This window comes from Pinus tabuliformis, chromosome 5_2 (assembly GCF_031772625.1).
Source record: "Pinus tabuliformis cultivar Carrire ecotype Pingquan chromosome 5_2, CPIR1, whole genome shotgun sequence".
In the NCBI taxonomy this organism is placed as follows: Eukaryota; Viridiplantae; Streptophyta; class Pinopsida; order Pinales; family Pinaceae; genus Pinus; species Pinus tabuliformis.
In genome coordinates, this window is record NC_142306.1 from 448,853,700 (window position 1) to 448,925,788 (window position 72,089).

The 72,089-nt window shown below is 36.8% G+C and overlaps 2 protein-coding genes across 5 annotated transcripts; one reads left to right on the plus strand and one right to left on the minus strand.

Annotated features, from left to right (window-relative positions):
* Positions 1–8,478: 8,478 nt before the first annotated feature.
* On the minus strand, positions 8,479–39,555 carry LOC149159606 (serine/threonine-protein kinase STY13-like). 4 transcript variants are annotated; one of them, XR_016261753.1, is made up of 7 exons: positions 38,979–39,555; positions 35,428–35,560; positions 35,079–35,274; positions 10,150–10,274; positions 9,869–10,027; positions 9,366–9,492; positions 8,479–9,107 (listed from the first exon to the last, which is right to left on the minus strand). XR_016261753.1 is itself a non-coding variant. In XM_089436526.1 (7 exons), the coding sequence occupies exons 1-7, from the start codon at positions 39,218–39,220 to the stop codon at positions 9,104–9,106; spliced, it is 1,128 nt and encodes a 375-aa protein (XP_089292652.1). In that variant the 5' UTR covers positions 39,221–39,554; the 3' UTR covers positions 8,479–9,103. The 4 variants fall into 4 exon arrangements, 3 of the variants coding, with proteins under 3 accessions (XP_089292652.1, XP_089292651.1, XP_089292653.1); XM_089436526.1 differs by having other exon boundaries at positions 9,366–9,634; positions 38,979–39,554; XM_089436525.1 differs by having other exon boundaries at positions 8,479–9,634; positions 38,979–39,552.
* A 21,593-nt stretch (positions 39,556–61,148) lies between these two features.
* LOC149159607 (uncharacterized) lies at positions 61,149–61,859 on the plus strand. The gene has a single exon (XM_089434355.1). The coding sequence runs from the start codon at positions 61,149–61,151 to the stop codon at positions 61,857–61,859; it is 711 nt and encodes a 236-aa protein (XP_089290481.1).
* The last annotated feature ends 10,230 nt before the right edge of the window (positions 61,860–72,089 follow it).

The following is a 72,089-nucleotide window of genomic DNA, read 5'->3' on the forward strand; positions in this document are numbered from 1 at the left end:
AAACATTGTACATATTTTGTGATATTAATAGATATTTATAAAATGATTTAACATAAAAATGCATTGTGCAGTGCAATACATCTGAAAGATAATTTCCTAACAATTTACATTTGCTATAATTAGGTGTGCATTGTTATATCCTTGGTTAGATTTTGATTTTGACTTATTTTAACTAGCATTTTGGCAAAAGTGGGATCAATATGAGGCAACACCTTCTATTAAAAACATGAATACTAATATTTGATTGCATTCTAATACATATTGTCCCTTTCATGAGATTGTACATATAATTTCATTTAAAGAAATTTTGAACTAACACATTCAAACAACCCATACACTATTTACATTTTAACTAACATCTTGGAAAAAGTGAAATCAGCATGAGACAATGTCTTTCATTAAAACTATAAGTACTAATATTTGATTGCATTCTAATACATATTGCCCTTTTATGGGATTGGTACATATGATTTTGCTTAAAAAATCATTGGATTTTTATTTAATACGTCCAAACCACCAATATAACAATTTAGATTTTAACTAACATTTTAGCATGAGGCAACACCTTTCATTAAAACCACGAGTACTCACATTTGATTGCATCCTAATAAAAATTGCCCCTTTCATGTGATTGGTACATATGATTTTGCTTAAAGAATCATTGCAAGTTACTTGGTTAATTTTGTCCATTTTCCATACCCATTATTATATTTTGGTTAATTTTTGTATATTTTCCATGCCATTGATTTTGATTAGTAATATAGTAATGGCACACGTGAAATTTATTTAGACAACATGATTATACATGTAATAGTTATGGTTTTACATCTTTATTTTATGATCATTAGCCATAATATGAAATACTATCGAATGATATTGCTAGCATGAAACATGTGGAAAAGGATTGATCATAGTGAGGCTCTACATACTCATTGTGTACCATTTGTCATTGTGATTGAATAACCATTATAAAAAAAGGGTCAAAAAAAAGTCTTATTAACGTTAATTTTAGAGGAATTAATATAATATAAAATGATGGTGTCAATCATAAGGGTAATGGTCTTGAAAAAAAAATATTTCATATATTTCATATTTATCTTATTGTGAGTATGCAAAGTAGATACTAGTTTAACATAGAATTTAATTCTACATCCAATGAGTGTTACACATGAAATTTGAATAGACCTATAAGTTGTAAATACAATTTAAAAAAAAATTGTTTTTTTCTTTTCCTTTGAAAATGCATCACTCTTATTTTATTAGTTTAAATATTATTTAATTATTTTCCTTAGGAGGTTGTTTTAGGCGTCAATTTTTCTCTAATGTTTATTGCATATTATTTTGATTATTGTAAATTTATTAGCCTCAATATACCATGTGAAGGACAATGAAAATTCCAACAAAGTTGCAAGAGAAGGCATGCTACCAAGCACAATCATACTTGTTATTATCTTGGTCAGTAATGGACTTCAAGATGATAAGATTATGTCTTATGGAAGTCATTATATGATCACAATGGATTCATGTAAGAGCTACTTATCTACTTGATCTTGGTGATTATAACTTTATGTTAACCTTTAAAGGACAATCCACATTAGGAAATTTGACCAAGCAACATAATTTTCCTTACAAATACAAGGACGACCTACAACACACGCAATGAATCATTTAATTTTCATAGTTATTTTTGACAAGTAATCACAATATAACTAGAGGAAAACCTTAGCCTCGAGGGTTAGCTCAATTGGTCGAGTCTCTGTCGTTAAAACAAATTTTCTATTGAGAGATCATGGGTTCAATTCTCTTGACACCCTCGAAGTCAAGCTCCATGGTTAAGCTAGAAAAAAGTGATTCCTTTAGGTGGATTTTCCTAGTACATATATTTTGTGGACATAGTGGTCACCGATCTCCGGGGTCCCTGAACCACATTTAAAAAAAAAAAAAACAAACAAACAAACTAAAAGAAAACCTTAACAAAGATTAAAAAAATATATATATCTTAGATAATAAACATGCCTCAAGGGGTTACATCATAAATAATAAACTTCCTTAACTTTGGTGCCAATCGAAATTATGAAACTTGTTCCTAGCATTGTCCCTTTAAAACTTGCACTAAATAGATAGGTCACGCCAAATGAAAAGTATGCCTCCTTCATTTGCTAAAACTTAATCAATCTCTCTTTAAAGTAACCAAGAGATATATCTTAAAGTAATTATCAATAAAACCTCACCAATATAATGGTAAATTCTAAGGAACCCAAACAAATTTCTCTAAAACCAAGACTTAAAAAAAGAGACAACTCGCAAGATGGATGGAAAAATATTAACTATTAATGTTTTATCTATTGAAAATTATTTAATATAAATACAAATGAGCTCAGGTAGTAGTGATGTGCAATTAACGATATCCTTGTCAAAAGCGAGAACACAAGCATAATAAGCGCCCACCTCCCCCCCCCCAACACATGCGTGCACGTGCACACACACACACACACACACACACATGTATATATATTGCCCTGAGGAGGATGAAGTGTTCAAGTACTCATGGGTCTTGTTCATATGGAAAATAATCAAGTAGGGATATATGTTCTCTACCAAATACTTTTGTTAGTTAAAGAACATTAGGTGGACACACTTACTGTTATGGGAGATTCTCTCACAATCCTGCATCACCTTGTCAAAGGCTCTCCCACAAAGGAAAAATCTATGGAAAACATTATGAAAAGAATTAAGAAAATTGTGGAAGATATCCCATCCAAAGCATATCTCCATGTCCTAAGAGACTTCAACAAGGAAGTAGACAAATATGCTAATGAGGGGTGTAAATTGAAGATGAGTGAATTAAATATTAATGGTCAAATCAGGCCTACTATAATTCCTTAATTATGGGTGAAGTCTGTTAAAAAAATAGATAAATTGGTTGATACAAGAAAATATAAAAATGGAAAATTAGGGAGCCAAAGTGACTTTGTAGCAACCCTAAGGAACAACATGCATGCAGACAAGTCATTATGAAAGATTTCATAATCAATTAATAGCAGTATATGTTGTAAATTTTGTGTTTTGTTGGGGTAGTTTGTAAGGTATTCATGTACAAACACCTTTTTTGTTGATCAAATATATTCTCCTTAGGAAAATCATGTATTCCTATTCGAAAGGAGAAAACAATTAGAAAATTTTGATGAATTAGCTCTATAATGCTTGATGTCTTTGTTGCAAACCAAACACAAAATTATACAATACAAATACTCTTTTCAGTTAAAAGAATAGTAATAATCAAAATATGTAGGATCTATCTAAATATTAATTGAAGACTAATAAATAAATTTATATCTAGTCATTTCTTTAAAAACAACAATTTATAGTTAGCATTCCACCTACCCCAACCCCTTAAACCTAAATGTTGGTTTCAATTTGTTGATAAAATATTCGTTGTTTCACCCCATGGTCAATATTTTCTAAACTCAATCATGCGACCTTGATAATTAATTCCCCTCACATCCGACTTACTATGGAAATCCTAAAAGATAGTTATCTTCCCTTCTTAAATGTCTTAGTTACAGGACAACTCAATGGTTCCCTTTCCCACCAAGTTTTTCAAAATTAAAGACGCATATAGACAAATAACTTCATAGTCAATCCCACCATCACCCTACTCAAATTGATCATTCTTAAAATAATCTCTAAAGATGTTTGAATTTCCAACATCAAAATGTCATTAATGTCCTCCAAGATAATGGTTGGTTTATTTCCCAAATCAACAAAGCCTCTTATTATGTTCTCTCAAAAACCAAAACCAACATTAAAACCAATATCTCCCTTACTACTCCGACCAAAGCTCAAATTTATGTCTTAAATTCATGATATATGTTGAAGTATGTAGCTATGATCGGTCTTCATAATAACAAATTATGATGTATTTTGAATAAAGTAAATTATTGTTATTATTATTATTATATTGTCAAATGTGTTCTTCATGCTTTGTATTGGTCAAAAGAAAATTTTAAAGGGCATGTTCTTCATGACCCTAAAAGAAATAAAATTGAACTTTTTCAAAGTGTCATTTGTCTCACCAAGATGCCAAGTTGGCCCTCCTCCTCAAGTTGGCTCAACTACATGTGGCACCATTGCTTGTGTAGAAGACTATATATAGCCCATTCACATCTCTCAATTGAATATCATTACACACACTCATATATGATATAGAATGAAGAAGAAGGATTCTTAGAGGACGAAGACAAAATATAATAATCATCTCTACCAACCTTCGCTCTAGTGATCAAGGAGGCCAAAAATCTGAGATAGATTTTGAGGCAATTCGTTTATGAGACAAAGGAGGTTCGATACTATTTGTGGCATTATACTTTTGTTGAAATGTGAGTTCCTGAAGTCACATTCTCTATGGTTAAAACTTAAGCGAGCTACCTGAAGCACTATTTTTCTATGGAATAACAAAGTTCCTAAAGCATATTCTTCTGAGATTAAGTTCTTGAGGTACTTTATTTTAGTGGTATTTGGCATCCTAAGGACATATTTGTGGACAGTTTTGTGAGCAGTATTATGGATGAATGGAGGGTTGACTTGGCACTTGGATTACTAGTTAGTTTGACTTGGATTTTCTTATTGATTAAGATTCTATAAGGAAAGGATTGATGGGTTTTTCCCTCGCCTCTGGCCGATTTCTGGTGTCTCTTTGTGCATTATATATGTATAATTTCTTAATGACCTAGTGAATGAAGTAAATGCTACACAAAAAACTAGTAATTATCGTGTTCAGAAACTCTATTATGTATTCGAATTTCAATAATATCAAGGGCCACATTTCCAAATATTAGCCACAAAGAGTATCAAAATCTTATTTAAGCTTCACAATGCAAAAACATCAAAAGCATAAAAGATAAGGTGAAACCCACTCCCTTGTCAAAATGTTTACCAAATTCCTTGTTCCTATGGAAAATCAAACCAAACCAAGTGCTTTGTCCAAACCCACCTAAGGAATGTATAGTTGATACTCTTTCATGATCACTATAAGAAAACTAAGGTTACAAAACATAATAACTATAAGCATCTCATATATTTTGACCATGCCAAAGTCCTAGTGTCAACTCCTTATCATTCAACCCATATAATTAGAGAAGACTTTGAAATTGAAATACATCCTAATAACTTTAAAATAAATATAAACTTGGTCATTGATAACTTATTATCCAATGTCTTTATCCTAAATATTTTCCCATTAACTTTTGCTTACATTTTTACTTGTGTAGTATCCCTTTTTAGTCCTTTGATTCATTACTAGCATGTAATATAATTTTTCTCTTTCTTTAAACACTATATAAAAATCTTCTTTATAATTTTATTTTCCATATATATAATATAATTAAATTTTCATTGTACTTTATCAACATTATGTAAAACCCCTTCTATACTTTATTCTCAATTAATGAATTAATAATATTTTATACTTTTTTATCCATTAATGAATTAATAAAAAAAATTTCCAAGAATAAATTCATTAACCATTTAACCTTATACTTAATTTTTTAATTTATTCAATTTTCCCTTTAATTTATTTTATATATCTAATATTGTGAATATTAACTTTATTGTGAAAACTTCATAATAATAAAATAAATCTCTCTCGTCATTCTCAATATAAAATTCTTTATTAATGAATCCATATTTGTTTTTGTTAATTTAATAGATACATTTTCTCATTCCACATGTGTGTATATATATATATGAGATAAAGTGATCATCATTCTCAATATAAAATTCTTTATTAATGAATTCATATTTGTTTTTGTTAATTTAATGGATACATTTTCTCATTCCACACACACACACACAAATATATATGAGATAAAGTAATCCTTATTCTAATCAATGTTTTAAAATTCCGACTCCGGTTTGGAAATGACCGAGGGTCGGCTTCGACTCTGACTCCGACTCTGAGTCAACTCAGCCGGTTTGATTCATTGACTTAGTCTTTGTAAAAAATACATTAAATATTTTTTTTAATAAAAAAACATAATTTTAAAGATTTTCATTCATGTTTCCAAACACAAAGCTTTAAAATATAGAGAGAAGACAACATATGATCAAAGTAAGCTTATGAATATATCCATTATATCAAAATGGCACCTAGTGCACTGTCCAATACAAAGTTCATACTTAGCCACCAATGCCATGATTCTTTTCTGCCTCAGCCTAAGGACAATCACTAGACTACAACAACAATAATACCAATTCTCTGCCCCTAATGAAGTCTCATAACCCTTGATTTAATTCTAGTCAAGCTCCAGAACAACCAAAGGTAAATATGTATCTATTAGTCCATTGCCAGAACGCTCGCCTTTTTAAAAACATTGCATGGCTCAATGCATTGTTTCAGTTTTCTAATTCATGCCACTAGAATAACCATATTTCGGCCTTGTAATTTTCAAAACTTTCTCACAGTGATAGATTACTTTAGGGCTATAAATATGCAATAAACAACAACCCAACCATTGATATGTAGGTGGCGGAACAACTTTTGACAAATGTGCTTCAGGATTTTTGTCAAAGAATAGAGTCGAGCCGAGTTGGCCGAGTTACCAAGCCGACCAAGTCATTACCGAGTCAACCGAGTTGTTACCGAGTCAATAACTGGCTCAGTAACAACCTGGCCAACCATTCTGTTTCGGCCACCGAGCCGACCCGACCAGGAATTGGCTCGATGTGACTCGATCGTTTTTTAAAACAATGATTCGAATTATAAAAATTATTTCCATTTAACACTTCTAGGTTATTTTTTTATCATTTTGAATTTATAATTAATCTCATAATAATGTTATTTTGAGAATATTTCAAAACTAAATATAATTTACATTCACAAAACTTTCCATAATTATAAGTAACTATGAAAAAACATGTTTTAAAAAGGATATGTTCCTAACTAATCTAGATCTATCTTAATTCTGGATCTATCAAATGCTGAGAGGGATCAAATCTCTCAAGGTTCAAGCCTCTTTTTTGAGTGAAAACTTGAGGAAAGGTTTGCAAAATAGACTTGCACTTGAAAGATTTGATCCCTCTTTGTGCTTGATAAATCCGGAGTTAAGATGGATCTAAGCTGGTTTATATTTTATTTATGTGTTCATGTTATGCCTTTAAATATACTACATTAAAGAAAAATACAATGGAAAAAAACATGAGCTATGAAAACCGTTAATAATTTGACCAAGTCAAAATACATAGCACTCCAACCTCCCTTCCATATTGACTTGGAACACCTATCAGCACAATGATATTACTTTATATAATTAAATAATCTTATTAATGATATTATCTTATTATATTTTATGCTATTTTAAAATTTTCCCATAATATTCTTTTTGAATGATATGAGAATTAATATACATATTCTCTCATGCTTCTCAACATTTTAACGTTATCATATTGAAATCAATTACTTTAGATGATATTAATAGTCTCTTGGAAAATGGATGGATTGTGGTAGAGTCAACCTCAAATCAGGGATGAAAATCTTACGAGGCTCAATAATTTTTACTGATTATGTATTATGCAATGCATCATTTAACAAACATGACTGCTTCCCAGATTATTTTTTCTGATTATGTATTACGCAATGCATCATTTAACAAACATGACTGCTTCCCAGATTATTTTTTCATGTACAAAGAAAAAAAATTTCGCCGTAGTCTAACCAGCCATAGGAATTGCCTGGAAAGTTACGGAAATTCTGGTCATATTTAGAGAAAATCCGGCAAGGATTTTTGTAAATCCATGTTATAGTTGTTAAACTTCAAAATTTTAGGTGTCCTAGACGTTTTTGATGGCGCTGAATCCATTTCTACCATCAAAAACATGATTCAAACACTGTCTCTACAAGATGTTTTGAAAAAAATTTGCCCGGATTCTGACCACTTTTGGCCGTCTGGGCAATTCCTCTGCCTCGTTAGAGGCAGAATGTTTCATGTCAATCGTTGAGAGTATTCAATATATACAAATACAAATGTTCTTAGGGTTCTCTGTTTATTATGAGTTTTTCTAAGAAATTAGCGTAGGGTAGTCTTTGTATAGAGAATTGAGCTCATCCATAGCATCAGTTCCCAAAAATCATATGTTTTCTTTGCTTGCAAGAATTTTTGTGATTTGTATCAGTTCAATGATAATATGTCAGTATGGACCTTCCAAAATTATGGTGAGAATATGAATGCGTAATAAGCATACTTATGTTTGAGCCCTAAACTTCACCAACTCAGCATCAATATCAGTTTTTAGCACAGATCTCCGAGGTTAATGGATTTTGAGGGAAGCTTGATGAAACAGGAAAGAAACAATCGTGTATAGATTCTACAAACTACAGCTTCCAATGCAAAATCCAGTACTTTCCAATAAAGTCGTCACAATACTTTGAGTCACTGACAATTTCATAAAACTATTGGCAACCTAAGTGTCTGAGATCCAGGATTGAACCAGTACCAAATTTGTATAAATTAGCAAACTTTATGTAGTCCTCTGCGTGATCCGAGTCTTACAAACACATGACTCATAGCTTCTCGCATCAAGATGTCTTACAACAAAAATTCTGACAACCAGCAAAGGATATTTTAGAAGTTGTACACATGTAGGACCTAATTACAGCTGTTATTATGACCAAATTATTTTAGTTCACACTGAAGTTGCCATTACTGCAGCTGTTCTCGTCCTATTAAGTGCAGGGGTAACAGCTTTGTCTCTGCTGTTCGGTGATCATTGAATATCATATCCTTGGAGATAAAGGATGAGAGCATCCAGACGCTTGCCCAAAGTACATCTATGAGGTCAAAGCTGAACATCTTTAAGAGTTGTGATATGTATCAGAGCCTATGTAGCACCAATACCAGCTTATGAAGATATGTACAACCCAGCTCTTTCAAGTTTCAAGTGTATAGATTTGATTATTCCCAAACCACAGCTGAAGCAAGTTTGTTTATTTAATACTTAGTAAGATCAAAGGTAAGCATTCTGCAGTGCAAATGCTCTGAAGAACCTACAGATGATTGCTCTTGAGAAACTTTAACAGAATATTCTCACTGTCTTTGTCTGACAGCTCTCATCTGCATCCCAATAGTAAGAACTTCACATATTAATGAAATAATCAACAGACAATAATTAGCATGCCTAAAACTTTTTTCAGGCATATGTGAAACTTGGTCTTCAGCTAATGAGCTATGTCAATGATTGTGATGACTACCAAAGTAAATATTGATGCACTTTGGCTCATCATACTCTTAGTGAAGGTGAGAACTTGGGAAGTTCATGTCAAGTTTTTAGTTCTTCGTGATGCAAAATATCTGCGGAAGAAGGAAAATAACCTCTTTGTCCCTGCCACTGTAGCTACACTGCCATCTTCCAATCCATTAGATCTTAATAATCTGGCATCGCCAGATTCTTTGCTAGAATTGCTGCTCTTCAAGGTTAGAACTGATGACTGAGGACAACCTGGAAGAGTGAAAAGGAATGTATTCAGCATCCGAACAATCTGCGTAAAGTTAGGTCGACTGTTCGGGTCCTCAGCCCAGCAAGATTGCAAAATAAACACCAAATCGTTTGGCAGATCATCAGGAATACTGGGTCTCACTTGCTGTTACATGTTCATTAACAGATTGCATGTATCAGACTTTAGTATTATACAGTAAGTCTCGCATTCTTGACAACCTAATTATTTTGAGAGACGTATTCCTATATACAGCTACCAAACTAAACTGTTTTAACTGTCATTTTGACACTGAAAGCCTCTGGGAGATGGAGCTAGAATCAAACAGATCATCCAACTGGGTTATAACAATTTGGAGAGGACATGTAACACTTCTCATACCTTAAATGCAGCTGCATACGCTGCCTGTAAGTTGGACATGCCCTCAAATGGCATGCGGTTAGTCAATAATTCCCAAAGAACAATGGAAAAACTATATACATCAACCTTGTTGTTGTAGTGCTTTTTGTCTCCCTGCCGTAAGGTGACTGTACTGTAAAGCTGCACATAGACCACTTATGATTCAGTTCACTTTAAGCATCTCACCAGATAAACAAGACATATTTACAATGCAAATGCATGATAATAACATTATTGATAAAAGAATCCAAGGGTATATAAACCTCCGGAGCCATCCAACGATATGTGCCTGTCTCTGCAGTCATCATCTCTGTCAGAGATTCTTCTCGGGCAAGGCTAAAGTCAACCAGCTTTACTGATTTCTGATTTGCAGTCAGCAGTAAATTGTCTGGAAAATTGGCATTCCCTCAGTGAGTTGTGTGGATATAAAGAAGGTATGCAATAACAAGAAGCACCAAAATAATTTTAACTTTTATCTATAGAGATAAAGAATTGGCCAGCAGTGCATGTATAACAACATAGGCAAACATTAATTCCGTAAGTATGGGCAACCATAAATCTCTTGTTAGCTATAACTCTCACCACTACAACATAACAAAGTTACACTGCATAAAATTATCCATATGCCACCAAAATTAAGATGACAAAATCAACAATATGCCTAGAAAAAAGTAAGTTGAAGGGCTTCCTCTTATGAGTACCGGCCCTGATGTCAAAATATGTGTCAGGTGAGTCACAGTCTATGAAAAAGTCTGGAAAATATCAGGAAAAGTATTGTGGAGGAGCCATATTAAATAGAAATGATGCCCGGAGCATCTGCCTCTTCGTCAAACAAGGACATATGGTTCAATAAATAAAAGAGGTATCAACTAACCCAACAGCAGAGTTTCTCTAGAGATCAGAAACTTGGAAAACTGTAAATTCTAGTTACAACATTGGTTAGCAGAAGTAACAATTAAAGTTTCTTCAACACATTGGGAATACACAGCATCTGGGATTTCAGAAAACTCTCAGGAAAAGCCACCAGATAATCGGAGAATTACAAAATAAAACTGAAAACAAAATATGAAGAGAGTCCTTGACACAAGTCAAAATACACAAGAAAAATTCTTAAATAACACCCTTAATTTCAAAATACATAAAATAATTTCTTAAATAACGCCCTTATATTCAAATGATAGAAATCTTGTACATAGAGGATTTGGTTAGAGTAAAAACTCCCAACAAATCCACTAACAACTAGAAATACACCTACAATTTACCAACTAAACAAATAACCTTAGACAACACCCTAGAATTCAGCAAGATAAAGGAATAACAAAGGACAACTACCTGGTAACTAGCTAACAGAATCACACCTTGTAATGGGCATTAAATCTAACACCCTCTCTTAATGACCATTTCATTGGCCTTAACACCAACCATTTCCCTAAATTTCATAAACTTTTCTTTCCCCGATGATTTAGTGAATAAATGTACTTATTGATCTTCAGTATTAAAGTAGAGAAGCTCAACTTCTCCTTCTTGCATCTTCTCTTGAATGCTATGATAATGCATCCATTGTGCTTAGTTCTGTCAAGATAAACTGGATGTCTTGCTATCTCGGTGGCATTCTGGTTGTCACACATTATAGATATTAGATTTTGCTAATGAAGACCAATGTTCCCAAAATTCTCTTTGACCAAACACCCTCACAGGTGGCACTTACAGTGGCTTTCTATTCTGCTTCAGTGGAAGACAAGGCAACTCTGGTTGCTTCTTGCTAGTCCATAAGATGATAGCTTACCCTGTAGTAGACTTCTTTTCACTAATACAACCTGCCCAATCTGGATATGACTAGCCTTGGAGCTTGAAATCTGCAACTCTCAAACTGAAGACCATAATTAAGAGTCACTCTGGCATATTGAAGGATCCTCTTGGCTGCTTTCCACCAACTTTGACTTGGCTTATCCATAAATCTGGAAACTAATCCAACTAAGAAACTCAAATCATGCCTTCTGGTGGTCAGGTATATGAGGCTGCCAACAAGCTGCTCGTATAAAGTTTCATCAACTAAATTATTAGTATTCATGACTGATAACTTTGCACCAGCCTCCATGGGAGTCAAGGCTGGCTTACATTAAGTCATGAATTTTTCTAAGATTTCTCATGCATATTTTGCTTTGGACATAAAAATCACGTTAGGTTGCTGCCAACTTTTTATCTGTAACTTGTAAGCAGTAGTGCAGGAGACCAAGTTCAGACATATCGACTGTCTGGTTCAGACCAGCTTGCAACCCTCCTATCACATCTTCATTATTTCCAGTTCTGATCAGATCATCTACATATAAAATAATGATAGTGATATCACCTACACTATTGCTTTTAACATGCAAATTTGAACCCATTGGATTTCTATTAAATCCAATGGGCTTGACATGAAAATCAATCTTGTTGTACCAGGCTCTTGGGGATTGCTTAAGGCCATGAAGATCCTTCTTAAGTCTGCATGTAATATCCCAAATTGAAATTTACAGCAAATAACAGATACATGAACTAAGCTACAGCAAATAAAATTTACCACACATGCACCAGTCAATAAAACACAAGAAATAGGGCGAATAACTGATCCACTGAGTACACCAGATGATAAGAAAGGTAGAAGCTGGGCTTGCTACTGCAGGCTACACAAAACCCAGGTGAGAGTACAATGCTCAAATGCCAGAGAGGTTTTCCACCAAAACTGTGCCATGTGCAGAAAATGTTGCTGCTGACTGTTGAATGGAACTGGAATATCTGCTTTGAAGAGTGCCCGGAATGAGTTGAAACTCTGCGGGTTGCCTCCTCACTAGAAACTCAGAAAACCCAGAAAAATCTCACGGACTCAAGCGCTAGAAATGACTCCCACAAAATATGTGCACTGCCTAGAGAATTACTGTCTCTACTGCTGGAATAGAACTGAGGTTTCTGCCCTCTAAACTGCTCAAAAATTTCTGTAAAATTAACTCCAGACTCCTCTCGATAAATCCACAAAACCCCAGAAAGGGTTTACGTTGAATCCAGCGACCCCCGGTGACCCTCCACAAGTGCAAATTGCCCAATCTGGCCAAAAAACGCCCATACTACTGAATTATGCCCAAATCCACCGCAGAAAATCTCCCAGATCCGGTTGAAATCTCCACAAATAAATACCTCCTATCTCTAGTCCTTGTCTCCTTTGACTCCACTTCTCTAAACCCTTGCGCAGCACATGGTCAATAGCTTTTGCACCCTTGCCAAAAGATAGAAAAATCAATCCAGGTAATAGCCTCCAATCCAGCCAGGCGAATAGCTGTCTAAACTCCAATCTAACAATAAGAGAATTCCTTGCAAAAGCTCAGAGCCTCTAACCCACGCTCCCACAATGTGCTCCACAAAAATACCTCTACACCCAAGAAAAACACACTGCTAAGCAAACTCCTGTAATGATGTCCAATGGAAGCTCTGAATTGAGCTCCCCAATTTGCCTCGCTAGGGAGACACTCGAAGTTCTCAAAAATGAGGGTGGAATTCTGCTTGGAATTCCTATTGCTAAACAGCACCCTGGCCCTTGTGCTAAACAATTCCAAGAGAATGAGAAATATGAAGTGTAATAACCAAAAGGTAATCCACAAAATGAGTCCAACCTCCTTTTCTAATTTCTCCTTATGCTTCTAGACACTTTTTTTAATATTATTTTATTGGTGGGGACCATTTTCCACTAAGTTACTTTTGTTGCCATTTTAATAAAATAATTATTTGTCGCTATTCTCCAATAAAATAAAACTAGCCACCTTTCTCCAATAATATTTGCCCCTTTTTAATTAATATTACTAAATTTGGGCAAAATTCCTTAGTAAATCCCATGCTCATCAAAATTGGGGACATTACAGTCCTCCCCGCCAAAAATTGTTTGTCCTCAAGCAATGCTCGAACAAGCGCTCCCTCTCTCTATTGGCCCAAATTGTCCCTGCAAACAATATCGAGGTCCCAAATGTGCCACTGAGTCACCCTGAATCCGTGCACCATCTTGTCACAAATGAATCCCTCGATACTAGGGTCCCACGCTAATCTCAAAAAGATGCCACCATGTCGATGTTGTGCCACTCTAATCATAATTGACTTCCCATCATGCGCATATCGTATCCTCCTCTCCTGGAACTTGATGGTGAAATACCGGTAAAGGCCAAATACATCCTGCCCAGGCATCTCCATGATGCCAAAGCCTACCCATCCAAAGCTAACCCTGAACCTGTGTAGCAACAAGAAATGCCTGCCTCACCATACAATGAAAGGCTCCACAAAATCCCATGTGTCAACCCAAGAGTGAACTAGATCACTCTCTGCCATGACTCCGCTCATCACGAGATAGAGTAATCTATCAACCAACTGAATCCCTAGATCCCATAGCCAAACTTGCTATGGCATAGCTCTGACAACTATTGGAATCCATTTGTGCCTCGTCTCTAGTCCCTGCATACAACCAATATATAGGCTCCATATATCATGAACTATTCTAATGCATGCTAAACTGTTGTGTCCTTGCCACTGTGTAGTACCGATGACCGTTGGAAACCATATCTACCAAATAGCTACCCCCTGAATGCAACCAATCGATGGGCATTCGATACTTGCAATCAACTCAATGTATGCGGATCCGCCTTGCTCCTGCCAACCATCACCACTAAGTCTACCATTTGCCCTCTCGATAATGTGCCAATACAATGTTTGGAGCCCAAACACCCACTAGAAATTACCTCAGTCGTACACAGTATCCCCTGCTCATGCAAGATCCCGACATGCCCTGTAAAAATATTTCCACATGTCTCCCCCATGACCAACTCCCCAGGTGTAGGCTCAGCAATGAACAGTATGCCACCCCTGCAGAAGATCGCCTCATCCCCCAAGTTGTGGCTATCAACTCGCGCACTGACCCTGCTCCTCCACTAGAGAATATCTATCATGCCCCTCAGGCACTAAACCTCATAGTGTCGTCTCAGGCAAATTCCCCAAGCCCTGTTATCCATATTGTGGGTCTAGATTGGACACAACAACGCTCCTCTCAACTGCACGTGGTGCCAACGAGTGGAAGATGTGTGGGTTTCGATGGGTATGATCAAGAACTCATGTGGGCACTCACAGCCAGCCCTATGAACATCCCACTCACCAAACATTGGTATGCCCACCTCACTGGCATGTCTGACCTTCACGTCAAGGAATCTCCCTGTTAGTAGCACTCCCCTAGTCTGCAGTGCAACCCCGCAAACCACTGTATATAACCACGTATCCTTATGTTCCCTGGCATACAATTGCACCCAATTGCACATCTCTATGCACCGCTAGACCCTACTACATGTTGTCGCATCATCCCAGATCAATTGACATCCCTCCTGTATTGATGTGTTTGTCACACTACGAAGAAATGCACTGCGATGTGAGTCGCTCCTCCTATACCACAGTGTTGCCCTACACACCATTGTGCACCGTCGTGCTCCTCTATATATTGTTGTGCAATGTTGCATACCCTGATACACCCCTGGATGCCATGGTCTAAAACTGAGTCAGTGGGCATCAACCTGCATCATCATCTCCCCTAACTCACTACCACTACCCCTAATGTGTGGACCTCCTCTCCTAATCCTCCCTGAGAGATCTGATAGGCAAACCTCCCTAAGTGCCAGTGGCAGTGACCCCACTACATTGTTTCTCGGTGTCCCCTGCATTCATGGAAAATTCTCGACTCCATACAAGACACTGTCTGGTGGCCTGCCAATGCCACCTCCTCCGACCAACTCCTGCCAGAGTACACTAATCGTCCTACTACCCCATGCACAGCCAACCTGCCATGACAACTCATGAAATTTGCCCACCCCCTTGTCAATCTATCCTATCACTAGTGTTGTCCGAAATTCTGAAGGGGATATAAAAAGGTGTGTGCTCCCAACCATCGAGTCCATCACGTCACTACTACCATCACCTACCGACTCCATGATGTGATGGAGAACCCCACCTAGATCCCAACAACAATCTGGCCCTATAGCCCCTCTGGTAATCCACGACCTCTGCTAAACCGTGGTCATGAATGTATCTAAGCACCCAGCCAGCTCCATCGGATACCAACTCAATATCTCTCGCCATCCAACCCCAAGAGAGGGATTGAATGCACAAACACCCGTACACAGAACAAGTCCTCCATCACGCGAATGTTGCACCCTGCACAGCTCGTGTCACCTCGCCTCGCTAGTCTGGCCAACCAATGTAATCTGCCTAGGTAACACGACCTCTCTCTCACCAACGAGTGGAGGCAACCCAACAATGTTGCAAGCCCCATCGATGTATGCCTGAAGAGGGTTGCCATCTGAAAGTACAACAACTCTACTAGTTGTCGATGCACCTGTCTACTCCCCATCGATGACTGACTCCAAGGATGGAGGATGGCTACTCGTCCTCCTCCACCATGGGCTCAACATGAGCCACTAACCACCCCTCCATAGATAACTCATTATGCATAACATCCTCAATAATCAACTGTAGGTAGCTACCATCTGCCAACTTTATCACGGCTCTGTATAACTCTATGCCTACTGGCACTTCGTCAATGGATATCTCTCGACACCTCACCAATTTGATGTGGGTTGCGATCACCTGACAACTCAGACACAGCCCTGGGTACCTCATCAACTGACAACACGTCATCCATGGGTGGCACCTCATCAACAGATGGCCCTTTGAGTGTATGATCTAATCTCTCGACTAAGGTGTCAACTGGAGCTAGCAAAGGGATCTCCAACAAGGGTGACTCCTGCGTCATGCTGGGTATGTCTACATGCTCCTCACACTCCTGCGTGCCATCAACCTCATGCTCAATCTCCTCCTCAGACTCCTGATATCTAAAGCTAGGTCTCCACCAGTAGAAGCGCCTCCTAATCTCACCCTCTAATTGCCCTCCTCTATATGATGATCCAGTGCCTAATCTATGCTCCTCAAACAAGAGAGACCTTCTGATCTTGGAGTCCAACACCTCATACTCATCAATCCTATCCATGAAGGACCTCATCAAATTTGCAAAGGAGTCTGGTTTCCTCTCCTTCTCTGGTTCATCCAGAAAATGAGGCATGGTAGGTTGGCTAGACTGGCCATTGGTATTTTTCTACTGAACTGTGCATGCATGTGCGTGGCTTCTCTACTAGTTATGTATCAACATTCCCATCATATGTTGCATCCCCTCTAGGACCTATTGGTTTTGCCTCACCAACTTGTCCATAATCCCTTGTGTACTCTTTCCCTTTTGCATCATTGGAGTGTCCATAAATTCACCAATCACTATACATGCATGTCTAAAACTTCCATGATCTTGCTAGCTTCCCCATAGTTGGCCAAGATCATGCTTTGATACCACTGTAACATCCCAAATTGAAATTTACAACAAATAACAAATACATGAACTAAGCTACAACAAATAAAATTTACCACACATGCACCAGTCAATAAAACACAAGAAATAGGGCGAATAATTGATCCATTTTATTGATGTGGAGCACTGAGTACAACATATGAAAAGAAAGGTAGAACCTAGGCTTGTTACTACAAGCTACGCAAAACCTAGGTGAGAGTACAATGCTCAAATGTCGGAGAGGTTCTCCACAAAAATTGCACCCTGCCCAAAAAATGTTGTTGTTGACTACTTAATGGAACTGGAATATCTTCCCTGAAGAGTGTCTGGAATGAGCTAAAACTCTGTGGGTGGCCTCCTCACTAGAAACCTAGACTAACACAGAAAAATCTCACGGACCCCGGTGCTAGAAATGACTACCACAAAATATGTGCACTACCTAGAGAATCTTTGTTGCTACTATTGCAATAGAATTGATGTTTCCGCCCTCTAAACTGCTCAGAAATTTCTGTAAAATTAACCCCGGACCCCTCCCAATAAACCCAAAAAAACCTAGAAAGGGTTTGCGTTGAATCCAATGTCCCTCGGGTGACCCTCGACAAGTGCGAATTGCCCAATCTGGCTAGAAAACACCCCATAGAATTGATACTACTGAATTATGCCCAAATCCACCGCAGAAAATTTCTCCCAACTACGGTTAAATTTTCCACTAAGAAATACCTCCTATTTCCAACCCTTATCTCCTCTGACTCCACTTCTTTAAACCCCTACGCAGCACATGGTCAATAGCTTCTACGCCCTTGCCAAAAGATAGAAAAATTGATCCAGGTAATAGCCTCCAATCTAGCCCGGCGAATAACTGTCTAAACTCTAGTCTAAAAATAAGAGAATTCCTTGCAAAATCTAGGAGCCTCTAACCCACGCTTGCTCCCACAATGTGCTCCACAAAAATACCTCTGCACCCAAAAAAAACGAATTATTGAGCAAACTCCTACAATGATGTCCAATGGAAGCTCTGAAGTGAGCTCCCCAAATTGCCTCACTAGGGAGACACTCGAATTTCTCTTAAATGAGGGTGGGGTTCCACTTGGAATTCCTGGTGCTAAACAACACTCTGGCCCTTGTGCTAAACAACTCCAAGACAAGATGAAATATGAAGTGTAATAGCCAAAAGATAATCCACAAAATGAGTCCATCCTCCTTTTATAATTTTTTCTTATGCTTCTAGACTCTTTTTTTTAATATTATTTTATTGGTGGGGTCATTTTCCACTAAAAGTTACTTTTGCCACCATTTTAATAAGATAATAATTTGTTGCTATTCTCCAATAAAATAATACTAGCCTCCTTTCTCCAATAATATTTTCCCCTTTTTAATTAATATTACTAAAATTGGGCAAAACTCAGTGAATCCCATGCTCATCAAAATTGGGGACATTTCACTGCATGTAGAAAATCCACGAAATTCTAATCTGCTAATATGAGCAATCTGAAATATAATTTCTTCTCATATGAACACAAAATTTCTCTACTAAACTTTGCAGCGGAATAGGAACATAAATAACAACAATCACACAATAAAAACCCAACTGGGAAAACCCTCTACTTGATTATTAATAGAAAATAAGCATTAGATATCTTACAAATACAGCTTATTTCAATCTGAAAACAAACTTGTTTTCCTCCCTTAAACCAGGGTTGAAACCCTTGCAAGATCGTTGATCCCTATCTGCGCTCTATCAAACTCACACAAGCACCAACTTGTGCTCTCTATTGCCTTGTCTCACCAACTCGTGCTCACAAGACAATGATCAAATTATGCCTTTGTGCATTTGCTCCTCCTTTTAAGCACTTCAATTAGGCTATTACCAGCAAGTTCTATTTGAGGAAAGTCGAACTGTTGATTGACTAGTTAACAAAAGCTCACTAGTTGTGTTAACTCGTCTTTTACCCAAAATAGCTCGCACTAGAAGACAATAAACTCGGCCTTCCACTAATTAGCACTAGTCAACTACTTCTTGCACTCCTAACTTTTAGGAATTCACCCTAAAATTTAGGAATTCGTCCTACTTTTTAAAAATTAACTCCTAATTCATTGGAACTTGTGCATGCTCAAGGAGAAACTCATTGTGGTTACTTTGGTTAAGGCACAAATCAAAGAACCCTTTTTCGCTATTATTTTTCAACACTGCAAACTAAGTGTTTCCACCCATTTAAAAATATGGGGGTTGAACCACATATACTCCCTCTTCTAAGTCACTATTGAGGAAGGCAGACTTGACATCCATCTAATAAACACAATGTTACCAGACTCAGAATCAACAATAAATTGGTGAAGAGTTTTAATCGGATCAAGGAAAAATCGGGAAAAAATCGGCGAATTCAATAAATAAAGATATACACATATATTGAATTAAAAAAACATTTTTCATTGATATTCAATAAAGCCATGTCCAAACAATGCATAATATCAATAGATGTCCAAAATATCTGAATGAATAAGTATCTCAAATATGTTATGAGTCCAAACATGATCCAAAGTACTGAGTCCTAAATCCTAACCAGTGACTACATAGAACCAAAACCATATGCTTCTAAAAGTTTATAAAATAATACATACTAATCAGTGAAAATGCAGTAACTGAAATCTCTTGATTGCTACTGAAAAGATGGTTTGCTACTAAAATCTCTGACAAAGCACACGCTGAAGTTACACTGGAGCACACTGCACACTACGCCTCTATTACACTGCGACTCTATTACGTGGAGTAAACTGAAACAGAAACCATGCCTCTATTACCTTCTCGGCATGTGAGTTGAGGGTCTGAGCAATGAGAAGTCAATTACAAACCGACATTTAATTTTTAACCCAACTAAACCACGCAATGAAAAAATACGAGAACCTTAAAAATTAAAACATATGCTTGCCGAGTTGAGGACTGAAAATCGCCTCAGTGGCCAAAATCACAATTAATTGATGAGTCGCAAGTCAAACTCGCATTGAACACAATTCAAACTCAGTCAACGTGAGTTTGACTAGCCCAGAGTTGAATCGGATCATTTGAGAAAAGAGCAGAGTTTGACTCACGATTAATCGCGTGTGATCGGAGATTCGTGTTTCATTGAATAAACATTCCAACTGAATTGGGCAGCCAATGACAACACTAAACATATTGACATTTTCTTTGCAACAGGTGCAAACTTTTCTTCATAATCAATGCCCTCCTTTTGAGCAAAACATCTCGCCAAAAGTCTAGCTTTGAGCCTATCAATGGAACCACCAGCTTTGAACTTCAGTTTTTACACCCATTTACAATGTAATATCCCCAATTTTGTGAGCATGAGAATTTTTCCTAGTTTTGGTGATATTAAGTAAAGGGGCAAATATTATTTTGGAGAAAAGTGGCAAGTATTATTTTATTGGAGATTTTATTAGGATGGAGGCAAAAGTCACTTAGTGGAAAATGGCCTCCACCAATAAAATAATAATTAAAAAAAGAGTCTAGAAGCATGGGGAGAAATTATAAAAGGAGGGACTTATTTGCTAATCATCTTTTGACTATTACATTTCACCTTTCATCTTTTCTTAGGGTTTTTTAGCACAAGAAGAAAATTGTTGTTTAGCCTAGGAATTCCAAGTAGAATTCCATACTCATTTCGGAGAACTTCGAGTGTCTCCCTAGTGAGGTAATTTGGGGGTCCAATTCATGGCTTTCCTTGAGCTTCATTGCAGGAGTTTTCCCAGTCATGGCCTTTTCCAAGGCACGAAAGGAGTTCATGGCACATCATTTGGAGCAGTTGTAGTTGGTTGGAGACTCCATGATTTTGCTAAGACATTCTTCATAGTTAAGGCCTGAGATTTGTAGTATTTTGCAGGGCAACGAGTGAGGTCAGAATTTGGGATGAATTTACCCTCATTTTGATAGTGCGCAGAGCTCACTGGCTCAAGTCTGCGGGGGAGCAGGAGGTGGCTTCTTTCCGAGGAAATTTGGGTTGGAAAAATCAAGCATTTTCCGAAGGGGATCTTTGCAGGGCTTTGGGAGGCTTTCAGTGTCATATTTTGAGCATCCTACAGCAGTTTCATTCTGTGGGGCGTTTTCTGGCCAAATTGGGTAATCCACACTTGTTGGGGGTCACCAGAGATCGATGGATTCAACCCAAAACCTTTCTGGGTTTTTGTGGGTTTGATGAGAGGAGGCTAGAATTAATTTTACGGAATTTTCTGAGCACTTTTTAGGGCATAATTCCTAGTTCCATTCAGCAGTCAGCAGCAAAAATTGTTATAGGGCTCAATTTATCCCAGGACCATTTCCACCACTTAGGTCCATGAGATGTTTTTGGGTTTTGTTGGAGCTGGTGTGGAGAGCCTAATTTAATTTTGCAGAATTTTTGGAGTATATTTGAGGGCCTAAATCTCAATTCACCTACAGCAACAGTGGTAGTAATTTACTGGATCAGCGCAAAGGTTTTTGGAGGAGTCATTCCAGTACTTGGGCATCACAATTCCAACCTGGATTTCACCTAACTTGTAGCAAGCCCGAGTTCCTATTTCCATACTCATTGTACTCCATTCTGCTCAAAATAAATAAAATGGCTCAGAGTTTTGGTGCATTGCCTCTTGTGTTTTGATTTCCTGTGTATGTGTTGAATTTCCTAGTTGTTAAAGTGCATGTTTTTGTTATTCACTTAATATTTCCGTTGGGAGTATTACAATGGTATCAAAGCCATGATCGTGGCCAAGTATGGGGTAGCCATCTAGATCATGGAAGATTTAGGCATGTATGCATAGTGATAAGTTAAACCATAGACAACCCATGGCTCAAGGAAGATTTAGTATGCAAGAATTTTGGGGTGGAATTGGTTATAACGATGAGAGATTGGCCCAGTTGAGGAAGGTGTCGGACCAGATCCATCCTCATCCTTACAGCAAAGACACTAGTGGTGCGCAGGCCGTGGGGGTCATAGTTATCAGAACTGGACCGGTCGTCGAACTGGTAGACCCTTCAGACCAAGAACCGGTTAGAACCAAACCGAAATCGGTAAAAAAACCGGACCAAAAAAATGGTTGAGCAAAAATACATAAAATATTCAAATTTTAAAGGAAAACATATATATTCATGTGCATCCATATAAATTCAAACCATTATACACAAATATGAAAAAATTCTCATTTATATCGTAAGAGTGCATAATATGATAATACCAAAATAATACTTAGTGCAATACATGTCTGAAACAAAATTCATCAAGATACAGAGTCTATATGGCCTTTGATACATAAAACTACAATACTATTAGTATTGAATTACTAATCAGAATCAACATCCTCAGTCTACCCCTCATCTTCCTCCTCAGAATTAGCAGCAGCAGACTGAGGATCTATAGTGGGATTTGGACTTGATTCCCCTGGCCATGAAGGTGGAGTTGGAAGTGGGTCCAAGTCCATCCAAGAAATATCTTCATTGTCAAATGTTGGTTCCTGGGTCTCCACAACCCACTATGATGATGGATCAAAATCATCTAAAGTTATGTTGCTTGATTCAAGTGTCTTGTTTAGCAACTGGTTTTGCCTCAACCTAAGGTTATACTAAACATAAACCATGTTATTTAACCGTTTTTCCTCCAAACGGTTCCTACCCTTGGTGTGTATTTGCTCAAAAACTATTATGAAACCAACTCACAAAAAGATAGATCAACGCCTTAGAAATAATCCTCTTCGAGGGGGCAACCTCCTTTACATTACACAAATGAACAATTCTTGGATGATACAAATAACAAAACCTCCTTTCTATATATAGGAGTCTAAGGGGTCACAATATAACCAAAGCTGACTTAACAATAATAATATAAGGGCACAAAAATAACAATAATGGGATTCTATGGGGCACAATAATAACAATATGGAGACAATAGGGGCACAATAATAACAATATGGAGACAATAGAGGCACAACAATAACAATAAGGGATACAACGACACTAGTAATGGGGGAATCACTAGTATTATAGGGACCTAACATGCCCCTCTCATTCAAAAAAGTGTTGTTTTCAACGCTTGAGTAGTTCTCGATGTTTCTGTATAAACTTCTCATCCTCCCATGTGGAATCTTCAACAAGTAAGTTCTTCCACTTGATGAGATACTCTGAAATTGATCGATTTCGTAGCTGTCGAGTGCTTGTTTCCTTGATTGCTTCAAGTTCCAATATGATTTTTCCTTCCTCATCAAGTTCTGGCAATATTGTTTGAACGAGAAGCTTGTCACCTATAACTTTCTTTAAGCATGAAACATGGAAAACTGGGTGCACTCGGAAAGCTGCAGGAAGCTCCAATTTGTATGCCATAGTACCTATCTTTTGCAACACCTTGTACGGACCAGAATACTTTGTGATAATTTATTATCCTTATTAGCTTGCTTGAGGGACATTTGTTTATATGGTTGCAACCGTAGGAATACCCAATTACCTACATCAAAACTTCTTTCGTTGCGACGTTGATCTGTCTGCTGTTTCATTCTATTATGAGCCAAGATGAGGTTATCCTTTAAGAGTTGGAGAACATGTTGTTGATGCTCAATGTGATCTTCCATTGCTTGAACCTTAGAATTTTCTCTTAAATTAGATGTGATGGATGATGGATGATGGATGATATCCATAAAGTGCCATAAATGGGGTCATTTTTGTTGCAGTATGGAAGGAAGTGTTATACCACCATTTAGTCAGAGGCAACCATTTGACCCATTGTATATGTTTATCACATACAAAGCAACGAAGATATCCTTCCAAACATTTGTTTACTATCTCAGTTTGCCCATCAGATTGAGGATGATAAGATGAGCTATGAGTTAACTGAGTACCAAGACAAGAAAATAATTTTGTCCAAAATTTCCAGTGAAAATGGGATCTTTGTCACTTACAATAATCTTTGGGTTTCCATGTAGCTTTTGAATTGTTTCCATAAACGCAGTAGAAACTGTACTCGCTTTAAATGGATGAGATAATGCACAAAAGTGTGCATACTTTGTAAGTTTGTCAACTACCACCATGATAACACTCTTTCCTTCGGACTTGGGTAAACCTGTGATAAAATCCATTGAAACCTCCTCCCAACATTGGCTTGGAATGGATAAAAGTTGTAATAGACCTGGGGTCTTAATTGTTTCAACTTTATTTTGTTGGCAAACCAAACATTCCGCCACAAATGTTTGAATATCCGATTTAAGGCCATCCCAAAAAAATCCTTCTTAACCCTGTGGTAGGTTTTTAGAAATCCTGAGTGCCCTCCTAAGGGAGAGGTGTGCAGTTCCCTAAGAATCTTTTGTTTGAGCTGGGAATTCTTACATAGGTATAATCGATCCTTGTACCATAACAAATCATTTTTCCAGCTAAATGTATCAGATGTACTGGGATCTTGTTGTATCTTTTGAATGAGTGCCCACACTTCCTCTTCATTCTTCCATTCATCCCTTGCTTCGTTTATCCAATCTGGTTGGATAATAGAAATGGCGCAAAGAAATGCTTCTACATCCCCATCCTTTCTTGAGAGTGCATCTGCCACAACATTTTGCTTCCCTTTTTTGTAGATGATTTCAAAGTCATAACCCAACATTTTTGTGACCCATTTTTGCTGCTCTTCTAAAGATAACCTTTGTTCTAAAAAGTGTTTAAGACTATCATGAACTTTTTTTACCTTGAAGTGTCTTCCCATTAGGTAGGGTTGACATTTCTTAAGAGAATGTAGTATTGCCAACATTTCCTTCTCATAAATAGCTTTGTGTAAATATTTTTCTTTGATTGCACGACTTTTGAAAGCAATGGGTCTTTCTTCTTGCATTAAAACAACGCCAATTCCATTTCTTGAGGCATCACATTCCACAATAAAGGTTTTTGTGAAGTCCAGTGTAGCTAAGACTGCTACTTGGCACATTGCCTCCTTAAGATGTTCAAAGGCCTTCGTTGCTTCTGGAGTCCATGAAAATGCATCTTTCTTCAATAATGTTGTTAGAGGTGCTGCTATTCTCCCATAATTCTTAACAAACTTACGATAATACCCGTTCAACCCGAGAAATCCTCGTAGATGCTTTATGGATGCGGGGATTTTCCATTCCTTAATGATTTTTTTTTTTTGTTAGGGTCTACCTTAACACCTTCATGAGATACAATATGGCCCACATATTCAACCTCTTGTACTCCAAAGAAACATTTGGAGATTTTTGCATATAATTGTTTTCTTCCAATAGTTTGAGCACCATGTCAACATGTTGGACATGATCCTTCCAAGAATTGTTGTAGATTAGTATATCATCAAAAAAACTAACACAAATTTTCTAAGGAAGGGTTTGAAAAGGCATGACCAAAAAGGCATGACCAAAAATTCATAATGACCCTCATGAGTTCTAAATGTTGTTTTTGGAATGTCTTCAGTTTTCATTCTGATTTGATGATATCCTGAACAAAGATCCAACTTGGTGAAGTAAATTGATCCATGCAATTCATCCAATAATTCATAAATGACAAAAATGGGAAATTTATCTTTAATAGTGAGCTTGTTGAGCTCCCTATAATCTGGACACATGCGCCATGATCCATCCTTCTTGTGAACCAATACTACTGGGGCAAAGAAAGAACTTTAACTAGGTTGAATTATACCAGCCTCTAGCATTTCTGCAACCATACGTTCAATTTCACTCTTTTGGACATAGGGATATCTGTAAGGCTTGATGTTTAGAGGAACACTTCCTGGAATCAAGTGAATAGCATGATTATGATCACAAATAGGTGGGTGACCTTCGAGAGTCTCAAATACCTTGGAATGATTGTCCAAGACTTTTTGGAGATCTGGAGAAATGGATGGTTTCGATGTGGAAACCACTAGTGAACATAATTGTGAAATTATGCCTCGTTGTTCTTTCTTTAGAAGCTTTGTCATTCCGTTAGATCCGATTATCTTTCATGGTTTCCCTGCGATACCCCTTAATTCAACTTCTTTTCCTTTTGAAGAGAATTTCATGAAAAGTTCTTGAAATTAAAAGCTATTGTACCCAAGGATTGTACCCATTGGACTCTTAGTACAACATCAGCACCACCCATTGGAATGGAAAGCATTGGGCTATTCAATACATATTCTCCCATAGATAGCTTGATATTATGGCACTTTCCTGAGCAATTCATCACTTGACACTCTAGTGTTGAATATAGGAAGCAATTCAATTCCTTGGCTATCTTACAATGAATAAAATTATGGGTACTTCTCGAATCAATCAACACTATTACCTTTTTTTTCTTGATATGCCCTTCTATCTTGAAAGTTTGAGGAGAGATAATTCCTACCAATGCATTACAAGATATGGTCGGATTCATTTCTTCTTTTTTTAGGGTTTGTTCCTGGTGTATATCCTCTTCTTTTGACGTTTCTTGTTCCTTTTCTTCCTCCTCTTCACAATCTATGTAAAATAATTTCTTCTCGACACACTTATGACATTTAGTGTATTTGCTATCACAACTAAAACAAAGCCCTTTTGCTTTTTTTCTTCCATTTGTTGTGGTGTCAACCTCGTAGGTTGTGGATGGCTAGGGGCAGCAACACTTCCATCTTTATGACTGTGAGTGGTAGGCTTCCTTATTGCCATAATTTTGCTTTCCATTTTTCTTGCCAACCTGAATGCCTTCTCCAATGAATCTGGTTCCCAAAGGCGAACCTCATGTTGGATGTTATCCTTTAAAGTCTCTATGAACACATCAATCCTATGCTCCTCTGGAATATCTTTTACCCTTATATTCAATTTTTGGAAGTCCTCAATGTGCTCCATCATTGAACCCTTTTGTTTGAGATTTATCAATTGGCTAAAAAAAGTGTTTCTTTTTGTATCCTCATAATGTGCTATCATTTCATCCATAAAAATAGTTCAAGTGACAATTTGTTTACGAGAGCGAAGCCATTGATACCATACAAACTGATTTGGTTCCAAATATAAAGTTGCAATGCGTACCTTTTGTGTGTTTTGCACATTATGGAGATCAAAAAATTGCTCCATTTGTAGTATCCATGTTCTGAGATCCTTGCCATCAAACTTTCTCATATCAATCTTTGGAACATGGTGGTTCTTCAATCCAACGTTAGAGTTTAAAAAATCATGATTAACATTTATTTTGTTCTCATCATGAGTTTCATTTACTACCCTTTTGCCATTAGTAAGCATTTCTTGTAGAAACTTTGTCAAATCTGTCTTCAAATTTTCCATGCTTTTCTTTAAATCATCTATCTTAGCTTCCACGCCATCCATCTTAGCTTCCACGTCATTCATCTTAGCTTCTATGCCTTTCTTTAAACCATCCATCTTAGCTTCCACGTCATTCATCTTAGCGTCTATGCCTTTCTTCAAACCATCCATCTTAGCTTCCACGCCGAACTTCGAAACAGGTGCACACTTCTATCAAGGCAAGACATGAGTTAACAGAAGAAGTGGCGCAGAGGTACGAAGGATTTCCCCTTAAAAGGTAAATGAAGACAACCAATCGGAGGGACAGAAGGAGTAATGGGTGGCAGACCCAAGAAGTACAAAAGAAGAAGTGGGAATTAATAAACAAGGACGAAGTGCTAGAACCGAGAAGCACATCCAACAAAAATTATGAGCCACGCCAGAAGCAAATCACAAAGGAAGACACTTGGCTTTCCACAAATTGGCTCAAGCATGGCAAAGTAAATAATAAGGATTCGTATCATGAACAGGATTGTGGGAATTGGAGCAGCAGTTATTATGGCAGGATATGCGCTTATCCGACGACGAAGTGGAAAGCCTCAAGCCAAACAAGGTCCCCATCTACTATAACTAAGGCCTCCCACCAGGATTGCGACACTCTGCTTTCCCACGGCATGCAACATAGCAACAGTTGTGATTTTAGTAGTCTCAAGGTTTCTGTGCTCCGTAATAGCAGTATGGCTCGTGAGGGAAGCCGAAATGTCTCGGCCAACAGAGACCTTCAGCAAGCACGGGACTCCTATGAAACCCGGACCTCCCTCAAAGAAAAGCGCAAGATAGAAGAGCTAGAAGCGATTGTCGCAGAGGAAGAAGAGCATCTGGAGGAGCAGGATATGGAGAAGGAAGTGGAATGGATTCAAGATCCGGGAACTGCGACCACTCGGGCCACTCAATTTGTGCGCACTCAGGCAGAGGCCTGGAGGATGAAAACTATGTTAGCTAAGGCGATAAGTATGCAAGGGGAATACATCAATCAAGCTCATCAAGCTATCGCCCTAATTTCTACAGAGCACACGACGAAACTGGATGCATTAGACTTCAAACTCAGCGCCCTGGTTCAGGAAGTTGGCACTCTCTCAAAGAAAATGAGTGTCCTAATCAGTCTTCTTAGAAACTCCATTTGTCAAGATCCCTCTGCTGCGGGGGGGAGCTCTCAGAGGAAGCTACAGGTACCAGTCAGGGGAAACGGACCACTCAGCGCACTCCCAAGCCTGGAAATTCGACTGGTTCAGCCAACCCGGATGCTCCAACCAAAGATTATGTCATCCTCAAGCTGTAATGGCTTTTCAGTTTCAGTTTGCAATCCCTGTTTTGAAATGTTTTGTCTCTAGTCTCAAGGTGAAATGTTTTGTAATGGTCGCTCAGGTTATAGGATGTCCCTCTGGCTCTTTTTCTTCCTTTCTATCCATGTACAACTGAAGAGGGCACAATGTTTTGCAATCTCTAACTTTTCCTTGTGCTACCCTGTGTGGTTGACCTTGGGGTCATCTGATAAAGTTTTAGTAGCTCATTATCGTTGTAAACGGGCAAGAAAGTTTCTCTATAGTCTGTGCGTGCAGACCATTTTGTACTTTATGTATTCTATGAATTAATATAAAAATGTTGATTTACACAAAAAAAAGAGAATGAGGAATGGAAAACATTACTCAAGCATCGTATTAGATAAGAAGCTCTACTAGGAAAAAAATACTTAGCATGGTTTATCCTTGCAAACTCTAGTTGTCCCCCCCAACTCATGTTAAGATTGTTGCCATCTTTGTGTTCTTGAGTCTTTGGAAGACCTAGGTGGGCCATTAAGCTATTCCTGACGTGGAGAGGTATATGTTATCAAGGTTTTTTAGATAATTGTAATATGCTCCATTATTCGTCAATCTTTTTAGTCCTTCAAATTGAGGCTCTCGCTAGGATAGAAGATTATGATCACACTCTTGATTAATATAGGTTCATGTTTGTTGTTATGTAGGTATACCATACATGAAAGGACAAATATCAAAGTTCTCCATGACATGTAAGCTCTAATCATAGTTCACACACAACTAAATAATTGTTATTCTTGATTTCATTGTGCTCTAGTTTGTCTTTTAATGATTGTTTCTTATGGTGTTCATTGAGTGGGAAGCTCTCGGTTGAGTTTTCATGGATTTTGGACTTGCAATTATTTAAAAGAGAAATTCAAATTGCCAAAGATTTGGTTGATAATGAAACAAGAGAATGGGTGCCTTCACTGGAGCTTAAACATAAATTCAAACTAGCCAATATGAATAAATTTATCTAAGAACAGGTGTAGAGCCCAATTCGAGATGATATTATACTTAATTTGGGCCTTCAAGTGCCTCAAGCATTGTGATGGGACTAGAAATGGTGGCATGCCACAACATTTACCATATATAAGCCTACATTAGGTTATATATGGCTATATTTCAAACTAGTTCTAGAATATCACTTGAACAAGATTTGGTGCCTAAAGTCCAAGTAAAAAACATGTTTTTCAGGCTATGAAGCCTTTGAAGATCAGCCTTGGAGCCCAAAAAGGCCCTTTTCTTGTATGGTTTCTTACTATGGAGGGGGCTATCAATGAACAAAAGACTAGTATACTTGGGAGTCAAGGTCTTAACATATCATTTCTAATTGTGTCCCTTATCCAAGTCCACGTGGGCCTAGGCACAAGCTCTATGTTAACAATACCTCCTTGCTTCCATTTCATGAAATGTTTCTCTATTAAGCGACCATCTCCCTTGGGCCCTTGAGTTTTAGTCTTCTTGGTTGCTCATTCGCATTGAAGTGCTTTACTTCCTTTGGAAGAAATGCAACAATGTGGTGTTTAATGATAAAGAGCCTTCTCACACTTTCTCATAGTATGAAGATATCGTAACATGTGCCAATCTATCCTTGCAGATTGTTGTGCAAATGTGGAATGTTCACATGGAGGCGTGTCTCTAAGTATATTTTGTCGTGAAGTCTATCCTCTCTTATAGTTACTTATCAATGTGGTTGAGTGGAATATTATGTTTTTGAGATGTTATTACACTATGGATCATAAGTTAAGTTGAAGGTTATTATTATGAGGATCTCATGAGTCATTAGGAAGTTTTCATTGGGAGTAATGTTACCAAACCCGGAATCGGCAATAAATCAGCACGGCAAAAGAGCGAAAAGTTTTAATCGTATCGGGAAAAAACCGGTGAATTCAATAAATAAAGATATACACATATATTGAATTTAAACAATTAAAAAAAGAATCATTGATATTCAATAAAGCCATGTCCAAACAATCCATAATATCAATAGATGTCCAAAATATCATGAATGAATAAGTATCTCATATATGTTGAGTCCAAACATGATCCAAAGTACTGAGTCCTGACTCCTAACCAGTGACTACATAGAACCAGAAGCATCTGCTTCTAAAAGTTTATAAAATACTGCATACTAATTAGTAAAAAAATAGTATCTGAAATCTCTTGATTGTTGTTGAAATGATATGATAATGGTTTGCTACTGAAATCTCTGACAGAGCACACGCTGAAGCTAACGCTAGAGCACACTACACACTATGTCTCTATTACACAGAGTAAACTGAAACTGAAACCATGCCTCTATTACCTTCTCGGCGTATGAGTTGTCGAGTCTGAGCAGTGAGAAGTAAGTTACAGGCAGACATTTAATTTTTAATCTAACTAAACCACGTGGCAAACAATGCAACAACCCTGAAAGTTAAAACCCGTGCTCATCAAGTAGAGGGCTGAAAATCACCTCAATCACCTAAATCGCAATTAATCGGTGAGTCGCTAGTCAAACTCGATCAACATGAGTTTGACTCGCCCAGAGTTGAATCAGATCATTTGAAGGAAGAGCAAAGTTTGACTCGTGATTAATCGTGAGTGATCGGAGATTCATGTTTCACTAATTAGGACCTACTAATTAGTTGAGTGAACGGTTTCTACCCTCATTGTCATGTACAAAGGACCTTGATGTGCCTAAGAAGCCTCCCATTTTCAAATTGAAATGTCATCACTAGTGGAGGCATCATTGTGTTTGTGCTTAATACTTCCATCTCTTTTCATCATGCGTTACATATGTAAATAGACCATTGTGTTAAATAATTGCATGATGCCATTCGACTCTGTGTTCTCGTGAATATTGTATTGTTTTTCTCCTATTTATTTAAAATAGGCATGCCACCCTTTTTTTGTAAAATGCTGGTTGTACATATTGTATAACTGTTACATTATATGGAATATAATAAACATTGTTACAAAATGTGCATGCACATGTTTTCTATTTACTCCATTTATTTGTTGTTATTATAAACTCACAAGTTCAAGTGAATCCATGATCCACACTTTGGTGTCATTGTTGGGTCATGTCTAACAAGTGGGAATTTTTCAGGCCCTTTAACAACTGGATAAGGAAGCTCTAAAGACCAACACATAGATAAATATCCAAATAAATGAATGGACAACCTATTATCCCTTCACTCAGCATCAAAACAACTCCTTCCTCATGTGTCGCTCCTCTCAAAAGAAAACTTCTGGCTTATAAAGTTATATGGTTCGCAAGCAACATAAGCATCTTCAAGGCTATGACCCTAACTCAGGTGTCATTTGGGAGAACACCAATAAGAGCAGCCTTCCTTCCACTCCGGAATAAGAAAAAGAATTCATATTCAGTTTGCCAAATAAGGATTATAGATTAGCTGAACCTTTCCAATCATATTACAAATGATGGATAGCACAATCAGCTTGGAGAGGTGACTGTCCAACATTAGGGTATTAACTATTTGTTAAAATTTAAGATGCATGTTCATCAGCAAGACTATTCTCTACAAGAGGTGAAAATTAATAGCAAGCACAGATCCTGGAGACTAGCTATGTTCATCAGTCTAGCATCACATTTTTACTCCTAGGACAGTAATCCTCTTCTTTTGGTTGAGAGTGTTACACTTGGTCAAATTAAGAAGATTCTAGGGTGGATTTCTCACTTGTGTAGTATCCCTGGAGAGTTGATTCTGCATACTTGAAGTATCTTCCAAAAGGATGTAGAAGTACATGAATATATGAAGGCCATTTCCAGGGGCATACATATCAAAGTATTACATTAACTCTTTTTTAAGGAATTAAATTAGGTTAACAGACTGCAAAACCTTTAAAGTGGGGTATCAGCTACTTTATGAAAAGAAATCACATCTTTCTGTCAGTTTAGTCAAATATATTTTGATTTCACTTACAGAATTGCTTGACAGAAGCCAACATAAAATGAAATATAGATAAAATAAGCTCTATCTTAACTTCAGAAACAATTAGAGGTGACCCTAACTCTGATGCACTGCATGAGGCCTCAGGATTGAGTATTTACTGAGATAAAGCAATCAGGCTGGAGAAGGAACAAGTCCAACTTGATTGCTTTGGCATCAGGATTGAATTTGGCCTTTAGGGAGGTGCTTCTTTTGGCTGGATTCAACAGGACACAAGCTGGTACTTTTACAAATCACTGATATGATTGTGTATTATTTGAAGTATGCCAAGAAGATCCATTTTACAATCAATCATATAATGTAACTTGGAATTCGACTGAAAGGCCAAGGGTTAAATGTCCTTATGAAACAACAGGTCATATGGTTGACAACAATGCACTTAAAAACTACAAGAATATGAATAAAGCTCAGAAATGGTGAGGGGAAATGTCATTTGGAAAGGGATAGATCTTGGAGAGTGGACCTGCACTTGATTTGGACTCAAACGACAGTTTTGCATACAGGTTGTACTGCTAATCTAACACAAATTTTTCACTTTCTAAGATAAATAAAAATGCATCTAGAAGCAAGCAATAACCTTGTTTCCTAGGTAGTATATGTTAATTTATGGTATGTTCTATGCTTAGAGCAGTGTACTTCTTTTTATTATTATTAGCAATCACATGTACATTAAATAAAGTTCAGATAGAACATTAAATGATCGACAGAAAACAAGCCAAGACAAGAGACACAAGATGTGGCGGCTACCCAGGGACAAACCCCAATATGGGGAAACCCTTTGATCAAATCTTCCTTTATCTTCAATAATTCAGCAGAGAGAAACAGTACATAAATCTGATTTACATCAGCAGCAGCAAACCCTAGATCAGCCCTCAACTAGGGCAGACAATATCCTGCAAACCGACCGTCGGATCGGCTTGATTCCTTCACCAAAAAATGTGGCCTTCTGAGGAGAGTCAATTCCACCTACAGCGCAGTTCTGAGAGAGAGAGAAAGATGGTCAACGCTGGTCAAACTTCCGATCTGCAGTTGCAGCCCTGAATCTGCGTCCTTCCTTCCACATGTGTGAGAGAAGAGTCTCTTTCTGTGCAGTAGGAGAAGAGCCTCTTTTCTGCGCAGTGGAGAGAGAGATATGTGATGAGAGAGTGTGTCCAAATGAGGAAAAGACCTTCTGTATTTATATACAAATGTTGATGATTGAATAGATGCCACTGTTGGGCTTCTGAGCCTACATGAGTTGCTGGTCGGCTTGATAATTATTCCATAATCAAAATAAATTTATATCTCCATAAATACTCATCTGAATCAGATGATCTTTAGATCAATCCTACACCTCTCGATGAGAGGAATCTAATAAAAATATTATCAGCCATGAATAAGATGACCCACATGGAGTTTGGCCCTAGTTGCCAATTTTAACAGTCTAGAATCTAGACTCTACAATAAAACTGCATAGTCAAGATGCAAAAAGTGCAACAACAACAATATGATCAAAGGTTTGAAACTACAAAAAGACAACGTGGGATGCAGCTCAACTATAAGTTGACTAGGTTTGCTTACACAAACTCACTGTAGGAAAAAAAATTAAAATAGGAGGAGCTTAATCATAAGCAACATAAGGTTGCTGCAACATAAGGTTGCAAGCATAATAAAGATATGAAACCTTTGAGAACAAACTAACAACTAATAAGTTTCATCTTGCATGACTCTCACTATTTGTCAGGACTTAGAGCTTAATTGAATAATGTTAGCAGTGCATATCACTAGTCTAAACGTAACTTGCTTTCTCAATTGATGCATGGTAGCATCAGCTGCAATCTTGATGTCAAGAACAGAGGCATCATTGATACTCATCACTTTATGATGAAGATAAAATGCAGACCCATGAGTGTGCTTTCAACGCATGCTTCTAGTTCTAACACACAAAATATACCTGTCACATAAATTTAATTTTGTAAATGATGATGAACTGCATATGTATCTATCTATATGTATATGAATTTTTCTGCCTCCTAGTTCTGCTCTTGATAGAACAGCATACACCCCAACAAAAACAAGAAAGCAAGCATATATCTACAATACTATTTACAGAACTTGTACAGGGTTGTATAAGTCCAAGCATTTCCCTCTCAAAATAAGTATATAAATGAAACCAATTAAATCTCCAGTCTTCTATTTTTTTTCTGAACTGTACATGCTCAGGCAGGCACAGATCTAGAAGTTATTCAAAACATAACTAACATATAATCAAAAAGTTCAAAAAAGACGTTTCCAAGGAGGAAGAGATGTTATACCAGGCTTTAAATCTCTGTGAATAATCCCATTTGCATGAAGGCAATCCATGGCTTGAGCAATGTCAAGTGCAAAACCTATTGCAACATGGAGTTCTAGAAGTTTGGGACGTAAATTCAACATATACTTCCGGAGTGACATAGCTGGAAGGAGTTCAGTAGCTATCACCATTACTGGATCCTTACAAGCTCCGATAAACTGCAGGCAATGGTACATTAGAAACTTCCCCAAGTGTAGCTAGATTCTACTGCAAGGTATTGAGAATCAGAACCAATGCTATGTTTTCATCTAATCCATCTAGATGTTTGGCATGAAAAAAATAATGACTGTAAAGAGCACCAAAACCAGCACCTTGACAAGGTTCTTGTGCTGTACTTTTGACATCATAGCAACTTCTCTTACAAATCTGGCTTCAAGTGTTGCTCTTTCTTCCACTGCCTCACCCCGTTGAAGTATTTTCACAGCAACAGCTTGATCTCGATATCTAAATAACAATCCATATAAGCACAAGTTTATTTATTTTCTCCTTTTTAACCTACCTATGAGGCCATCACAAATAGTGGGTTTAGCATAAATTCCAAAAGAACATGAGCCCAGAAAAAATAAGGAGGCCAAAGGTCCAACAGAAATCAGCAAGCCTCACCAGAGAGAAACGATGACTATCAAAAGAAATTCTCCAATTCATGATATGCAAAAAAAGGCTATGAAAGCTTCAAAACAAAATCCCAGAATCATGAAAAGGTTCTGAAATTTAACTCCTGCATATGTGTTTTAAACATTTCCCAAAATTTAAAACACTACAAAAATGTTTTGTTACTAATTTCAACACTAATAAGCTTTGAACCAGACAAATCAGAGATCAGGCCCTGATAACCTCCAGTTTGGTTGAAAAGCATCTATCTTAAGGATTTTTTAGTTTGAGTTGGTGAGACCAACATTTAAACATATGCCCCAGAGTTTTTAGGTGCCAACACTCTAGCAAACCTCCTTGGATATGCACCAGCCACTTTGACCTCAAAAATTTTCTCAAGCAGTGCCCATAACTGGAGTGATTCTCCAAATCACATAGACACTTCTCAATGTGCCTCTATCAGTACCTTGTCAATAGAAATAACCTAGTCTAGTCTGTCTAACTTTTTCATGCTCTAAGAGAAGGCAGACCCTATCTATAAAGGCATACAATTATTTGATGCACTACTATACCAAGACTATATAGTTCAATGATATTATATATGCCATAACGTCAAAAGAGACAAGTTGGCATAGCCAAGGTAGAGACATACGTGAACAAGAGGAGTTTAAGAATTGATATCCAAATTTATCAAACACTGTAAAAGGCAGTGAAAAAGTAAATTTGTTGCCAACTCACCAAAGCAATGGTTCATTCTTAAAAGAAACATCATGAAGTTTGGAGAAAGTTCAAATCCAAAATGTCCCTTTTCTCAAGGCCATTTCTCTAATCCCTTTTTTCCATCAACAGGAAGATATTACATTTATCAAACACTGTAAAAGGCAGTGAAAAAGTAAATTTGTTGCCAACTCACCAAAGCAATGGTTCATTCTTAAAAGAAACATCATGAAGTTTGGAGAAAGTTCAAATCCAAAATGTCCCCTTTCTCAAGGCCATTTCTCTAATCCCTTTTTTCCATCAACAGGAAGATATTACATTTATAGAGTAATACATATTCAGATATCTTTGTTTTAGAAATGCCATCCTCAACAGAAAACTTAAGCTATACGGTCCCTCAGTTTTGGTAAGCACAGAATCAAACCACTTGAGCAAAAAAAGGGATTTGATTTAAGCCAGAGAAGAGGGACATTGACCCTTGAGCAAAAGTAACCCAATCTTCATGATGTTCAATCAGCATAAGCAAGCTGTAGCCTGCCATTCACTGCAAGAAACGAGAGTTGAAAAAAACCTGACAGACAACAATCAAAAGCTTGCTTGAATTAAAAGGAAAATTGTATAAACTCAAGCTCTTTATGATGATAGAGATGGGTCCCTATTGTCAATTTTAAGTATTCTAAGCTTGTTATCAACAAGCAATATGATTTCATAGGGATCAAATTCTTGACACTCAGATCACAAGTAATGCTTCTTAACCACAGGACCAAGGAACAACAATAAATTTCTCCTGCAGTCCACATTTTTAGTTTATGGAAAGTAACTCCACGACCTTATTTTGGGAGTTGTCCATCTCTCAAGATGACTATATTAAAGCAAGTATCATTCTGAATTGTCCTCTGGTACACTATTTGAGGAAATAAACTCACCACAGTCAGTATAATGTAACCTTAATGAACATCTTGTCAGCAAATTCTCTACAATATCATACCCTTCTGCCTGAAGTTGGGCCCTTCCAACCTGTGACCAAGAAAGCACCTGCATATGGTTGCCCTCTGACTCAATAAACGACTTAAGCCACACTCGTGCACTGACAGTTTGAGATTTTTGCACACCTCTACAATGGAATTCTACCAGCAGCACCGATCTTTTAAATTTAATATTAAATTCCACCCGATGGCAATAAGACTATAAAAACTACAAAGACGAGTAAGCATTGGAAGTACTCAAGCATGTCCACAAGAACTGTAAAAGAAATCAAACAGGACAAGGAGAGTGCCAAAACAGATACCATCAAACCTTAGAGAGCCCAACAGAAAAATGGATGAGAGTTCAAAGGGAAACAAGGAAGTAACCCAAAACCAACAAAGCTGTAAGCTGTCAGCTCTTCTATCATCCAAGGCCGAGAAGAAGTGTGTAGTGAGATTCTTTCCATCCTCTGATTTTGCGTCCAGTGGTCTATGCCATCTAAGTGACCAAGTTTTGGAATATGAAAAATATGAAAAAATTAATATATACATCATCCCCCAAGCTGATATCAATTGAGCTAACACCGGGATAGAAAAGACAACCATATAGAATAGGTCAAGTCAAATAAATATGACTGATGTTTATTCACAACCTAGAGGTACACAAAGATTACTAGAGACATAGCCTCAGGTCTATTGCAGAAGTGTCTTCATAAACATGCCATAGGATTCTCACTCATGAACGTCAATTGGGGAAACTACTTACAAATTTTATGATAGTTACAACTAATCAATCACCTGCTATTCCCAGACCTACCAAAAGCAAAACATGCCTGGCTACACTACCCTAAGCATGCCATTGGTAGGGCTAAACAAACATGAAAGCCAGAGCTCAGGTCAGATTGCACTTCAACAAGTATTTAAGTGGGTTGAAGCTACCTTTTCTTTCCCTTTCTTTCCCTTTCTTTCTTTCCTTTTTCTCTAGATTTTGAGCTGATGAAGTTAGGGCTCAGACGTAATTCCATGTTTATTATGCAACCATGTTCTCTCCATGGCTTGTGAGATCTGCAACGGCTACTGTGAATTTTCTATCATCACGGTTTAGCTGCTTATAATTTCGTTCATGTAAGTCCCGGTAAACCTGAGCACTCATCATAACGCTTCCAAACTGGATGATTATCTACTGTCTAACAATATGTACCCCTAGATGTTCTGCAAGCAATCTTATTTATTCCATAACCTTAAAAGCGTTCAAATATAAACAAAAGCTGCGTACATAGTAGGCGCCGCTAACCAGATAATCAAATGAAATAAGAGCAATCCTTCAAGATTTTTATCAAATTATCTTGGTAGGATTTTCATGGGTATTAATGCATTCAAGCAATTCATATTCCAAGCAATTTCTTCCAGGTACAGAGGAAAATAAACCTTTGGAACTTAAATATATATGGTGGATGTTAATACAAGCTTCAACCAGAGGTTTCCGCCACAGAAAAACAAAAAAATGATATTTTGGGGAAAATTACCCATTAAAAAGAAAATTATAAAAATTCATACTGAAAATTTTTTGGTAGTGTTTTCGTACATACCTCCCCTGATACACTTTTCCATGAGCTCCTTCTCCAATCTTAGCGCCAACAAACAGAAACTGAGCATCAATCAGCAACTTTTCATCCAGCTTGAAAAGTTGAGTGTCCATTGAAAATCTACTTCCACCACCCACATTTTCTGCTTGCATACCCAAATCCTTAGGTCTGTCTGATTGCAATTCAAAGTTGGTCTGTAATTGTTGGTCCAAAAAGAACTCATCTTCTTCTTCCTCCAAATTCATCTCTGATTTCAGCCAAACAAATAAAACACGGCAAATGCAATGCCTCTGGCCAATTTAAAGGCATCAATTACTTCAGATTGCAAGACAGTTTTTGAGGGGTCTTTAAATCAAATTAAAGCTTGAAACGGTCATTCTGTGATCTTCAGAACGGGTCTGAAAGGGCAGACCCATGCAGCTCAATTAAAATTCTACCACCACCCATCTTTCTACATAAAGTTTCGTCCCCACTCCCTGAGCAGGATCTCCTCGAACACAGAATACAATATAGCATTATGTGGAAAAGGAAAAACATGTGGCCATTACTCCGAATGAAAACAAAATATAATATTACTATATCCCGATCCCGGTCTCGACCCGCCTGCTTTCCATCCATCCATACCTAAATATAATGTTTATTGGTTTCCACGTCATTCCACCTTCCTTGTGGAGATAAAATTTAATTAATAAGTAGAAACTTTACAAATTTAGCAGCTATCAATCAACAGTTCTACAAGTTGTTATTTTAAGTTTTATTTAAGTTTGTTTTATTAAATTTTGCCATCAAGTCAAGTCAATGTGTAACTAACTTAGTTGTGTTATATTAAATTTTACAATATTTGCAACTATCACTCAACCATTCTCATCAAATTAGATCAATATGATAATCAATGTGTAATAACTAAGTTAGCTCAGCAGTGTATGTGTGTTGAGTTTTTATATTCTCATCAAATTAGATCAATATGATAATCAATGTGTAATAACAACTAAGTTAGCTCAGCAGTGTATGTGTGTTGAGTTTTTATACAAGTTATTGGTAAGATTTTTTGGAAGTTTTTTTGGTGGGTATTTTTGGTCTAATTTCTCTAAAATCTAGGAGGAATTTATTGTAATCACATGTTTGATGGTAACCCCTGCATAATCAAAGTGCCCTAGAGGTTTTTCTTTTTTTCAGAGGGAAAATCAACATATGGCCGAGGCCAGCAGATTTTTACAACATATGGCCGAAGCCAGCAGATTTTTACAGCATATGGCCGAAGCCAGCAGAATTTCAGAATATTTACGGCATAGCCGTTACAAATCGTCCATAAAGCCGAAGCCAGCAGATGACCAAAGCACAGTCCACAGAAACACCCCGCAGGAATCGATCCCGGCTGGGGGGAGCGAAAGCCATCCGCCCCAGCCGTCTAATCATGCACGTCGCGTGCTCCCTAGAGGTTTTTCAACAAGTTTAAATAACACAAATCAATATTTCACCTCAAATTTTTCCAGGCACCACTCTAATTTCTCTAAAATCCGGGAGGAATTTATTGAAATCACATGTTTGATGGTAACCCCTGCAGAATCGAAGTGCCCTAGGGGTTTTTCAAACAGTTTAAATAACACAAATCAATATTGTTTTTTAAATAAGTTGTTATTAATTTGTGTATTTTTATTTAACTAGTTATCTTAATTATCTTAATTGCAAAATTTTAATAAGTATTTACCTTGGTAATATTTAGCTAGAGATCACATCATTTTTTCATTGAAGTATCAAAAAAAAATTAGCAATGCAATATATCAATTTTGGGATTAATTACATAGAGTTAGTCATTAATCTATGATGATATCCATAGGTATTAGGTGACAAATTTCTCATTATTTTAAATAGTCAACTTAACACTTATTGCATGGGTGATTGGACTAAGAGGCATTCTCCAAGCTAGTGTAGAATAGATGTTGTAATGTTATGTAAATATTTTGACTTTAATATATATATATATATATATAAACATAGAATTTAGATTTCTGTGATCCATATTAATTGTAACAACATTTTCGGTAAAAATCACATAAAATAAAATCCCGTCTCGAACCAACCAATGTGGTTCATCTTCAGGATATATATACATACATACATACATATATATATATATATATATATATATATATATGACTAATTCAAATTACATAAAAATAAAATTATTAATTAAACTAGCATAGATCCATCTTAAATCCAGATCTATCAAAGAGCAGGATCAAATCTCTCTAGGTGCAAACTTTTCTTCAAGTTTTTCACTCAAACAATAGGTTTGCACTTTGAGTGATTTGATCCCTATGTACACTTATAGATCTAAAGTTAAAATGGATCTACGTTGGTGTTTATAAAAGTGAAAGAGTGAGATTAATAGTGATATAAATTGTATAGCATCAATAATCACCTCCAAGACTTGCATCTAAATTTCTAAAAAATTATAATTAAAATAAATAATTATATAAATTGTTACATTCAATTAAATTAATATATAATTAAATTAGATAATCAACATAAATGTATTTTAAATTAAATTTATTAAATATTTACCTATAATTAAAAAAAAAAATGAATCTTTAGTTTAATATTTAGAAAATTGGAGCTAGTCTAGTTGTTAAGAAGTCCCGGGTTCAATTCTCTCGATGCCCTTAAGGTCAAGCTCCATGGTTGAGCCAACCTAGTACAGATTTACAATGGACGTAAGAGATTTACAATGGACGTAAGAGTCATCATAGTGAACCACATAGAAAAAATATTTAAAAAGTGGGACTTTTTTTGTAAATAATAATATTATATGTTGTTCCAAAAAATTGAATGTTAAAATAAATTAATTTAATAATTTATAGTAAAAAAATTAGTATAGATGTCAAGTCTCACTAGCCCAACCAATTGAGGATGGGCCTTGTTGGTGCGGCAACCCAGTATCAAACATCACTGGGGTGGTTGTGCCATGTGCTAGAGGAGGAGACATGCTAAAAAATCTAGTCAACTAAGGGTTGGTGTGGCCCACGTCGGGTGTGATCCCCGAGTGACTTTGAGAGCTTAGATGCCCCGGGATCACGGCTCCTCAAGCCACAGGTCAAGCCCAAAGGATCACAAACTACTTGACAAACAAACAAACAAAACTAGTATAAATAAATTTAATTTTTATAATATTTTTTTCCAAAAAAATAAATTATAATTTCAACTCCTTAAAAAGTTTCACATTAAAATGGAATTAAAAGTAAGTTAAAAAGTCTAAAAATTTAACTTAAATTGAAAATTAAAATGGAATTCAAATTATGTTAATTAATAGACAAACTCAAAAAAAGTTTGACATTAAAATGGAATTAAAAGTAAGTTAAAGTCTAAAATTTAACTTAAATGGAAAATTAAAATGGAATTCAAAGTATGTTAATTAATAGACAAACTCAAACAAAAATTAAGAGGAGAAATCATATAACTTTGTATTTAAAAGTTTTGAAGTATTCTAAATAGTCATGTATGGAAATTTAGGGAAAAAAAAAAAAAAAAAAAACTTTACCTCATCTTAAAATAAATTAACTTAAAAAAAAAATGACCTTGTTCACTTATTAATTTATTTTGAGATATCACCCAAAGAGTTAAATCTAATGGTGGAAAGGGATGAGCTTTTCACTATTGGGTAATGTTCAATTCTCATGAAGGCTTCCCTAGAGCCATGGGGGCACCTCAAGGTAGTGATCGAACCTCCGGTTGCACCCGGAGAGACCATAATAAATGGTTTCATAATTCATGCATGCATAAGTGGATCAAAGCTCACCCCCGTGTTCTTCTCTAGATATGGGTAAAAGGATCTTAGCTCGAGTTTGGTGAATAATTCATTTCCCCAATTGTGTGGGTTCATTTTTCCAGAGACATGTTGTAACTAGCTCGTTTGTGGAATTTATAAAATAGTTGTATCTTGTGTAATAGTGGTAGTCAATCTTTCGAAATTACCGATTCTCCAAAAATTCTTGTTCTGGTTTAAAAAAAAAAACACCTTTTGAGACATCACCTTTCACAAAGACTTTACCTATATCATTCATATTGGAATGTAAAGTGCATTTACTTCTTTCAATGTTATTAAGTGAAGTGTCGTTGTAATATGGGACTAAGTACAAATTCTAGGTGATGGTTAAAACTAAGTGTAATTCTTTAGTGATTTAGTGAAATAGTTACCCCTTTTTGCAACTACTAAAGGAAAAAGTGATTCCATAACATGTGATATATATGTGCTTGATTATGATACCCCATATTAAATGGTGTCACTTGTTTATATTGAACAAAAACATTCAAAAATTAAAATTAAAAAGATATAAAGGCATTCCCTGTATCAGGGGTCATTAAGTGGAGCAGGGATAGGCCCCATGTGATTCATGTAGACATGCTCGTGTGGGCTCACCCATGCCAAGAGCGTGTACTTGGAGAGTGGAAGGGAAGAAAACTCTCGTTGTGGAAGAAAGCTCTCACTGCAGAGCTCTCTCATTTGAGGTGAAGAAATTGGAATGATGTAATGATTAATCCCTCCTCAAGCAACACGATCGTTGGAACATGATTACAACTTCATATGTTATTTTGAGAAGCATAGGAAGGTGGGAGGATGAAGGAATACAATTTATTGGGTTCTATAATAACTCTAACTCCACCTCGAGGTTTTATCTCTTTAACTCAACTTTAAGATTTTCTATTATTTTATTATGATGAAATATATTATTGGCCAATTCGTTTCAATAGCTTGTTGGGGTGAGAAACGCAACTACGATTGTTGGAAATCATGTGAGCTAGTTAAAGAGGTCTCTTATTGGTTCTTCTTTTTGGGTGGGTGACTAACACCATAGTTTCTACTCCCCTCCCTTTCACCAAATCTCCCTATTGAGTCACTACCATCCTTCTATTTCCTCTATCAAGCATCCCAAGCCTACAATGTTGAACTTTGGCAAAGAATTGTGGCTAAATCGAATAATTGTGAGCTCATACAAGGATCCAAAAAGAATATCAAGAATCCCTTGATCTAGAAGATCCCCTAGCACATCACCCAAGCCCAATTTGAAGCCATGAGGGAAACATTTAATTATCACTATTGTTTCTTTGTTGGGGTTAAGGTTGAGGTCGCACATATGGAGGATTTTGTCAAGTAGCAAAGGTGAAAACTTTCCCAAGATCAAGTGGAGACATATTTCAAGGATTGGGTGTCAAATATAAGATTTTCACACTCTAGGGAGACTAAGATGTTTAAGCTCATATAACTCTATTGGTAGAATAAACCATCATAGCACAGGGAATGGAGAAGAGAGGTCTATAGTGGCAAACCATCCTTCACAAATTAGAACTATTGGATAAAATCATGAAGAAATCTACAAAGTAGTCTATTATATTAATTTTATTGTAAGAGAATTAGTGAACACTCGATACAACTCAATGGAAGAAGCTAAGCCTACTTAAGTAAGTGATTGCACACCCTCCAAACCCATCTTGGTTGATGGAGATCCTGAAGAATAGGAGGATATGTAGCATTGGCAAAAGTAGCCACGCACGTTCTCTTTTGATAGAATTACATAAGAGAAGCAAGGTTCCATTTATGGTTATATTATCTCTCTTTCGTGTTACTTTCAGTAGCAAAAGTCATAAAACACATAGCAATATACAATCAAATATCTATATCGAATAATCACATGAGATAAATGTTGTCTTTTTGAATTACCATGGTCTTGGTTTCAGGAGACGAGCCACAAGTAGTCATATATTTACTATATATTGTACTTTATTAATATAAATATTAACTAACTAAAAAAAGAGAAAGATATAAAAACATGAAAATGTTATGCATTTCTTCAACTTTGCCATTATTACTCTCCCTCTCTGACGTCTTATAATTTTATATCAGTGGATAAATAGTAAAGTCGTCACCTAACACATGTAAAATTATATCAAATGGTTGAAAGAGATTATATTGTCGTAGAGAAACTACTCAACATCTAATTAAGATTCCATATTTCAATTAAGCTTTGCACTAATCCATAAAGAGTAGGCATCAATTTGAAATAATTTGTAGGATTTATCTTAGAAATAATATTTGGGCACCTAATCCATTAGGGTTGGTGTAAAGGAATATGAACGATCAAGAGGAGTCCAAGTAATGTTGAAATATGAATATAATTATAACCTGAAATTGTATTTATATGCACATTTGTTTAATGAAATGTAACATATGTCTTATCAATTTAGTTGTTTATTTTTGTGTGTGCTATTAGAGGCAGGCACTCTCTATAGCCTCTCAACTCTGCACCCCATTCAACTGCTCAATTGTATGTTACTAGAGCATTTTTTCTCCTTCCCATTTATCTGCTCTATCTGCACCATCCATATCAAGCAGAAATGATCGGTATCAACTGTGTTGTTGTGTGCAACAACTTATCCCCTAGGAGCATTGCACCAACATGACAATCAAGGTTTTGTGGTCTTCTTGACCCGTTGAGTGAATTCATATCACAAAGCATTATCGACTATTGACAGTTTCTATCAGCACACATTTTGGAATTCATTGACAGAATATTATTTCCCTATGCTTGGATAAGACAACATGCACTCAACATAGTCCTTGCTCCACGATCCCCCAGTCCAAGTTTATGACCTTGTTGCAGGTGTGAGGAAGCTTGAGGTTAGCCAAGGTTCATGTCTTTGGCTATGAACTATTCCAAGACTTTGGTAGTGAAGAACTATCTTGTTTATTCTCCCCACTATTATGATTGCTAAATGATGAGGGGATGACCTCTTTGTTTCTTGTAGCTCTTGTGGTGCCCAGTGAGAGAATTTCCATCCATAACAGCCTCCGATGTTGTTGACTTCATTAGCATGCCCAACTCTTCTGCCTTAATCATGTCATAGGTCTGAGAATGGGCCTTCCATTCAGAATGAACTACATGGTGCTTAGAACATGTCACACTTCCATTTCTCCTCATTATGCTTCTGATAGAAGTGTTTCTTTATGCTTGTAAAGTCACTCTGGGCTATCTCAGAGAATATCTAGATTGAGGCCAAGATCACGTTGTTCGGTATAGGCACTTCTTGAACGCCATAGTCACACTCCACTGGTAGTTACAAGCTAACACTTGCATCATTTTATTCATTTGTTTCTAAGTGTCAATACTTCCTATTTGTTGTGGTTGTAGACAAAGGAGGAGCTTGAGATTGTTGAGCATTGTTCTTCTCTTATGTCTCCTACCATCCCTTCATTGGGATGAGAGAAGGGTTAATAAATTTAATAGCATTAGTTGTTCATTCCTCCCTCACAAAACTAGTCTTTTGGTTTGTTGATGGGCTCTCGAGTATGCCCAAGAGGATAGTATCTCAAATAGGTTTCAAGTTTTCATTTTTGCATCTTATGTTCATTTTTAGGTTGACTAAGAGCGTGCAAGGAATATGGTTTACTTAAATGTGGAACATGCACAAGCAATATTTTTGGTAGTTATAAAACAACATTATTCATGTTTATTTATGGCGGTTAGTGTAGGGATATTCTCATATACAGATAAGGAGACATACCCCTGGTAGTCACATGCAAATTTAATGGGGGGAATGATATAGGTAGGGATAGGAAGGTGATTGGGAGGGCAATAAATCTCTATTTTTTTCGAGTTGATTTAGCCTTCAAAAATGTGTTTGGTGGAGTAGTACGATTTTTAGGCAAAGTTGGAATTTGGAGAGGTTGTAGTGCAAACCTAAATTCTGTATGACCTATCACCTACAAACTTCAAAACTTGAGTGGTGAGTAGAGGCTCATATACAAGTATCATATCAAGGCATAAAGGGAGGCATTTTTATGCAATTTGTGGGATGTTTTCTTACTTTTATACTCAATGTAGTATTCTTAGTTGAATTGTTAAACACCAATCTTACAGTTGGGGATTTTCATATTTCCTAACTTGCAATCCAACAATATGCATTGCAACTAACCTCTTCTTAGCACTTGATCATATCAATGACACCACATCATGAACATAATAAAATGAAGATGGAGTTTGTCAAAAACAAGTTTAGCTTGCACTTCCCAAGCCTATCATGAGACCTTGGGAAGAAGTCATCAACAACAAACATAGAATCAATATAAAAAAGGAAGCGACCTTTCACATTTCAGACTACTAAAAATTAATCCAATTTCAGAGTGTTGGGTTTCTTCATGACAACTCATCAACACCTGCTCCACATTCACTTAATATTCCCAAATGCCAACATTGTGATTGAGTTAGCCACATCAAAGATCAATGTTTTGATCTTCACACTTATGAACATTGTGGAAAACATACTCATCATTTTGAAAAGATGTTCTAGACACAAGAGTCCTACAAGAGCAAAGATTCACCTTGGATGGATCGCTTCTTGGAAATGGTCTTCAATGTTTGAATTGCAACTAGGTTCGGTTTTCATAATTGTCATCGTATTTGTGTCAACATGTATTTTATGTAAATTTAATAAAAAGAGGAAAAATGTTATTATTATTATTATTATCAAGCATGTTCTTCATGCTTTATTTTGGTCAAAAGAAAAATTCAAGGGCATGTTCTTTGTGACCCTGTGAAAAGAAGAAAAAATGAATTTTGTAAATGTCATTTGTCCCTCAAAATTTCCAATTCGTGCCTCCAGGATGACAAGTTGGCTTGCCCAAGATTTGTGCCTTTTTGCATGTGGAAACAACTATATATTAGCACATACCCTCCATCATTTGGCAACAATGTAGTGGCCTTTCATGACAGATTCGTTCGGGTTTGTGGCATATATTCTTGAGTTACATATCCAAGTTTTCTAAGGAAATTAAATTTCTAAAATATCTGAATTTCTCTAAGGAAAAAACACTGTTGTGAAACCCAATTTCTTGAGGTTTGAGAGCAAATTTTTAGAGGTATATGTTGATGCAAATTTCAAAGGCAACTCCTATAATGACGATGCGATTTTCCTGAAATAATAATGTGAGCTTCTGGAATGATAATGTGAATTCTCTATGATATTGATACAAGATTCCATAATGATTATCTTTGTAATGATACAAGATTTTGAGGCTGGTTTGAAGATAGACAAAGTGACATCCTTTGAAAAATGGACTATCTTATGGAAGACTTCATGTTCAGATTTGGTGGAGGGTTGACTTGGCAACTAAATCTTCTAAATGTGACTTGGATTTCTGTTGTTGATGAATGATCTATAAGGAAAGGATTGACGGTTTTTCCCCTTGTGGTTTTTTCCTTGGCCTCTGGCCTAATCCCTTGTGTCTCTTGTCTCTTGTCTTTTGTGCATTATAATATCTATTTTGTTAATGTGTAATTGCTTGATGACATAACTAATCAAAGTAAATGCTAAGGAAAATATGTATATCAATCACAAGTAATTACCATGATAAGAAATTCTATTATCTATTTGAATTTCAACATGGTATCAGAGCTATGATAAAGACATGAGCACTAAGTTGGACAAGATAAACTGAGCTTTAAAGAAGCAAAGGACAAGCTAATAAGGGGTAAAATTTTGGGGATACACCCGAGTTTCATGTGGCATACTATGAGAAGAAGAGATCTGAATCATGTGTATATCTTCTATGGAATTTCAGACATGAAGCTTTTTAGACCTAGACACCTCTTTCTTGGAATTGTGACACCTTCCTTTCGAACATGTGGCATCTCAACTTCATACTTGAGGCCTATTCCTTCTCAGCTTTACCTACAATCTTAGTCTTGTAATTTTACCTATGACCTTCTACATTCAACCTTTGGGCTCAGACTTTTGAACCTATGGACTTTATTCTTGTGAAATAATCAAAGTATAATTGAAGACAAAGCATGGAAACTGAGCATTCTTTGAATCAGATTAGAGGCATCATTTGAAGTAGCCTAGTGACAATGGTTAAGGCAAACCTGAAAGCATATTTGAAATTACTTGTAATGACTATTGAAGATATTTTGGAGCATTGAATATTGTTGAAGACACTCCCTGTAAAGCCTTATTGAAAAACTTATTGGAAAAGTCTTGGAACATATTTGGAGTCTTCAAGTGTGGCAGCCCTAAATTGACAAGTGACATTGGATGATAGTACACCTATCATTGAAAATTTCTAAAGTATTTATTGTAAATATATGAAGAGTCTTGAAAACTCTTTAAAGTCTTGCCAAAACTAAATCTAATCTTGAAGCATATCCAAATGTTTGATAGTAATTATGAACAGTTCGAACATGTAGTGATACTCTGAAAAGATACAAATATGTGAAGCAATCTTAATTTGTGGTGATAACTCCGTGGTCTGATAGAAGATCAGAACTATACCTGAAAAATATCTGAATTCTTTGTGACAAAGATACAAATTCCATAGAAACCCAAATTTCCCATGATAGGAAATTTCTGAGTTGATGAATTTCTCTATGGAAGAATCTGAGACTTCATTCTATGGCAACTTGAGAGAAGTTTTGTATACATTTCTATGACAATACCTGAGGTATGTTATGCCATAATATATATGTCAAGGACATGAGTTTGAAGACCTAAGGATACAAAAGATCACCTTGTCAGTGATATATAGTGGAAGGGACTGAAGCTATAAGGACCATCTTTGAAATTTTGTGAACACCGTGGAAGAACTGTGAGAAGATAGAAAATGTTTGTGCAAAAACATTGTAAGAAGTTTTTATGGTTCACATCCTAGTTTGATGGTTGAAGATCTGAGGTACCTTTGTTAGATAAAAATGATATATGTCATCTAAAGAAGAGTCGAATAATATATGTTGCAAATGACGAGATCTTTGCAAGGATGGACAGGTAAAGTTGAAGAGGTACATCTAAGTTTTGCTCTTTTCATAACCTATATTGCATATAACACTAAGTCGTCTAGGTCATGATTACATCTAATAAATGACCATGAAGAGTAAGCTAATGATCGTATGATCCTTTATAGTGATGGTTCTGCATAGACATATTAGAAATCATTGATATAACATTTGAAGTTTCTCCTTGCATGCGAAGACTAGGTTTTGTAATTAAGGAATGAAATGAACTCCATGTATAAAAGGCTTGTCAATATCATTTCTAGGGTTTATAACTAACACATTAATGTACTTGTAGAAATTGAAATTTTTAAAAGAATGGCAGGTCTTGAAGTTGAATCATCTGGGATTTATAAAACCAAGCAAAGGTTTGAGTTAGAAAATCCTGGGAATAAAACCCTATCTAATTGTTTCCATTGTAAAAAGAAAACCTCGCTCTTAAGTATGACATGATTGACATCATGATGATGTAAGGACAAGTTTGATGAAAGGTCCAAGATAAAGAGGGAATTGACTCTCCTCAAAACTTAAGTATTCCACATCTCACTTCCTTGATTACTAACTGTTGTTATTTTAACAATGCACTTTTCCTAATGATATTTGTTATTTCATAACCTTTTAATAAAGTTTGCAAGTCAAAACAAGGAACTATGTAAGCTTTATTAGCATATGGAAGATCTGGAAGAATGTAGTAAAGCACGAAGATGAAAGAATGTGATTGAAGAAGGAGAAAGCAGTTTGAAGTATGAATCAAAGAAGTTAATTAGATGGAAACATGAAAGCTAGACTTAATAAAATGGAAGAAGTTTATTTACTTTAGCTAGAAAGAGGGAGTTGTAAGATCTTGGATGGATATAATACTATTTGAAGTTAGAAAAATAAGCTTATGATTAAAAGGACAGAGGACATATTTATGACAATACCCTTTAGCTAGAAGTTGAAGAGTTTTGATATTGTTGATACATCATAGTACTGGCAACTGATTGGTTCCTGATATATTCAATTCATGAACACATTGATTGGGTCAACATACTATTGATGGTTGGGAACTGGTATGATTTCTTGGAAGAGCATGAAGCAGAACTATGTTACAATGCAAAGGAAGAAGATGTGAAGGTTTAGCTATGAAGCATTTTGGCTCCGTAAAATGTTGTGATGGAATATTTGATGACACATTGGATTTGATATGAAGATTGTTAGAAATCCAAGAAGGTCGAAGCTCATTATGATGTGATGCAGATAGAAGCCAAGAAGCTATAATGTATCTCCATAGGACAAACAAGTAGTTGATGGATTGATGAAGTTCCTTTTCATGGCAACAGATGAGTATTTTTTAGACAAGCTTAGGCTTGCGGTTATCTCCTCCCTAGTTGAGAGGGAGTGAGGATATCCTCCCTAGCTAAGAGGGAGTGAGGGTGGACAACGTGTTATCCATGTGTCACGTACTATGCCTAGGACTAACAATCGTGAACCTAGTGCATGAACACTGGTAGGGAGAACGATGGATTGGATAAGCATCAAGGACGTACATTCTTGAGTTTTGTATTATGGTTGACTAGGATTAACATCCTAAGTTGGATACATGAACTTGGTAAAGAATGGTTTGAAGGACATACTTTTCCTTGGATTATGAAATGGTCTTGTGAGGTCATACCATGAGAACACCTAGGTGGGTTATGTGCCTTTAGAGGTAGTGATGTCCAAATTTATGCCTCCCAACATTGTGCTCTGATCTAGTAGAGAGATAGAGCGTACTTGCCAAGGCCTTGGTATTTTTTACAAATTTGGCTATGATGATATAAACCATCATTGATGCTTATCAATTCAAATAATTTATTATAGAAGTTATCAACTTGAGAATATCCTATTAAGTCAATATGAATACATCCCTAGTTAAGAGGGAGTGTTAGAATTGTAACTAGGTTTAGTCTCCGTAATTGTCATTGTACTTGTGTCAATATGTATTTTATGTAAAAACAAAAAGAATAAAAATTAGTATTATTATTTTTACTATCAAGCATGTTCTTCATGCTTTATTTTGGTCAAAAGAAAAAGTTAAGGGCATGTTCTTTGTGACCCTGTGAAAAGAAGAAAATTTGAATTTTATAAATGTCATTTGTCCCTCCAAATTGCCAAGTTAGCCATCAAGGATAACAATTCGGCTTGCCCAAGGGTCATGTGTTTTCACATGTGGAAACAACTATGTATTGGCACCTACCCTCCATCATTTGGCAACAATTTGGTGGTCTTCTATGGCAGATTGGTTCGGGTCTATGGCATAGATTCCTAAGATACATATCCAAGTTTTATGAGGCAAGTAATGTTCTGCAATATTTGAATTTCTCAGAGGAAAAACCGTGTTGTGAAATCTGAGTTTCTTGAGGTTTGAGAGTGAAGTTTCAGACGCATGTGTTGATGCGAATTTCAAAGGCAATTCCTATAATAATGATGCGAGTTTCCTGAAATAATAATGCAAGCTTCCTAGAATGATAATGTGAATTTTCTATGGTATTGATGCGAGCTTCCGTATTTATTATCTCTGTAATGATGCGAACTTCTGAGGCTGGTTTGAAGGCAGACAAAGTGACATCCTTTGAACAATGGACTATCTTATTACAGACTTCATGTACAGATTTGGTGGAGGGTTGACTTGGAAATTGGATCTTCCAGTTGTGACTTGGATTTCTCTTGTTGATGAATGATCTACAAGGAAAGGATTGACGGGTTTTCCCCTTGTGGGTTTTGCCTCGGCCTCTAGCCTAATCTCTTATGTCTTTTGTCTATTATGATCTCTATTTTGTTCATTTTTAATTGCTTGATGACATAATTGATCAAAGTAAATATTAAGAAAAACATGTATATCAGTCACAAGTAATTACCATGATAAGAGATTCTATCATCTATCTGAATTTTAACATTCAACAACTAAGAAGATATGTTAGCCATATGACAAAGTTCATTCTCAAGTATTGACACGTCTTATAGTGGAGAGATTTTCATCTTCTCACCTTATATATGATAGGGGAGGAATCAACAATCAACTACTAGTTTCAAAGTTATATCAAGTGAACCTGAGCCATAGTTAGAACCAAAACCTACAACCAAAACCTAGAGCTAGAGTTAGTCAAAGCTAGAGCTAGAGCTATAGCCAAAGATAGACTCATGTTCCATGAACAATAGTTTGTTTATGGTCCTCCTTAAGCCACCACTCAATATAAGACTTATTGCTTCTTCCAGACAACAATATGTGGTCAACTTCAAATCATCTCATCAATTTGTGGTTATCTTTAAACCATCACTAGGGAGCACTTCCATTTCATAGAAGAAATCAACTTCTAGCCAAATTCAAAATTGTTCTTGGAAACACTTTGAGCCAAGTTACAGAGTTGGTGGTTAGCCTTAAACCCCATTGGTAGAAGACTTTTGCTTCTGCTACCCTCTTGGTTTGTGGTCTTCCTTAAACCACCACCAATAAAAGACTTCGACTTCGACTACCCCATTTGGTTTGTGGTCTTCCTTAAACCACCAAATTCAAAGACCACATTTATCCATTGTCTACTATCCACTTCGAGATTTCAACTCTCTCCTTAGACTCACATATACCCCTTCAGATTTTTGTTGTTGTTGGGGGGAAGGGACGAAGGAGAGAATATGAACCATCACAAGGAGTCCAAGAAATGTTGGAATACGAATCCAATAATCACCTAAAATTGTATTTATATACACATTTGTTTAATAAAAGATAACACAGGCTTTACCTATTTAGTCTTTTCCAGAAGAGAGAAATCACCTTTCATTATATGAAGAAAGTACATAAAAACGAAAGAAGCCAAAATCTCTGGCTAAAAAAACAAGAGAGAAGCTCGCAACTTAACCCAGAAAAAAACTACACAAAAGCAAAAAACGTCAGAAACAATGTTGATACATACACAACTTCGCATAATAATTATTGTAATAAAAACACAAATACTAAAACAATAACACATCCCAAAAAACTCAAAACGCCTAAATTTTTGTATATACTAATAATGTGTACATTCAAAATCCTCTTTATTATCTTGAAAAGTAAAATAGCTTCAAACCATTATAAAATTAATAATGAATGCATCCATTACTATTTTTACAAATTCTTAGACCAATTAATATTTTATAATAAATCATTATTTTTTAACTCCAAAGAACCTAATCCTTGTCATCTAATGAAAACCGGTATGTTAATTCAATGATATAATAATTAGTTTAAAAACTCATGATTGAGAAAGTAAGTAAATTAATTCAATGATATGATAATTAGTTTAAGGACTTTTTGTGATTAAGTAAATATTCCTTTGTGAGAGGAATCCATTCCATCAACATTAATTTACCTCTCTCTTTGCTTATTTTACTAATTGATATGATAACTAATTTTATAACTTGTGGTTGATGAAGTCATTTTCCAGTCCATCAACGTCAATAGCCTTCAACATCAATTCGATTCACCTCCCACTATCCTTATTTTTCTAATGTCAGTCTATCATGTGGATGTTGTCAAGATTTTGTGTATCCCTTAATGACTCCTTCAAAGTGACTTAAGTGCCATTGTAAGTGGATGCTGCATCAATAATGTCCCAACCCCACCACTTCTCTATTGAAAAAAATAATATTGGTGGGTTTTATTATGTTATATTAAAAAAAATGAATCGATTTATACAATTGAAAATTTAATTATTATATATATAGTTTAGATTATATATATATATGTATATATATTATTATTATTTAGATTAATGTTAGTTTATATATTAAATAAAATAATAATATTAGATTTAAGATTTTTGTTATCCATGATGTAGATATCAGTCTTTCAAATTAATCACATCGTTAGGATTTGGTAGAGGTTTCAAACCAACTAATGTGATTCATCCTAAGGAGAAAGTGAGAAATCAATTGATCTGAAGGGAATAAATAGCATGGATGCATCATTGCCCAGAGTTAGCCGTTGGTTAATTTGTTATTGAGGAAAAATTGTTTAATATCTAGTTAAAAACTAACTGTTATGTAATAATTAAATATTTTATTTCAATATAATAAATAAATTATTTAATAATATCAAGTTTTATAATAATAATTTTATCTAGAAAATAATTAATTTGTATAATCTAATTTGTTAGAGTTTGACTTATTCATGATAAATTTGATAATATTTCAAAATAAAATATTATTTAATTTCTATAATAAGAATATTATCGCTTAATATATAGTTAGGAACGAGCTATTATGTAATAATGAACAACTAGTTTTTAACTAGATATTAAACAATTTTTCCTCAATAACAAATTAACCAACGACCCTAGATTCCTAAGTAAAAAATTAACCAACGGCTAACTCTAGGCAATGATGCATCCATGCTATTTATTCTGCCCTAGTCTAACTAGGCGGAGGAATTGCCCGGAAAGTTATGGAAATTCCGGTCATATTTAGAGAAAATCGGACAAGGATTTTTGTAAATCCAAGTTATAGTTGTTAAACTTCAAAATTTTAGGTGTCCTGGATGTTTTTGGTGGTGCTGAATCCATTTCCACCATCAAAAACACGATTCAAACACTGCCTCTACAAGATTTTTTGAAATTTTTTTGCCCGGATTCCGGTCACTTTTAGCCGTCCGCGCAATTCCTCCGCCTCGGTAGACAACTCCATTTATTCCTTCAGATCAATTGATTTCTCACCTTGTCTTGAGGATGAACCACATTAGTTGGTTCGAAAAGTTGACCAATTCTTAACGATGTGATTAATTAACCAATGGTGCTAGATTCCCTAGTAACAAATTAACCAACAACTAACTCTGGGCAATGATGCATCCATGCTATTTATTCCTTCAGATCAATTGATTTCTCATCTTGTCCTGAGGATGAACCACATTAGTTGGTTCAAAACGTCTACCAAATCCTAACAATGTGATCCATGCTATTTATTCCTTCAGATCAATTGATTTCTCATCTTGTCCTGAGGATGAACCACATTAGTTGGTTCGAAACGTCGACCAAATCCTAACGATGTAATTAATTCGAAATACTGATATCTACAAAAGAATAATATATTTAATAGTGAGATGATGTTGGTTAATTTAGATGTGCTTTAAGACAATGTAATTTCTACGATTAATTCTTACTCTCAATGTTCCTCTATAAATAAAATAATAATATATTTAATAGTGAGATTATGTTGGTTAATTTAGATGTGTTTAGGACAATGTAATTTCTACGATTAATTTTTACTCTCAATGTCTCCCTATAAGAATTGACCATTAAATTTAATGAAAAGATAAACCCCATATAAACTAACCATTTTTTATCTCATGAATTAAATATAAATATATAATAATAATAATCATCTAATTTTAAAGTCATATTTAAGTTAGACACCAAGTTATTTAATTATTTTGTGATTTTTAAATTATTTTTTTTCCCTTTGAGCTTGAGGACTAGGGTGAGGTTGTCTAGAGTGAGGTTGTTGGTTTGTTGGGATGATGTCATCAAAATTATGTGAAATTTGTTAACTTGGAGGTCTTTTGAGACAATGTGACCTCCACAAGTAGTTCCCACCCTCAACCCTTCCCCATAAAATTAGAGCATGAAATTAATGAAAACCTAAATCACATAGAATAATCATAATAATATGATTTTAAGGTCATGGCCAAGTTAGACACCAAGTTGGTGGATAAAAGCTCCTTATTTATGGGATAAGGATCATAATAATATAAAAGAATAAAGTCTTACTTTTCCCGCTGAGCGCTGCTGCCCTCGCTGCGATCTGCGCAGTCTGTCTAGGTGTTGCCCTCTCGGCCTCTCCGCCCCGATCCTGGTCCTCCTGATTGCGGGGCTGCTTGGATCTTCCAGGCCTCCCTTCTTCTTATTTTCTAGATCGCGTTGTGTCCCTGCACTAGTCAGATCTGCCTGGATCGCCCTCGTCCTGCAGGGTCTGATTGGATCTCCTTCTCTCTGAGCCTGAAATGCCTTGCTTCCTGTTCTGGATTGGTGCAGATCGGGTTTGCTAATCTGTGCTTTGCCATGGAGGCCCAAGGCTTGCCTTTCGGTCCCTGGCAAGCTTCACCCCCGGAAGCTGAAGCAGCCTTCTCCTCTCTCCTGGCTTCACTACCCAAAAAGAAGAAGCCCAAAATCTCTAAATTCGTCAAAAGGCTCAACGATGTTCCAGAGGTAAACCTTCCTCCTGAGGGTCTGATCCAGGTTGCCTTGTCCCTAGCAGATCGAGCACTGGTGGGTCAATTCACAAGCCTTTGTCCCTTGCCAAAATCGACGGAAAACTGGGTCATCAAGAACTAGGTTCCCCTGATCGAAAACAATTTCACCTCTTATTTTCTGGGTAGAGGCTTCTTCTTGTTTGAGTTCAACATAAAGGAGGACAAAGACCTGATCTTCAGGAATGGGCCATATTTCATAGGACCTTAGGGTCTCTATCTCAAAAAATGGACTCCTGACTTCGACCCGACCATGGATGTCCCAACGGCGGTCCCTGTCTGGGTTCGGCTCCCTAATCTCCCATTGCATTGCTAGAACTGGGAGTCCCTCAAGCACATAGGGAACACTCTGGGGAAATTCATTGATAGAGCAAACAACAATGACCAGTATGATAGCGCCCGAATCTGTGTCGAGGTAGATTTAGAGGTGGGGCTTCTAGAGGCCATCAAATTAAAGGTCAGCAGTTGGACGCACGTACAAGTGTTGGACTACGAGCAACTTCCTTTCAAATGTCGCAAATGTCATATCTATGGCCACTTTGCAAGAGGGTGCTCGAACAAAGGGGAAGAAAAGAAAGGCAAGGAAGAGAGCTGGAACCAGGTCAAGAGGTCAAAGTCCCAAAAGAAATCTAGGGTTCATGTCCCCCATCCTGCCTCCACCCAGAATGCTCCCCCGCCAAAAAGTCAAGAAAACAGGTATGTGGTCTTAAGCTTCGCCGAAGAGACTCCCCAGGAAGAAGATAAGCAAGATAATCCACTAGAAAAAACGACTTCAGCAGATGCAAGACCTGAAGAAAGCGCCATGGCAAGAAACAAGGAAAAGCAAACCGAAGCATCCGAGGAGGAACATGACTTGGAGGAGTCTGAGGAGGATGGAGAAATAGGAGACATGCAGACATCGGTCAAAAGATTTGCAAGAGGCCGTAAATCTGCTAGAGAAAAGAGAGATCATGAAACTTACAAGGACAAGCTTCAAGGTAGCCAGCCCACTCTGGAGAAACTCCTTGGGAAAAATCCGAAGATGAACAAAAATCAAGTGCAGGGTTCCAAGGGAGCCCATCACCATAAAAATAAATGATGAAGATCGTCTCCTGGAATTGCAGAGGAATGGGGAGCAAAGTGAAAGAAGAAGCAACAAGAAGTCTTATAAGAAGTGAAGCCCCAGACATTCTTCTGATCCAGGAGACCAAAATGGAGGACAAGGAGCTTCTCCAAATCAGTAAAAGATTTTGGAAAGGAAGCAGCAGACATGCAGTTTCAGCACGGGGAGCCTCTGGGGGTCTAGGCTCCCTCTGGAACCCTCTCAAGTATAGGCTAGTCATCGAGTTGCACAACACCCACTGGTTGTTTTTTAAGCTCCAGCCTTTGGACTCAAGGGAGGCAGTAAGCCTTTTCAATGTCTATGTTCCAACAAATATAGGGGAGAAAAGAGAGTGCTGGGACTCCATCAGACAACTGTCGGAGTCTGAAAATCTGGAAAACATCAATGTGGCAAGGGATTTAAACCTTACCATGTGCATGGAGGAAAAGCGAGGAGGAACAATCATAAGGGATCCTGCAAGGGAATGGGTGGAAGACCTCATGCAGGACTGGGATCTACTCGACATCCCTCCAGAAAATGGTAAGTACACCTGGTCTAACAAAAGAATAGGTCCTGGTCATTTTGCTGCTAGACTTGATAGATGCTTGGTGCAGAGTTCCTTTCTTCTGTTGGGCTTAGAATCCAGATTGCATATCCTCCCATGTAGCGCTTCTGATCATAAGCCCATTTTGCTTGAGATGTCGGGCCACAAAGATCTTGGTCCCATCCCCTTCAGATTCAACCCTCTTTGGGTCAAGGAACCAGAGTTCCTGAAGCTGGTTCAAGACTGCTGGATTTTGCCAGTAAAAGGTTCCCCTTTCTTCATTTGGGAAGAAAATCTTAGAAGATTGAAAGCGGTCCTCAAAACTTGGGCCAAATCCCTTCCCTCCCCTGCAAAAGAGAGAAAGCAGGCCCAGGATAACCTCGCCCACCACCATGCTCAAAGTGAAGATGCAGAAATCACTAAAGAAGTTCTAGACAAGGAAGCTGAGCTCCAGAAAATCTTCCATAAAGCCTGCCTTTCGGAGGAGGAGCATTGGAGACAAAAGTCTAGGAGTTTATGGCTTAAAGCAGGAGACAGAAATTTTGCCTTCTTCCACAAACAAGCTCAAGCCAGAAAGAGCTTCAATTCTATTGCAGAAATTAAAGATGGCAGCTCAACTCACAAAGACTTTGATGACATAAAGAGAGAAGCTTTCAATCATTTTCAAAATCTGTATAGAGAAGAGGGAGTGACGGACCCTAACTCTAAATTCTTGGAGGCGGTTCCTCCTAGGATCTCTCCCTCAATGAATCAACAGCTCGAGGCGAAGATATCTATACAAGAAATAAAAGATGCTCTCTCCGACATGGAGCCGGACAAAGCCTCGTGCCCGGATGGCTTCACTGCAAGATTCCTTCAAACCTGCTGGCAGATTGTGGAGAAAGACCTCTATAAAATGGTTTTGAAATCCCAAACTTGTTAGAAAATTGGGGGCAACACCAATTCAACCTTCCTTGCCCTCATCCCCAAGGAAAAGGGTGCTAAATAATTCAACCGGTTCCGCCCCATATCTCTTTGTAATATTGGATACAAACTGATCACAAAGGTCATTGCCAATAGACTAAAATGCATACTTCCAGCCATCATCCCGGAGAACCAAGGCAGATTTTTTCAAGGGAGACAGCTTGCTGACAATTTCATCTTGGTTCAAGAGGCGATCCACTCGAGCCAGCTTCGCAAAGAGAAAGGTATGGTAATTAAATTAGATTTAGCTAATGCTTTTGATCGGGTTAGACTTAGCTTTCTTTGGGAGGTCCTGAAAAAATTCGGCTTTGGAATGGGTTTTTTAAAATGGACTCGGGCTTGTATTGCTGACCCTTGGATCGCCCCTCTTGTGAATGGGAGAGCAGTTGGTTTCTTTAAAGCCTAAAGGGGGCTTAAGCAGGGTTGCCCCCTCTCTCCGCTCCTCTTCGTTCTTCATGTTTCTGTCTTGAGTTTCTACCTGGATCAGAAACTGGTTGACCAAGAGATCCTGGGGCTCAATATATCAAGAGGTGTTAAAAATATCAATCACACCCTGTTCGCGGATGATACCCTCTTATTAGGGGCTGCCTCCGCCAGATCTACTTCAAGTTTCAAGGAGGTCCTGGACGACTACAGTGAAGCTACAGGCAGCAGCTTAAACAGGGGTAAGTGTAAAATCTTTTGTTGGAATATCTCGACTTCCATCCTTACAATCATTTCAAGAATACTGGGCTTTACTACTTCCCTCAACTGGTCCTCCTTTACATATTTGGGCCTCCCCATCTTTCGTAAATTGGCTTACAGCAGAGATTGGGTCCCTTTGTTGGACAGATTTAAGGCCAAAATCCAAGCTTGGGGGTTTTCATGGCTAAATCTCATTGGCAAAACTGTCCTCATCAAATCCGTTCTTTGTAGCCTACCCATTTTTCAATTCTCTGTAATTCTAGCCCCTTCAGGCATCATAAAAAAAATGGAAGCCTTCATTCGCAAGTTCTTCTGGAAAGGGGGCAATCATAATGATAGGAAAATCCCATTGGTAAGTTGGGAGAAAATTTGCAAGCCTCAGAGCGAAGGAGGCCTTAATTTCAAGGATCTTAGCCTCCAAAACATAGCCATGGGTGCCAAGATCTTCTGGAGAGTCATTGGATCACATCCAGGCTGGGCGCAAAGAGCTCTTTGGAGGAAATACTTTAGGGGAAAGAGAAAGAGATGCTTGGACGCCCCTCTACCCACCACAGGCTCGCAGCTGATCAAACTTTGCCAAAAAGCATTCCCTTTAATCAGAGACAAAGCATACTGGATTCCAGGAAATGGTAAAGATTACAAGATATGGGAAGATAGAATTATGATGCATCCACCCTTATCGTCTCACAACTCTCTACAATCGCTGCGCTTGTGGTTAGACAACGCAGGCTGCAATACACTTTGGGACATCTCGCAGTAGGAAGGCAGATCATGGCTGCACTGGAGACTCCCACTCGTCCCTCCTGAGCTGTCTCAAGCTCCCGATCAGCTCCTTGCATTGCTAAACGGGATGGCGCCTCTGCGCATGGGTAAGAAGGACGCCCGAGGATGGGGAGCCACCCCAGGGCTGTACACGGTGGCGCAAGGCTACAAGAGTCTGCAGGATCGACCTCATGTCCCCCCTAACCCAGCTGTATGGAACAGGATCTGGAACATTAAATCTATGCCCAAGGTCGACTCCTTTTGCTGGTTGTTATGCCACAGAGCGATATTAACAACTGACAGATTGCAGAAGAAAGGCTTTCAAGGCCCCTCCCGCTGCCAATTATGCTGTGACAATGAGGAGAACGCTCAGCATATCATGCTGGACTGTAAATATTCAAGAGAAATTTGGCAAGGACTTTTGAGTTTCTGGAAACTTGAATTCACTCTGCCCATGACTATACATGACCTCTTTGCAAATTGGCGGAATTACTACCCTGAAACTCTCCCAAAAAATGAAAGATTCAGAGCAGCATGGCTCTCCCTGCTGAAATTCGCTTGTTGGCAGATCTGGCTCGAGCGCAACAGAAGAGTCTTCAGGGATGAAAGTCTCAGCTCACAGGTTATTATCATTAAAACAAAATTCCTTTGGAAAGAAAGCCTTGGGGACTATCTGCTAGAGCTGAATCTAAGTCAACATGACTTAGATTGGGGCGCCTCGATGGGCCTCCATTTCTCAGGCGAAATTAGGCACCACAAAGGCCACAAAAGAATGGCAATTCAGGGGGAAGGAGAATGAACTGTCGGATTTGCTTCTCAGGCAATCCAGATTTTCTTTGTTCTTCAACGGAGCAACAAAATGAAATCCTGGATTGGCTGGGGCAGGAGGAATTACAAAAAATAAAGAGGGCATAACAGTGGCAAAGTTCGCTTGGGGATTAGGGTAGTCAACCAGCATGCAAGCTGAAGCCTTGGCACTTCTGCAAGGCCTTAAGCAAGCAAAGGCTATGGGTCTCTCAGAAGTTAGCATTATAGGGGACTCTCAAGCCATCATCAAAGTCTTAGTAGAGGATTCCTCTCTTGTAGACATCAGCCTGGCAAGAATCAAGAATCAGAATATTGATGAAATCTTTCCAGACTACAACTTTCCTCCATGTCTTGAGAGAAAATAATAAAGATGCTGATATAGAAGCCAACAGGGTAGTTCCTCTTTCCGCTGGCTGTCTCTTGGCAGACGAAATTGAGAGCTGGGAATCCATTCCATAACGATTGTCATGTTTTTCTGTATTTTGCTAAATCAGTTTATTTGTCTATTTAAGATAGGGAAAATAGCAGAGATAGAATCGATAGTCTGGAATAAATTTCGCGGGTACCCAGGATTTGGGACCTCTAATCAGCTAGTGGAAGAAAAGTTTAAGGGCTATGCCCGATCAAATGTAACCGGTGAAAGGCATTTTGGCCAAAGATCAATATAATCCCACACCCGTTCTTATTAAAAAAAAGAGGATCATAATAATATAATTTTAAGGTCATGACCAAGTTAGACACCAAGTTTGCGGATAAGAGCTCCTTATTTGCGAGACAAGGGACCCACCTCGATGCAGTGACTTGATTAAGTCTACGGAGTTGTTTATAATATAACCACTTTAGATTTGAACTTGTAACCTCTTAAGGGGAAACACTTGTTCAACCAATAGGCCCACTCAAATTTACATAATCCATCATATATACCATATATTATATATTTTTTTACTTTCTATAAATATGATGTTATATTGGTACGCGATTATCTTATTATTTATTATTGATAGGTAGCTTCCTTCAAAGTAAAAGTTAAAGTGAATAAATATATTAAGGTAATATAAAGTCATTGTGAAAGAGTTTGTCACCTTTGTTATACTAAGAGGGTTGAAGATCAAAATCATTTCATTTTATACTCACATTCTCTTTAATTTTCAAAATATTTGCTACACTACCATTTTTTTAACCTTTTAAGTCAAACTAATGTGATCTAGGAACTCCTTTCTTTTTAAATAAAAAAATAAAATGCTAAAAAAAATATTAATCTTTTACCTTCTTAAAATTCGATAATTTTTTTTTTTTTTTTTTTAAACAATATTTGTTTTTAGATAAAAATTTAAAATTAATATAAGAACTTAACATGTTATTTATTGAAATTAAATTTGGATGAGAGAGAAACGTGGCCGTACATAATCATATTTCATTTCCATCATTCCAAAATTATTCCCGCAGAAGATGCAGCAAAATAAGATCTAAGAGAGGAATAATATTTTTCTCAACCATCCCTATTACATTCAATTAATCATTTAAATTCCCTATTACATTCAATTAATCATTTAAATTTATTATTAATATTAGATATTTTATTATTTTTACATTAATAAAATTATATTAATTTATATAAATAAATTTATTAAATTATCAAAATATAAAAAGGGTGGAAGTGAAATATTAAAAAAAATTATATATTTTCTTTAATATTTCATCTTTTATCTTATCTTATTAAAAAAAAAATTATTAATTTTTTTATTAAATTATATATATAATTAATTAATTTTGAAAATTAAAAATATCTGCACAACGTTACGACCATTAATGATAATTTATACAATAAACCAAAACAATAAACATAACTTTAAAAATTCACAAATTGAAATTTAAACGATACACATAAAATTGATATAAATTGAAATCTTAAAATATTAAAATTCAATCAAATTTCACTTTTAACTTATTAAATTCGACTCCCAAGTGCAACGAAAGAGGTCATGTAGATATCATGTATTTGAGATGAGTCTTAAAAGAACATTATAACATACACATTCATTTTATATGTATATATTTTAAGGAGTAAAATTATATATTTTTAATTCGTATGATATAATATTGTAGATATTTATATATAATAATTACAAAATTATTTATTTATATCAAATAGTTTTTATTTTTAAATCAAAAAGTTTGCATTAAATCAAAGAGATTTATAGGGTTGAATATAATTTCTCAAAAAATTCTAGTTTTACTTCTACTAAATTTGTCAGGGAGAAGAAAACAACCAAAATATATAGCAAGTTGCTAGTACAATTTCATTAACCAAAGTTGACATGACCAATATAACTAGAAAATATTTAAGACCAGAACACAACCCACATCCATCAAGGATTAGAAGAGTTGACCTGATCCGTCACCCCCATGAGGGATATAGTCATATATATAGTCATTTGGAAAATCAATTCACAAAGAAGGTCAAAAACTTTTTATTCATAATATTAGCAAACTTAAATAAAGTTGAAATGTGGCCTATAATAATTATTCGAGCATATGATAAATAGTAGTAGAAAACAAAAATTGGATCCTATGCATATCTAAAACATTAACTAGAAACAATCTCGAGGGTTAGCTCAATTGGTCGAGTCCCTGTCGTTAAAACACATTTGTTACTTTGAGGTCATGGATTCAATTATCTCGACACTCTCAAGGTCAAGCTCTATGGTTGAGCCGATAGGAAGTTATCTCTTCGGGTGGATCATCCTGGTACAAATATTCTGTGGATGTTGCGGTCATCGATCTCTAGGGTCCATGAACTAAGAAATAAAAAACATTAATTATAAACAAATCCCGACTATCAAACTGACAACAAACAAAAACAAAAGTTCTTATAGGAAGCACAAACATACAGGCTAGGTGGAAAGGGAGGCATTGACCTTAATTAGAGTCTACGTAACTTGGTGATGTCCGTTAGGGCTAGGACCCATAGCTCCCCTAGCCTCCAAGCTCACAAGTCGTTTGTCAATATCTTGCAACTGCATAACCACATCGTCCAATGCCATTAGAATTTCATTCTTGTCATAGTTTTTGTCCAATAGGACTTAGCTTAAGAGTGTCTTCATTCTCCAATAGAGTTCCATTGTGTGCAAGTTTTAGCTCTGTTGTCTGTTTGTTACCAACATTGCTATGGGCATTGTTACCTTAGAGTCTAACATGTATGCTCGTTCCATTGTAACATCCTCTTCCACATCCTTCAACTCTTTTTAATTTAATCAAGGGCCTGCTTGTGGAAGACATGCAGTGGTTTCACTATTGGCATTCAAGCTCGTGAACCACCTACAGTACCTCCACCCCCTCCACCTCTGTCAGCTTCACCTCTATAATAGCAAGCTCTCTGATGCACCATGATAACCAAGCGCAAAGCCTAGGCAATTGGCCTATTATCCTTGGATAACTTTGGTTGCAATGGGGGCACAGGCCAAACTTCAACCAAAAACAGAGATTCCTAACAGATTTTGACAAGATCAAAAGTAGAGCAAAAGGCACGTTCGTCGATTGCTTGAGAAAGAAGAATTATTGCCATTCAAAATTGTATCGAACGCACAGTCATACTGATAAATTGTCTTCATACTCATTGAATTAATCCATTATCTTGACAATACTAACTTAAGCATAAACCATCTAAAAATCAAACTAGTACTTGCTTCACTCCCTCCATAAATATTAACCACCAATAAGTTTAAATTAACGAAATATATTATTATAGTACTTCCTCAAGACCAAACACCAAATCACAATAATCACAGATAGCTAAGAGAGATGACACGGCCCCTAATCAACCCATACAAAGAAACATCTTATATTATTTTATATAGTATTAATAAAAATATGTATATTTTTACACTGTTTGTTAATATGAATGGAATTTTTTTATATATTTTATTAATTTAAAACAATATGAGTACTTTTATCTATTGTCGAATAACATTATCTTTTTCCACATTATGATTTACATATATCCTCATTTCAATGATCCTTTTATGTACCTATCATTATTATTTATATACTCCAAACATGATTATGTCTAACATCACCTTTTTAAGAAGATGACCAGTAGAATATTTCATCACCTTTTTGAAGAAGATGATGATTACAGTATCTTATTGATTGAGATGGTTGGATATGAACCTTTTACATGTGTAACCTTCCTCAAAATTCCTTCACTTATGGGATCACACGCCACAAACTAAGATTTACATAGGTATCATTTCAATGATCCCTTGTGCTTTTTATTTTCTATTTTTTTTAAACATGATCCTGCCTTGGTGTAGTACAAAACAAAAAATTACTACAGAAGGATCGAGCTAGTTTGAAACGTTTGTTAGTTTCTTTATTTAATGGAGAACATTTTTCTAATCTTCATAAATTTAATTTAACGAAAATATTATTAATTGAGAATCCTCATAAATGACAAGGGTGTTCATTATATTTTAAAGCTAAAAGCTAGCATTAGAGCAAATTGAACATCTACATAATTATTTGTTCCTATTAATGTTATCCATTTAAAATAATTTTTTTTATCCATGAAAGTGACCCTAATCTAGTTTTAAAGGATAATTTAAACCATAGTGAACTTTTCAGGTTCGTTGGTAAAAGAAAGATATCTTGATTTTATATGATAATTTAGTAAAGGAAATCATTGGGATTTTTGGGTTCATATAATTTTGATCAGGTAGACTAAAAAAGAGGAGCATTTTCTTTTTACTTATTTGTTTGATAATTAGTTTTGAAGAACATTTACGATTAAGTCTATTTTTTAATCTTGTTTTCTTCTTGTAATCTATTTGATAACATCCTCAACCTTTGGTGAATAATGCCAGCCTATAAATAGGTGGTCTATGGACTCTATACACTCACTACATAAGGGATAAATAGTAGGGCTTGTTACCCCCTTCTCATCAATTCTTCAATTTGAGAATCTTGTTGTTTAGTGTCAGCCAAAGAAGAAATCTATATTTGTGCAGTTATAATTTCAATTTCCAATTTATACTCCACCACCACTTGGGATCCTCAACAACCTCTTTAAGGAAAGCTATATTACAAGCTTGTTTTACAATGAACTCCCCAAAGTCGTTATTATCACCCCAACTCATCTTAAGAATTTGACGTCTTGATCATAACATTGTTTAATAACACCTTGAAGGAGAACCATTCTTTTACTGTTGAACCTCAAAGGCTAGTTGTTTTGCATTCTTTTATCCTGGTTTCCATTGAACCTCCATATCCCTATTGTAATAATATGTCAAAGTAATAATGTGAAAATTGCATAATGTATTGATAAGAGCCTGTGATACGATTCATTTAATTGTATGATTTTCTACGAGAGGCGATTGAGGTTCTAGGGTTCAAAAAACAGAGTGATAGAGGGTAACAGGTAACCATGGAGGCATAGGGAGGAGGAAGCTCCACTCCCTCCTACAGCAATGTGGTTTCAAACAGAGGAAGAGCAGGGAATAAGAACAAGCCTCCACATTCCTTGGAGGACAAGACAAAAAACACTGAGAATCAAAAGGTGGAAGGCAGCAAAACCCATGCAGAACAAGGGACCCACGAGGAAGACCGACAGGAGGAGAAAGTGGAAGACAGAGGTCAGGGAACAGAGAATAGAACCAAAATGGGGCCCTGTAAACCCAAGGCCTAATCAAACCGCGAGTTTTATTGAATGATCTAGCTCTGCAAGAGCACAAGGATCACATGGCTAACTATGCCATTATATGCAAGTTTATGGGAATCTGGCCGTTAGAGAAAGCGTTGTACACTTGGATAAAATACAACTGGAAACCAAAGGGAGAGTTAAATATACATCTAGGATTCAAAGGTTTTTTTACAGTGGTGTTCACGAGCATGGAGGACAGAGACAAAATTTTTGAAGGAGGACCATACTTCTTTGCAGTTGCTGGTCTTTATATGCGGCCTTGGACGATGAACTTTGTGCCATAATGAGAAACCTTTACTTCGGTACTGGTATGGATTAGACTCTACTCCTTACCCTTAGATTACTGGTTACCAAAGTCTTTAAAAGCTAGAGGCAATAAATTAGGTCATTTCCTAAAGATTTTTGAGGCAACCCTATGAGGAAAATATACCTCCTATACCCATATATGTGTGGAGACGGACCTATCAGGAGCCCTTCCAGATGAGGTCATTCTAGAAGTCTATGACGAAGAATGGGTACAAACAGTTGACTATGAGCATATCTCGTTTAGATGTCACAAATGTCATGAGCATGGGCACCTATCTAGAGACTGTTCTCTTAATAAAAGGGAGGAACACCTAAACGCTAGCAAAGGGAAAGATCAGACAGGTTTCACCAAAGTAGGAGGAAAAGGAAAAGGAGGGGGAAGGAAGACACAAAAGAACCCTACTGAGAATGAGAACAAAACAAGAAGTCACAATAGTTTCGAGATATTAGGAGAAAAAGAAGTAGATGGAGATGATCATAAGTGCATAGAGAATCAGGCAGCAAGGGGGAAAGAAAAAGAGACCAACATGGAGTTCACACAGGGACAGAATGAACACACGATGGACCCTTTGAGTACCATGGACATAGAAAAAGACCATGACATGACTCCAAGTGAAAGTGGCACATAGGACCAAGACTTATAGGAGATCCTAGAAAGGGAGAACCTAGAACTGGAAAAGTTTCTTGAACAAGGAGGAAACATGGGAATAAACTCCATACCTTAGGAGGATGTGGAAAATGTACAACAGTTATTCCTTAAAAAGTCACATCAAACAACTGTAGGAGTCAGAAGAGGTCATGATAACCAGGAAAATAAAGGGACTTCCTCTATAGGATTATTAACAGGAAAATTAATAAAAAATCCAGGCAAGAAGAGGGGAAGGAAAAGACAGAAAGAACTACTGCTGGAGTGTGGCAAACTCATGATTGACTTAGGAAGGATGAAAGACCTTTCTAGTTACTCCTTCAAAACCCCACCCTAATGAAAATCAAAACCTGGAACATTAGAGGACTACGGAGTAGAAGAAAACAAATGAATCTAGGTAATAGGATCAGAGAGGAAAAATCTAACATAGTATTCATTCAGGAAACAAAATTCTCAGTGGAGAAGATTAGAGAAAAACATAGCAAATGGTTAAACAGATATGAATACCTTGAGGTTAAGGCAAATAAATTTGCTGGAGGAATTCTCACTCTATGGGATCCACAGAAATTTGGTGTGATTGATGCGGAGGCATCCAGACACCACCTTTCCTTGATTATCCAACCGATGGGTAACAGGAAATGTTACATGGTCACCAATGTCTATGGTCCTCAGCCAATGGAGGACAAACTTCGACTCCTCACAACACTGGAGGATATGAAGAAGAGACACCCAGCTCTACCCTGGATTCTAGGAGGTGATTTTAACATGCTAAAATCACTCACGGAGAAGAAAGGAGGAACTAGAACACTTGGTAGGGATTCAGTTGCCTTCCAATACTTGCTCACCAATATGAAACTAGTAGATATGGAAACCAACAATGGAATCTTCACTTGGAATAATAAAAGGGGGGGCTCTTCCCAAGTAGCCTCAAAATTAGACAGATTTATTATCTCAGAGGAACTACTTCTCATGGGAAGTAGCCTAACTGCACTCATCCTACCTTTTGGAGGTTCAAACCATTGGCCCATTCAATTGGAAGCTTCTCTTTTTGGAAAATCGAGGAACAACCCCTTCAGGTTTGAAAACGCTTGGCTCACACATTTAGATTTCCTTACAAACATTGAAAAATGGTGGAAGGAAGAACTACACCTCTAAGGTACAAAGATGTTCCTTCTACGCTGCAGTCTCAAACACATTAAAGATAGACTCAAAGAGTGGAATAAAAAGGAATTTGGCAATATCTTCAAAACTAAAGGAGAAGTGGAAAAGAAACTAAAGGAATTAATCCAAATTCTTATCACAGAAGGCTATACAAACAAAAGGAAAGAGATGGCAGAGTCACTTCAGCATGAATAGGAAAACAGATGTCTACAAGAGGAAATATTCTGGAGACAGAAATCCAGAGTACAATGGATTAAGGAAGGGGAGAGAAACACCAAATTATTTCACAGATACACCATAGCTCATAGAAACAATAACAGGATTGTGAAACTTACAGATCAACATGGAATAGAAAGAAACACTCATGAAGAGATGGAAGAGGTCATAGTACAACATTTTAAGAGAATTGTTGAGGAAACCACGATGGATAGACATCAGTCTACAAAAAGGTTCACTCAATACATTCCTAAATTGGTATCTAGAGAAGACAATCACAATCTCAACATACCAGTCACAGAGGAAGAGATTGAGGAAGTTATTACAGAGATGCACAATGGGAAAGCACCAGGCCGGATGACTTCAATGTGGATTTTTTCAAAACATGTTGGAGGATAGTAAAACAGGATATTCTGGAGGTAGTGGAAGACCCTAGAAGATTTAATACAGTTTTGAAGGCTCTCAATGAGTCTTTTATAGCCTTAATCCCCAAACAGGAAAAGGCCACCTCTCTAGACAGATTTAGACCTATAGCATTATGCAATGTGGTGTACAAAATAATATCCAAAGTAATTTCCAACCGTCTCAAACCACTCCTCCCTACCCTTGCGTCAGAGGAGCAATTGGGCTATGTGGAAGGAAGACAAATTCTTAACAACATAATTCAAGTTCATGAAGTGGTTCATTCACTTAACACTAATAAACAGGTAGGGATGATAATTCAACTGGACATAGCAAAGGCCTATGATAAACTTAGCTGGTCATATATAAGAGCAGTTCTCAAAGCATATGGCTTTGATTACAATTGGATTAAGTGGGTCATGGCGCTAGTTACCACTGCCAGCTGTTCAATTCTTCTCAATGGCTCTCCCTCCAAAACCTTCAAGCCTACTAGAGGTCTCAGACAAGGTGATCCTCTTTCTCCTTTCCTTTTCATTCTAATGATGGAAGGGTTAGGGAGAGCAATCAGAGCTGCTAAGGAGGAAGGGAGAATTCAGGGTCTGCGACTCACTCAAGGTGGGGACTCGGTAACACATCAACAATTTGTGGATGATACTATGCTTCAAGGCACACCCACAGTCAAGGAAGCCAGAGCATTTAAGAAGATTCTGAGTGAGTTCGCCATGGCAGCGGGCACAGAGGTAAGTCTTACTAAATCAAATATTTTCTTTTTCAACACTGATATTTCGATTCAAAGAAATCTTTCCAGAATTTTGGGCTTTCAAAGAGAGTCATTGCCCTCGAAATACCTGGGAGTTCCCCTCACTGCCAAACCGTTACACAAGGAAATCTGGGAGCCTGTTCTAAATAAGCTAAAAGATAAGATTAGCAAATGGACAAATAGAGCCCTAAATCTAGCAGGGAGGCTGATTCTAACTAAGGCTATCCTCCAAACCATCCATATCTATATGCTATTAGCTATTCCGACACCAACTAGAGTAATTACCAAAATAAGAAACACTCAGAGAGATTTCCTCTGGGGGAAAGGTGAAGAAAAGAAGAAATGGGCCCTAGTGGCATGGGATAGGGTTTGCAAACCAAAATCCCATGGAGGCTTAGGGCTTCATGACCCAGGAATTCTTAATAGAGTTCTAAGAGCCAAAGTTTGGTGGAGATGGCTAAAGGAAATACAAGCCCCCTGGGCTAAACTATGGAAGCAAAAGTATGCAAGCTATTGGCAAGAGAAGATCCTCATAAGAATGACAGGACAAGTAAAAGGTTCACAAATTTGGAATAGAGCATGGGAGAACAAGGCCCTAGTCCAAAATCATAGTTTCTGGGAGATCAGAAATGGAAATCTGGCCTAGTTTTGGGAGGATAATTGGCAGCAGGAGGATAATCTCCGTAGTGAAGAATTAGCAGCCATTCGCACAGATACCATCACCAAAGGATTAAGAAGGGTAAGTAATTATTGGGATCAATCAAGTAACAACGGGAAATGGTGAATATGGAAACTTCAAGATTACAGTGAAATGGGCATGATGAAGACTCAAGCTATAACCCTTAACGGTCTTTTGGAAAAGAGACAAATCTTAACGTCAACCTTAGATGATCAATTAATATGGGGAAAGAATAAGGCATGTCTCTTCACCCTTAAGGAAGCCAAAAGAATAGACACAAGGCTCAACTTTCCAAACACTGATAAGACATGGAAAGAACTATGGGATAATCCTCATTGGATGAAAGTCAAACTG

Bases quoted from the DNA above. Each gene is read 5' to 3' on its own strand.
- LOC149159606 (XM_089436525.1), bottom strand. From the start codon at position 39,220: ATGAATTTGGAGGAAGAAGAAGATGAGTTCTTTTTGGACCAACAATTA. The intron at 35,275-35,427 runs GTGCTGGTTTTG...CATTGCCTGCAG, and splicing joins AGCACAAGAACCTTGTCAAG to TTTATCGGAGCTTGTAAGGA. The intron at 10,028-10,149 runs GTTTATATACCC...GTCTATGTGCAG, and splicing joins ATCGTTGGATGGCTCCGGAG to CTTTACAGTACAGTCACCTT.
- LOC149159607 (XM_089434355.1), top strand. From the start codon at position 61,149: ATGGCGCCTCTGCGCATGGGTAAGAAGGACGCCCGAGGATGGGGAGCC.